The sequence below is a fragment of the Micromys minutus genome, assembly GCF_963924665.1.
Source record: "Micromys minutus genome assembly, chromosome: 16".
Classification (NCBI taxonomy): Eukaryota; Metazoa; Chordata; class Mammalia; order Rodentia; family Muridae; genus Micromys; species Micromys minutus.
Genome location: NC_137985.1, coordinates 44,840,236 through 44,912,324, shown reverse-complemented (window position 1 = coordinate 44,912,324; position 72,089 = coordinate 44,840,236). Strand labels below are relative to the sequence as shown.

General features: G+C 43.9%; 1 protein-coding gene and 1 pseudogene across 2 annotated transcripts; one reads left to right on the top strand and one right to left on the bottom strand.

Annotated features, from left to right (window-relative positions):
- Positions 1–28,879: 28,879 nt before the first annotated feature.
- On the bottom strand, positions 28,880–70,006 carry SLC35F2 (solute carrier family 35 member F2; the record flags this gene model as incomplete). Its single annotated transcript, XM_080930011.1, has 8 exons — positions 28,880–29,068; positions 34,531–34,685; positions 36,000–36,052; positions 37,203–37,359; positions 38,784–38,943; positions 42,797–42,924; positions 45,533–45,708; positions 69,897–70,006. 8 exons carry the CDS (start codon positions 70,004–70,006, stop codon positions 28,880–28,882), a joined length of 1,128 nt encoding a protein of 375 aa, XP_080786137.1.
- Positions 62,559–63,478, top strand: LOC308430839 (large ribosomal subunit protein uL30-like; annotated as a pseudogene). Its single transcript has 2 exons — positions 62,559–63,163; positions 63,401–63,478. The product of its transcript is annotated as a large ribosomal subunit protein uL30-like (transcript).
- Positions 70,007–72,089: the final 2,083 nt, after the last annotated feature.

Genomic DNA, 72,089 nt, shown 5'->3' with positions numbered 1-72,089 from the left:
GACAAACTGGGGAGTTGGGGGTAGGAATAGGAAAATGTGCCTTCCTCCATTGCTGTACCCTATGGAGCAGATTAGTCGGGTTCTATAAATAGCATCCATCGATGTATGAGGCAGTTTACTACAGGAGTTGGTTCACATGACTCTAGAGACCAAATGGTATCTCACTAGGTGCCATCTACAAGCTGAAGATGCAGAGAAGTAAGAAAACTGGAAATCTGGTTTGGTCTGAGTTTGAAGGCCTGAAACCCAAAGAAGCCAGTGGCAAAGTCCTAGAGTCAAAAGGCCTGAGAATTAGAACACCCAGAGTCGGGAGAGAACAAATGTCCCTTCCCCAGCCTCCTGTTCTACTCAGGCCCCCGGGGGACTGAACAATGGCCATGTACACTGCAGAGGGCCTTCTTCTTACCCAGCCCACCTGCTCAAAGCTTAATCACAGATAGGTTCACGAGCTCCATAGCTTGCCATATAGCCATCCTAAGTATGAAGGGGGATTGTCTCCACTCCAGTCTCTGTCCAGATATGCAATCATAAGTAAGCGCAACAGGGTAATAGATATCCCTTTCCTTCTCTCAGGATGAGCTCTCTTTACAGGGGTGCCTTCGCTACCAAAGCTGCCATTATTATAATGATGATGATGTTAGTGAAAGAGTTAAAATTTTAAGTTGGCCTCACTGACCCTGTCTTGAGGGCAAATATGTCTCAAGGCTAAGAACAAAATAATATGTTCAAAGAAATGGCCCAACCCCAGACCATCTGGGTTCAATAAGGTCTGGCTCTACAGTCCTGAGAAAAACAAGCACAAGGTCAGTGTGCCCCAAAATAGAGTGGTCTAGAGTTGAGTCGTGTCCAAAATAGACAGAGTGTGCCAATTTAAATAAACCAATGAAATTGCTACGCGCCTGTTGCTAACTGCTTATGTGATTTTCCCTATAAATACTTCTCCTCATTTGAGTTCGGGGTTGACTCCTCTGTCTTCTGTGTGAGGTACGTGTCGTCCCCAGAGCTCTAAAATAAACCTCTTGCCTGATTGCATCAAGATAGGCTCTCCGTGAGTTCTTGGGTTCGTGTTTCCCAGAACTTGAGTGAGGGGCTTCCCCAATTCAGGGGTCTTTCAATAGTACCTGAGATCTCACACCAGGCTCAAGATGAGAGCCCATTGCATCAGCATTCTTGTGCAAACCATGAAGCCCACCGTGTGTTCTGCCATCTAACTCTCAACCAGATCCAGGTAGAAACAAGGTTTCTGTTTTCCAGATGAGAAGCCAAGAAGCATCCTGTTTCTTGTTTGGTTTCTCATAGCTTCTAGATCTTTGAGACAAGATCCTATAGGAACCTACTCCTAGCTTCCCTGCACTGCTCCCATATCATAAATGTGTCCTTTCTCACACTTCATTTTCATGTTTGATTCCACTCTCTTTAGTGAGAACACCTTCCTGCTAGCTCAGCATTCCCCATGCTGGTTTGGTGATTAACAAGAAAACTTGATTTTTGGTGTCACACTGCTGACCACTGGAGCCAGGAGGGACAGTCCTCTGTGCTTTGTGCATCTCTGAACACTACTGAGATAACCACGGGGTTAGTACCAATATTTCTGACATCAGCCCTTCTCACAGAGGGACTGTGTCTCTTACCCCTGCAGATTAGTCACGTAGTTCTCACTATGTGGTAAATGGCCCATAAGTTTGCTACATAAATGCATATATGGAAATAATTTATTAGCAACTATTCAACTCTAGGGAGTTGAGTTCCTATATAAAATATTACAAGATGTATATGGTGATACATGCCTAAAATCCCAGCACTCAGAAGATGGAGGCAGGAGAATCAGGATTTGACAAATAGCCTCAACTACATAGTGAGTTTAAGGGTAGTTTGGAATACATGAGACCCTATTGAAAAAAAAAAGTAAGGGGCAGGGGTTGAAATAAAAGAGAAAATGATGGTGGTGTTTACAAAAGCTATAGGGACTTGGATGACTCAGGATCTCTTAAGAATGGTATATTCTTGGCATCCCACCTCTCACCAACTCTAACAGCTGCCTCTCAGGCTAACACATAATATACCCGGCTCTCTCTGCTACCAAAGCTGAGCAGCAAAACGTGAACATTGTCTTTGTTTGAAAACTAAGACGTTATAAACAGTTGTCAAAAGCATAATTAAAATATTCCTAGCACACACAATTAGTAATGGAATGTTCCATTGTATTGCTCTCTCTTTCCTTGAATAAAAGTTAAAATGTTCTAGATGAAGCTGGAGTTCCATGGAACAACCTTACACAGTCCTCTGCTTCTCCCTACCTCACTACATAAGAGCTTAGTAAATAATCCAAGTTCCAATAATTAACCCTTTGACACATGCCATTCAGGCTACGGCAGCCTCGTAATAGGCTTCCCTCTTTCTTCTCTGAAAGAGTTATAAAATAAATATTATCTGTGTCTTATGTTTTGTTTTGTACAATTGGACCATTAGACTATAAAGGCCTTCTGGCAGCAGGCCAGAAGAGTTTTTATTTTATTGGGCTATTATATGTGTGTGTGTGTGTGTGTGTTTCCTGCATGTATGAGTGTGTACCACACATGAGACTGGTTCTTGTGGAGTTCAGAAGAGAGTGTTTGGTTCTCTGGAGGTGGAGTTACAGATGGTTGTGAGCCACCATGAGGGTGCTCTTAACTACTGAGACACCACTACAACCCCAGAAAAATTTTTAAACATTTGTTTATTTACTTACTTACTTAGTGTGTTTGTGTGTGTGTGTGTGTGAGTGTATGTGTGTGTGTGTGTGAGTGTATGTGTGTGTATGCATGCCCATAGGGTTTTAGAAGAGGTGTTAAATGCTCAGGAACTGGAGAGCTACCAGGTGAATGCTGTAAGCAGAACCAGGGTCCTCTATAAGAATGCCAACTGATCTCAATCACTGAGCAATCTCCCTAGCCTTGTAACTTAATAGTTTTAATGTATTTACATTGTATTAGCTTTTGTAGCATCTATAAATATTTAACAAACAGTAGTAAATACATTGTGTTTCATCGTTAGGCTGAGAAGGGCATGAATAAGGAATCACAGACCTTGGTAACAACAACATCTTGACATCAAAACGTGAAACATCACCTACTAAAATTTCATCAACAATATGACTGCACTGGCTGGTTTTGTGTCAACTTGACACAAGCTGCAGTTATCTCAGAGAAAGGAGCCTCATGAGAAAATGCCTCCATGAGATCCAGCTGTAAGGCATTGTCTCAGCTAGTGATCAAGGGGGGAGGGCCCAGCCCATTGTGGGTGGTGCCATCCCTGGGCTGGTAGACCTGGGTTCTATAAGAAAGCAGGCTGAGCAAGCCAGGGGAAGCAAGCCAGTAAGTAACATCCCTCCATGGCCTCTGCATCAGCTCCTGCTTCCTGCCCTGCTTGAGTTCCAGTCCTGACTTCCTTTGATGATAAACAGCAATATGGAAGTGTAAGTTGAATAAACCCTTTCCTCCCCAACTTGCTTCTTGGTCATGATGCTTGTGAAGGAATAAAAACCCTGACTAAGATGACAGCATGAAACTCTATCTGAACTTCTCAAAGATTTAGGCTAGGCTTGATACAACTTGATTGTGGTAGAATCCAAAATGGATCATTAACGCAGATAAATAATATCCTATTGATATTAAAATAACTACATAGATGATTTACTCACAGAATTGCACACTGAAACAGTGTGCTGTGTGGTCAGTACAGGGGATTTCAAGAGTATTTTGTGTCTACTCCATTTTTATTTGCATACGGGCTCTCCAAATTAACCCTGACACATTGACCCCTATTACAATAAACTGTTCTGATGAGATTTCAGTACCTATGCTTAGACAAATTACAGCTGTAGTAAAAACCTGAACCTGCAGCTGTGTTCATTTGAAGTCTGTGGGGGAATCTTGAGGAATCACAGAAGAGACACCAGGATAGTGGGTGATAGGAAACTTGCCTGCAAATTTTGTAATGTCATTTTTCCTAACAGCTGAGTAATACTCAACTGTGTAAATGTACCACATCATCTTAACCCATTCTCCAGTTGAGGGTCATCTTGGTTGTTTCCAGTTTCTAGCTATTATGAATAAAGTCTCAATGAATGTGGTTGATCAGGAATCCTTGTTTTTAGATGAGGTGGGTTTTGTTGTTGTTTTTGTTCTGTTGGTTTTTGTTTTTTTGGGGTTTTGGGGGGTTTTTTGGGGGGTAGGGGATGTCGATGAGTGGTATAAGTGGATCTTGAAGTAAATCAATTCCCAATTTCCTGAGGAGCTGCCAGACTGATGTCCGTAGTACTTCTACGAGCTTGCATTTCCATCAGCGATGGCCAAGTGTTCTGCTTGCTCCACATTCTCACCAGCGTGAGCTGTCATTTGTGTTGCTGAGCTTAGCCATTCTGACAGGTGTAAGATGGGATCTCAAATTAGTTTTGATTTGCATTTCCCTGACAGCTAAGGATGTTGAACATTTCTTTAAGTGCTTCTCAGCCATTTCAGCTTTCTCTGATGAGAATCCTCTGTGTAAGTCTGCGCCCCATTTTTCTAATTGGATTGTTTGCTTTGTTGATATCTAGTTTTTTGAGGTTTTTATTTTTTTAAATATATTATCAGATGTGGAGTTGGTGAAACTTTTTTCCCATTCAATAGGCTGCCTTTTTGTCCTATTGATGGTGTCCTTTGCCCTACAAATCTTTTCAGTTTCACTAGGTGTCATTTATTAATTGTAGATCTTAGTGCTTGTACCATTGGTGTTCTGTTTGGGCAATTGTCTCCAGTGCCAATGAGTTCAAGTCTATTTCCTGCTTTCTCTTCTAACAGATCCAGTGTGTCTGGTTTTATGTAGAGATGTTTGATCCACTTGGACTTGAGTTTTGTGCAGGCTGATGAATATGAACCTATTTGTACACTACATGCAGATATCCAGTTAAACCAGTGCCATTTCTTAAAGATGCTTTTTTTTCCCCATTGTGCATTTCTGGCTTCTCTGTCTAAAATCAGATGTCTGTAGATGTGTGGATTTATGCCTGGGCTTTCAATCCAATTCCACTGATCAACTTGGACTTTTATGCCAGTACCATGTGGTTCTCATTACTACAGTACACTCTGTAATACAGCTTGAAATCAAGGATGGTGATACATCCAGAACTTCTTTCATTGTTCAGGATTGTTTAAGCTCTCTTGGGGCTTTTCAGTTTTCTGTATGAGTTGAGTATTGTCCTTTCAAAGTCTGTAAGGAATTTTGTTGGAATTTTGATGGGGGTTGTATTGAACCTATAGACCACTTTTAGTAGGATGGCCATTCTTATTCCGTTAATTCTCCCAGTCCAAAAGCATGGGGAAGCTTCTGAATCGCACATTCTATTTCCCTATGATCTATTCGACTTGCTCCTTTCTCCTTAGTATTACCCATAAAATGTTCGTTAGTGCTATTTGGTTGCATTTTACTGCCTCATTAGCATACATTAATTATACATGGCAGTAGGTCTCAGCATCACATGCAGCCTGTAGGGCAAGGAATCTGAGCTGTGGCCTTGCTGTCCAGCCATTTAACTTGGCTCTGTTGCTTCCAATGTGAACTGGAGGTTGGGCAAGATAATCTCTAAAGTCACCTACAGAGTTACAGATTCCATAAAGTTAAAATAAAAATAATAGATTTATTTTCCTTTTAACCTAAACTACGTAGTTTTGTCGCTAAATTTATTTTTTTACACATATATTATCATAGATAAGTGAATCGTCCTCTCTCCCTGCCCAACCCGGCTACATGAACAGTTCTTTTTAAGTCAAGATTTATGTATTTTTAAACTTTTAATCGTGTGTGTTGGTGTATGTGTACGGTCAACTGGGGCAGGGGGCACAGAAATATCTGGTCCCGCTGGAGCTGGAGTTCGAAGCAATTGTGAGCCATCCAACATGAGTGCCAGGAGCTCAGCTCAGGTCCTCCATAAGAACAACTTGTGCTCTTAACTGCTGAGCCGCCCCTCCAGATTCCACATAGACGGTCGCTAATGGAACTTTATTATTTCATTTTCTCTGAACATAAGATATTATCCTATCAGGAAAAAAAATAGACTAGCAAGATGGCCCAGTGTTATGCTGCAAAGCTGAGTTCCATCTCTGAAACCCCACATGATGGAAGAAAACAATAGACTCCAGGGAGTTGTCCTCTGACTGCCCCGTGTATGCTGTGGCACACCTGCCCCCACAACAGACACAACATACACACAGCAGAAATAAACATAAATTAGAAAACTAAGTAAGCGATTTAAAAACTCATAAATGTGTACAGGTGAAGGAGACAAGTAACAAAATATTACTATGAAGGAATGTTGTGTGTGTGTTTGTGTGTGTGTGTGTGTGTGTGTGTGTGTATGTGTGTGTGTGTGTAATGGCTTCAGGTTTAGTGGTTCCTCAGTGTGTAAACAAGTTGGTCTCTAATTTTTATGCCTTCTTTTGAGCTCTTTTCCTTCTGTTTGTTCATCTTGTCCAAGTCAAGTGATCGCTTCTGTTTTATATTATATTAGTCTTACAATTTATATTGTTTTATTTTTTAAATGGATAGATAAATTGGAGGATAAATGGCTGGGTGTATGAATGAATACCTAGCCAACTAGAGTAAAGGCTAACAACTGAACTGTCATTTATATCTACTGGGAGAGGGAAAATCAGTTTTCTCCAGTAGAATAACCCTGGGTATATTAACCACTCCAAGAGAGGCCTCATGTTCAGGAGTAGTTGATCAACATATAATAGGCTCCAGTGTGTGTGTGTGTGTGTGTGTGTGTGTGTGTGTGTGTGTGATTTTATTTGGCTACAATTTGGTGGGGGTTGGGGGGACAAGGTTTGTTTGTTGGTTTGGGGGATTGTTGTACTTTTTGTTTTTTTAGAAAAAGAAAGTTGGATGGGTAGGGAAGGGAGAAGATCTGGAGAGACTTGTGGGAGGGGCAAGACATTCATGCTATTTATGAAATGTTGGTTTGTCTCAGTCTCAGTCTTAGCAGAGAGAAACCCACGGGGTTAAAAAGTCTGCGTGGAGATAGCTTTCACAGAAACTGCAGTTGGCTACGCCCAAATTGCTATGGAAATTTATTCTGCTAGTTAAAAAATTACATGACAGCATTTCCCTGGTCCCGTCTCTGAAAACCATGTCAAATATTCATGAAAGGAAGCGCTGGCTTTCGTTGGCAAGTAGCTCTTCTGGAATGAGTCCAGGCATCAGTATCTTTGGGAAAAAAAGATTTTTCTTTAATATCTTTCAATAATTAGTAAAATTGAGAATTTTTTCAGCCTTTGAAGAGGGTGCTAGATCTCCATTCCTGTCAGCTTTTAAAGGTTTATAAGATCAAAAGGATGTGTGTGTGTGTGTGCATGTGTGTACATGTATATTTTTGTATTCTCACTGAGTGACCCATTTTGGTGGGGAAGTACAATAAATTGAGTGACACATAATGAAGTTTCAGCAAGTTTATAAAAGGAAATGGTTGGATTGTTTATGAAAGAAGGAATTAGTTTGGATTTATCTTTTGGGAAGACATCTTATAAGAGAAAACATGCCAAACCCAGACCAAGTGATTCAGTAATATCTATGTGCCTCTTATCCACGCAAAATTTAGAGGCTAGCCTTGGCTACATGAGGCCTTGATGTGAAAAAAAATAAGTAAATAAAAGCAGATCATGTCACAAAAATGATTATCTAAGAAACAAGAAATGAATCAGTCAAATATGGTAATCACTAAAGGAGATATCAGAGTGAGGGCTACTGTAACTTATTATAAAGATATTAATGTCCCTAAAATACTGTATCTACAATATAAATATTGAAACCATTTTTTTAAGAGTCTCATGTAGCTCAGGCTAGCTTCAAATTCCAAATACAGCCAAGGATGATCTTGAGTTCTTAACCCTCCTGAATCTCCCAAATGCAGGGAACACAGGTGTGTATATTCCACCACCTAGCCTCAAAGAGACTTGAAGTGCCAGGGTGGGGGGCACATAGGAGGGGGGGCACCGCTCAGAGGAGAAGGGTAGGGGGTGGGGGGGGAAGAATTGTGGGAGGGAGTCACCAGGAGAGGGGGCAATGAGCTGAATGTAAAGTGAATAAGTAAAAAAATAATAATTTAATTTTTTTTAAAAAAATTGTGTTTTACCATGTTCAGAAAAAAAATAAACAACTAAATATTTTTAAGTAGAAAAACGTAAACCTGTCTCTCCTCCTCTCGACTCCAGATTATAAGCCACATACCAGCCCTGCTTTCAGTCAGCTGAAGAAGAGGCTTGAATGTAATCAGTGTCTCTGGGTCAGGAAACTAAGCAGACCCTAAGTGTATATACACAATCTGTTCTTTTCCTGGACTGTCCACAAGTCAGTCACAAATTCACCGCAAGGAGAGGTTCCCCTGTCACAGTAAAGCAGCCCCTCTACTAATGTATCTCCCTCCTTATAACCTTGTGTTTCTCTCTACTGTCCTCCCCACAGACACCGAGAAATGCCCTGTGTTGCTTCACAAGGCTTCCTGTGACTTGCGTTCCGCTTTTATTTTCTTCTCACTTTGATACTTCCCTTGGCAGGTGTCCAGCATTCCTCTGACCCACACTAGGGTGTTCACCAAAGACGGTCTTCCCTCACACTGAGGCCTGAGACAGATGGTGAGGTCCAGCCTGCACCCTGGACCGGAGGATCACATTTCCCTAGAGATCCCCACGACATCAAGTGCAGGCGAGTCAGCTACCCCACAGGCTTCCTATGCGGCAGGTGCAGTGCTCTCGGAAGAACTACTAAAGCATAGCCCACAGGGTAGCAGAGGTCAGCGAGAAGGGAAGGGAGCCGTCTCCAGGAGGGGAGTGCACACAGAATATAACACCGTGTCTGCAGACATGCAGGCGCATAGTAGGACCCAAGAAATACATCTTAAGCAAATGACTGAACATGTAACCTCTGAGGTATGTTTTTTGCCCATTGTTCTCTCGCTCGTTTGCGTGGGTGCTGGGAACGGAACTCGAGGAGTGTTCTGAGGGAAAGCCAGTGCTCTTAACTGTTGAAACATTTCTCCAGCTCCCCCCTTCTACCTCCACCCCTCTCTCTCTCTCTCTCATCCTTCTTCCCTTCCTCCATTAAAGATTTATTTGTTGGCAGGGGGGGGGATGTTCTGCTCCTCTTATTCTCTAACTATAAGGAGCACCAAACCACACAAGTTAGGAACCCCTGCTTTTCTTTGATCTGTCATATTGCAAAACACTCGCACCCCATCCAACTGGAGTTCAGCAGCCCTGGAAGAGTAACCTCATCTTAACAGATCCTGACACTGAGGTTCTGTGGAATTAGCAGCTGACAGAGCAGGAACCAGGCACCTTCTGGTGACTCCCAGTGCTCAACCTGTCAAACCTTAGCTACCAGAAGTCACATCAGCAGGAGCAGAGCCAGCAGGAGATGACTCCTCTTCCAAACCTCCTTCCAGAAAGGGAGAACACTCTGACAGCTGACAGGGGCTGACCACTGCTCTCCCCACAGCCCAATTACAAGGACATTTGTGCCCAGTGACTCATTTGCCAGTAGCCCCAGGGGACACTAGAATGGTGATAGTTTACTTAGCCTTCATATGATACTAGGTTATAGGTCAGGCTTGTAACAAATGTTTAGAAAGAAATGTTAGTTTTAACTGTATAAAGGTGTAAACCGTTTATAGATTTTCAGTGTAAAAGCGGACATCTATAAACGGAGCTAAAAGTCAAGCTGTGAGCTGGTCTTGATGACATGGGCTTGCAATTCCAATACTGTACATGGCTTGAGGCAGTTGGGTTTCAAATTGAAGATATGTTTCAGCTTTGACTGAAGTCAAGACCAATGCAGGCAATTTAGTGAGAGCTTGTCATGAAATAAAACAGTTTTTAAAAGGATGGAGGGGTAGCTCAGTGGTAGAGCTTGCCTAGGATGCATAAAGCCCTTAGATTCAAACAATATTAAAGAGAAAAAAATATATATAAACAACACACTGGGAAAAATAGTAATGTGATGTGGTGTGTGTGTGTGTGTGTGTGTGTATAGATAGATAGATAGATAGATAGATAGATATACAGATATACATATACATACCTCCAATGTTCAAGGAATAGAAAGTCAACAAGAAGATTAAAAACTCAGTCCAAAGAAATAAAATAAGCAGACACCAGAGATAAGCAGGCAACATAAAACAATAAACTATCATGGTCAAAGACACATGAAGATGATCATTGTTAATTGATAGTCACAATAAAACAATGAGACAACCTCTTATCTTTCCAGGTTTGTAGATATTTACAAGTCTAACAGTTGAAGCACTGGTGGGTAAAACGAAGACCTTCACTTTGGGAGGGAATCAATCGGACGGTATCTGGCAAAGCTAAAAGTACTCTGTATCTGTCAAGGGCTCCACTCCCTCATCCATAAATGTGCATAAAGGAACAGCCATATGTGTAAACGGAGTATACCAGGATATACTAAAGTCACTAAAGTACTATTTGGCACCAAAACAAAAAAACACAAGAGCTTTAATACCATCTCTATAAGTTAAAAAATAATAATTGCATCCCTGCGTGGTGGCACATACCTTCAATCCTAACACTCCAGAGGAAAGGACAAGAGGATTGCTATAAGTTAATAGTCAGCCAGGGCTGCATAGCAAGACTGTATTAAAAAAACATAACTACATGATGGTAATACTCACTTGGCGCAAACACACAACACATGGTCTAAATTTAAGTAAATTCATGATAATGGTTACCATGAGGAAAGAAATAGGAGAAACATGGGGACTTCAAATTTGTAAGGATCTTTTTCCTTAACTCATTCCCCCTTCCCCCCCCCAAAAAAAATATATGGATTTTTTGTTTTGTTTTGAAAACAAAATCCCAATTGATTTACCAAATGAAAACTTGGAAGCCAGATGCTAGGATGAAACCCTGCTAGCTTAGAGAGGCAGAGAAAGCACCTAGCTGACCTTCCACCTTAATGGATGTCCCAGAAGAAAAAATCCCTTTCTCCTTCTCCTCACTGTCTTATTAAAAAACAAAAAAACAAAAAACAACAAAAAAAAAAAAAAAACTTTCAAGCTGAATGTCCCTCCTTTCTACTTCCTGTGCGTCTCTCTTTCCATCTTCCTGACTTCCTCCCACTTGCTATGGTTATTCCCCATGTTTACTCCCTATCCACTGGTTGCTTGCTCTGAACTATGGTTGACTTTATTTAATCCTGTTTACGGAAAGCTCTTTAGATTAAAGGTATGTGCCCAGGGCTGAGCTATACCACAACCAGAAACGGATTGTTCCAGTCCACAATCTCACAGCGTGATCAAACATCCTGCAACACTCCTGGCTTGAGAGTGTGTGCTAGCACTGAGCTACACAACAACCAGAGACAAGATTTTCCAGTATTCGATCTCGGGACTCACAGTACGATCAGATATCCTGCGATGTGCATGAAGTGCTCTAAACGGTTTACTTCCTGTTTCTGAGGTAAATAATAATGAAAACAAAAATAAGTAGATGGGTAACTAAATAAATGTTGAGATAGCAAATGCTATCATGGATGAAAACGATGGCCCCTCTGGAATATTAGGGTGTCCCATCATACTCGGATGGCTAATAGAGTCTTGCTCAGTGTCAGAGGACTGGGCAGGATCACTACTTAACATACTCCTTCTATAAATAGCATTTGATGAGTCAAAGGAACACCGTTCCCCTGGATACCTTTGTTTTGACCACAGTGTCAGAGCTCAGCGTTTGGGAAAAATGGGGTGAGCCTGTTGGAACACAGCCCTCTTTAGGAGCGTGCAGTTTGTAAACACTGTCATTTTCACCATGAGGAGGGAGGGTTGGAAGACTGTAGCAGGCAGAAGTATTCTCTGAACCTTTGTGGCTTAAGGTCACTACCAGTGGCTTCCCACTTTAAATCCTGTGAGACACTCACCACCGGATAATGGAAAACTATTCTTTTTCTAACCTCCTCCTGTGTGAGCAGACCGTGCGTTTCCTAGAATCGGGTCTCAGAAGGAGGCAAGATGTCCTGGGCACCATGTTTCAGCTAAAGCCTGAGGACCTGGGTTTTACAAATTGTTGAATTCATTTCAACAACGTGCTTACATGCCTGCAAATGCTGTCCAAGGGCTTCTCAGCATGCCGTGCAACTTTTAATGATCCATTTATATAACCTCCGCCTGCCTTGTAAAACAAGCCGGGGGCCCTGTGGATTTGCAGAGATGTGTTAATGAGGCTTTGTTTTGCTTTGTTCTAATTTCAGTGAGGAGTTATGTTCAGCGCCACCTTAATTCTTAGCATATTACCATGATCAGTCCACACACATCTCTCTCCTTCTGATCTCCTCATCTCCCCCCCTCCACCATGTCACCATATAAAACATACTTCCTAACATTACATACATCTTTAGGAATCCGTGGTGTCGTTTGCACCTTTAGTGTTGGTCCGACCCTTACAGCTATCACAGCAACACCACTTATGAGGCGTCCGTTTTGCATGAATGCCATGTCCCATTACACTCTTCGTGTGCCGTGTGTTAATTACCAACCCTCTCATGCGACTGTTATTGCTGCTGTTGATGGGAGATCGTTTTAAGTCTGCTCTTACTGGCTGGGGAAAGAGTAATGCGTGTCCTTAGAAGCTGGCCCAGAGTCCAGACATCTTGCCAAACAGTTTGATTTGTCCTAATTGGAAGGGGCTTGGTGTTTTATATCTTTTTTAGACCACCCATGCCCCTTTGCTCCGGCACGACCAAGACCTACATGTTGCTGGATGCTACACTCAACAGAGGCATCCACTGCCCTGAAATACTGTTAGGAATCCTAATAGCCATCCTTGAGGGACCATTGGTTACATTTTGGAAAGTGTTATGGGGGTGGTTTGTACATGTCATAGCACGTGTGTGGAGGTCACAGGACAACAGAAATCAATTTTCTCCTACTACGTGGGTCCTGAGTATCAAACTCAAGTTGTTAGTCTGGGCAGCAAGGGCTTTTACCCGCCAAACCATCTCATGAGCCTCAAGAGGGGCCATCTGAACAGACCACAGTGGAGCCACGCTGTGGGTTAATAATATACAGCTATAAAACAAAATCATAAAGACCTTCATTTTATTTTGCTGTGAAATACTCCTGGAATATAGCATTGAATTAAAAAAAAAGGTTAAATCATAATTTTTTCTTTCTGCTTGTTTTGTGAGACAGAGTCCCTACTCTGTAGCCATGGCTGGCTTGGAACTCACTGTGTAGATCAATCTGGCTTCAAAGTCATAGAGATCTGCCTGCTTCTGCCTTCCAGGCACCAAGATTAAAGGCCTGCACCACCAAGCCCAGCAAATAAATATTTCTTAACAGCTCATAAGGTTCCACACCCCCTATAGATGCCTTTCAACGTATAAATTACTAAATTTCTTTTTGTTTTTAATGCAGGAAATAGTGGGGGAGGGGGGTCCAGCACTCATGTGTTAAGTCTAGAGTGGGACCAGGCACCGTGACTTCTTACAATTGTTAAACCTGAGAATCACAAGGAGAAAAGACCAAATCCATGACTGTTCAATTAAAGCAGGGTGTATTTCAGGGTCCAGTGTGTGGACTGGCCAGCCAGCTGTCTCACCAAGACAGGATTTGAGAGAACAGCCCCTGCTGGCCTCTTAAAGTCCCTTTTATAGGAAAGATAAGGTATCCACAGGGGTGAGGGAGATCTGCTATACACTGTTAGAAAGATACGATGAAAGAGAAGGATCATGGGTAAGGATATGCATGGTGTGGCATGGTGTGAATGGGGTTACAAGTTTAGTGTTGGTTAAAAGCCGTGTGTGCTGAGAAGTGGACCTGGAGGTGGGAACGAGGAAGAGAGGGGGAAGTGAAAGTTCGGTCAGGATGTGATGTGAGAATATTAAATAAAGACATAAATACAGGTTTTGTTACAGGCTATTTGGTTGTGCATAGAGATCTACTTGTTAGCAAAATATAAAGGCTTAAATAGATATTGCATTTGTCAGATGCAGTTAGGTGTGTCCCATGGGGATGCAGCTTGGGCGTGCCTCTAGAGCCTCCATAGATAAGAATATGAAAGAATGGAAAGTTCCCGCCTATTTTAAGGCAAGTTGCTTGGGACAGGCCTTGTGTTCTTTGCTCTGTGACCCAAGACATAGTCAGCTGGGTAGCCTCAAACTGCCCCACTGTAGAGGTAAAATAGTTTAGCCCCTACAGACTTGGTTTGAAGCCTCTTGCACACACACCATGATGGTGACATAGTTCAGCCTGCCAAGGGTGTAGGGGAGGAGCAATTGGACCTTGGATAAAGCTCTCTCCCTCCCACACTCTTTTCTTCTCTCTCTCTCTCTCTCTCTCTCTCTCTCTCTCTCTCTCTCTCTCTCTCCTCTCTCCTCTCTCCTCTCTCTCCCTCCTGCTCCCCCCATAAGGGGGTGGTTCTGATGCTTTCATTAGGAATCTGTTTACTGACACCAAAGGTCCTCGCCCCCAAATGGTTTTTGATCTATCAGTAAAGATGCCAGTGGCCAGTGACTGGGAGGAATGAAAGAGGCAGGACTTCCAGATTCTTGCAGGCTAGGAGAAAGGAAAAGAATCCAGATACCTGAGAGAGAAAGATGGGACAGACTTGGAGCTGCAGGGGAGATCTTCCAAAATGTAGGCAGAAAGGGAAAGCAGCCAGAAAGCATCTTTGGCAGCAAGAACTATGGGCTTCACAGAAGGTAACTGAGCAACTGAGCTGAGGGAAGATTTAGAGATGTTGAGCTGGGAGCTAAGATAAGGGCCCATTAGCTGAGGGAGGCTTAGAAGTGCCTAACCATTGAGCTAAAAGGCATATTAAAAATAAGCTCTCTCTCTCTGTGTGTGTGTGTGTGTGTGTGTGTGTGTGTGTGTGTGTGTGTGTGCTCGAGCACATGCGCGCGCATTTCCTCCATGGACCCGAGATAGCTCCTGGATGGGTTCGAACATGTGTCCAGCCTGGAACACAAAGTGGTGTAGACAAAACTACACACCACACATTTGGCCTAGAAGAGTCTTTATGAAATGAGCTTCAGGTAAGAGATAGGGATTTTCTCTTTGGGCTTGCAGGAACCACAGAGAAGCAGCTGGCAGGTCACAGAAAAAATAGTACTCTAGGAAAGAGAGCTAAAGAGCCCTTGGGTTTGGAGAAGCTCAAGAGAAAGGTAGACCAGTTCCGTGAAGTGACATAGGTAGAGATTTCTAAGGAACTAGCAGTTATTTGTAAGATCCAGCTTGTAAATAGATATTTTTTATATAGTTTAAAAATAAAATCACCTCTCTGAGCAGGGCTCTACCTCAGTTTATGCCTCCTGTATCTTTACTGATATAAGTATTAGATAATTAAAACATTTACAACATGTGTTTTACATCAGATCTAAGAAACAGGAATTTACTCTTAATTATAGATAGAAACCTTAACTTTCAAGGACTTAACCCAATACAAACAGGAATTTATTCTTTAACTGCAAACAGAACCTTAAACTGAACAAGACAAACAGGAACTTATTCCTAATTGTCTTAACTGAAAACAGAATTCTTAACCTGTAAGCCATATTTTTTTTCTGTTTTGGTCTTACATAACAAAACAGAGATGAACAGATGCCCATAGGTAGAAGAATTTTAATCCACCAACACAGCTGCTCTGGTAAGGAATCCGAAGACCTTCTTAGGTCTGTGTGATCTGGCTGGAAAACAGACAAGCCCTAAGTACTCGTCTTTAATCTCTCACATTAAAGGTAAAGTGAGTTTGTAGGGGGAAAAAAACAGCCATGTTTGAAAGTAAAGTTGAATTGAGGGGCAGACAAAGTGATAAATCAGAGAAAGATTTGACAGAATAAGCCAGAGACAAGATACACTAACTCTCATGAGAACAGACAGGAAAGAGAGGTGACTTAAGAGCAGTGTAAGAAGAGTCGTCAGTCATTGTAATGAGAGCAGTGCAGGTCAGCAGAGGCAGTTGGAGCCAGAGATTAAGAGTGAGCCAGAAAATTAGAACATATTGCCATAGTTTGTCTGAAGCCAAGCAGAACAATTCAGTGAGAAGCCAAAGGGATCAGGCTGAGTCAGTCAACCTGGAGATGAATTTTGAGACAGAACAGCTGCATTGTTCCAGACAGCCAGAGTTCAGAACTAGAACAGATACATTTGTTCAACAGTAAGCCTAAGACTCCAAGAGGACAATTATATCAAGTGAATAAAAAATACTTTTCTACCCACATGTAGGGTTTGACCAAGGTACAAAGCCAGTTAGCAGCTGAAATAAAGGACCAGATTTGCCTCTTGCTTTCTCCCTTCTATATTGCACTACACAAACACTAATTCTGCATATGGGGTGTGAGGTGCCTGTAGCCCAGTCTGAGAGAATATAACACGTTTAAAAAAAAAAAAGATTTATTATACATAAGTACACTGTAGCTGTCCTCAGACACACCAGAAGAGGGCATCAGCTCTCATTACAGATGGTTGTGAGGCACCATGTGGTTGCTGGGAATTGAACTCAGGACCTCTGGAAGAGCAGTCAGTTCTCTTAACCACTGAGCCATCTCTCCAGCCCCATAACACCTTTAAAAAATTTGTTTTTTAATGTTCTTCTTCCAGTTACTAAAGTTCCAGGGCTGCCTTTGTCCTGTGTGGTAATGCAGGATTGGGGTGAAAACCTTCAATAAAAATCGTGATTTAATCTAACCCGAGGGAAGTTGAGCTTTACCCTGCTGCTTCTGGGAAGCCAGTGTTGCTGTGTGGAGTATACCCTCCCAGGAGACTTTCCAGAGGACACTGGGATTCTTGATCTTCCTGGAAGCACCACCCACACACAGAAAGAACCATCCACACACCGCGCACTTGAGCCACGGGGACCCAAGACTTCCAGTCCTTCCTCGGGCAAGAATCAGGCCCAATTGTCTTAGTGTAGAGGCATCAAAAACGTGAGCCCATCTCCTCTGTGTCTGATGTGATCTCAGGAAAAAGGGGCGACAGGGATGCCAAGCTGCTTCCTCCTTCCTAAGAGCACAAATTCAGTCTCACGACCAGATATGAAAGCAAACAGGAATCCGATCTTAACAATCTTAACAAATCTTTACATCTTGGGAGGGAATGGTACAGCTCCCAATTTGGGGAAATCGGGAGCCTCTGGAGAAAAACAGCCCAAATAATACACATGGTCTTAAACATCAGGAAGGTAGTGACAAGATTCAGCTGAACAACTTCCCGGGAGGCTTTCGGTTATTTTCCAACATTTTTGACTCAATGCTGCCACCAAGTGTTCACTGCCCTCACTTCTCAGACCTCAGCTTCACTGTTGAAGGGGAAGCTGTTTAACCCTAGGAGAGAAAAATCAAACTTCTCTGCCGGGGAGGGGGGGGGGGATAAAAAAGTAAGTTACAAAGCAATATGTTCTTTTGAATCCACACACACGGATTAAGAGTATGTGCACAAACTTTTTCATATGTGTGCATGCATAAAGCAAACAAAACACCTGGCACTGGGCTGAGAATATAATTCAGAAGTAGAGGACTCGCCAAGTATGTCACAAACCCCAGGGGTATCAAATCAAAAACATATGGATGATGGATGAATGCATACGTGGATGGATGGACGGATGGACGGACAGACAGACAGGTATCAAGAAACAGTCTCCAAGTAATTAGTGATCATTATTTCTGGCTGTGGTGAAAATTTAAAGATACTTTATTACTTCCACGCTTCACCTCCCAACTTTCAAGACTGTATTGGGCACAGATAGTATATTCATTATCTAATGGGAAACACTACCATAACCCTAGTGGCTTAAAACAGCCTAACCACATTTGCCCATTGTTTGGGCAGTTGTAAATCAGAAACCATTCTCACTGGACATCCATGGCCTCTCCCTGTACAAAACCAGCCAGAGCCAGCTGAGCCCTATCCGTTGTAGTTTTACCTATTCAAAATGATAATTTTAAAGACTCACGCCTCCTGGCATCAGGTTGTTCCCATACATCAGCAAAAAGTACTTAGAAGTGCTGTTCAGAGTTCCAGGTTCTCCTCCCACAAGGGGAAGATTCACATTTCCTCCTTTGTTTTGGTGTGGACTCCCAGTCCTCTGAAGGGAAGATCAGATCTCATAAAGCTCACACCGTAAGCTGTGCACCATCAGACCAGGCAATGACCCATTTTGTTTAACTTCTCTCCCACAGTTTACAATTGGAGAAAACCCCAAAGGAAGTCATGCTGGGCAGTAGAAGGTAGAAGCTAAAAGGCTGCCTGGGCCAGGGGACATGGAGAGAAGGCAAGTTCAAAAAGGAGTCTATAGTGTTAGGGGAGACCCCAAAGCCTGGAGTAGAGTCCAGTGGAATAACACTGATGTGGTATGTGGGTCCCCCTCAGAATGAAGGGGAACAGCCACCGAGCAACTGTGCAACCAATCCCTGGGGGAAAACACACTCGCTCCCTCATCCAGGAACAATTCCCCTGTCCCTTCCCAACTATTTCAACCCTGACTCTGATTTCTATTGCCATAGAACTGTGTGTAACTGAACTAGGGATTCTTTCACGCAGCAGATTCTTGAGGTGTGTTTATAATCTATAGGAATCAATAATGCATCCCATCTGTGATAATAGCATTCCATTTGTGACTGTGTCTTATTTACCCATTTCCCTGTTGGTGGACACCTCAGTTGCATCTAGCTTGGCGATGTTAGGGTTAAACAATTCTTGTTAATAAAAAGCCACTGTACTGACAACCACCATCATTTGCACAGGCCCCAGGAAATTGTGTCCCACCTCTAGCTCAGCTAAAGTAATGGCTATCTGCAGTCTGGTGCTTATGAGAAAATCTTGGTTTGGTTTGGCTTTGCAGTGGTAGAAAACAAGAAATGCTGTGCACGCTAAGCAAGTGTTCCGCTACTGATCTACATCCTCGGCTCCACGAACAGAACTCTTGAAGCAGACTCTGGCCTATCAGAATGCGAGGAAGTGGAGTGGGATTAGCTGTGGGCTGTGTCCTGTCTTTGGGCCTTCGGGAAATGTTATATATACGTGATGGGGGTTCACTTCCCTGTTCCGGGAAGGTGCGGTTACATAGGGAGAGGGAGAGTCCAGGTACCTCGTTTTAGGATGGGAATTGTAATCAAAATGGAGATAAGAAGTGAGCTACCTCTGAGGGAACGAAGTGTATGAATAAATCACTGAAGAGGAATCTTTGACACTAAGGAAGTGAATATGAAAGTCAGATCTGGGAAATTTATCACATAGGCATGAATTCTTCAGGTAGATAGACTGCGAGTGCATGCGTATGTGCGTGCGTGCATACGTGCATGCGTGCTTGTCCTGGAAGCCAAGCCCAGGGCCATGCTTATGCTAGGTGAGTGTTGCACCCCTGGGCTTCATCCCCAACGGATTCCTTATGTAATGGAAAGAATTGGGTGGAGGAGCCTTTCCAGCAATTTCAAAACCTTTACTACAGTCTGGACAATGGCTAGGAGGCAGAAATTATAAATTTTCTGAGTGTTTTCATGCTGAAAGACAGAGCACATAAAACACAAAATCGGAAGACAATAAGACAGAATGTCTATCATGTTGGAAGTAAGCATGTAACCGTGCACAGACACGCACAGACACACACACACACACACACACACACACACACACACACACACAACTGCAAAAAACCCTAGTCCTTCCATTGAGCCAAAAACTGAAATTAAGCTCTTGGCAGAAAATGTCATTATGATGGCAATAAAGCACAAAGAATAATTATTTTTCACCAGAGAAGAGATTGCTGGCACCATGCTTTTAAAGAGAAACTACAACATTTTCCAAATCTGATAGGTTTTGTTCTTAAGTGTAAGTTAGTATGGTAATGTAGTAAAATGGCCCTTATAGCTAAGAAGTTTGTAGGATTTTCTTTTCTTCCTTTTCAGTAAGGAAGATGCCAGACAAGTAAACTGAAAACATATCCTCTTTGTAATAAGTTAGCTTAAAGTCATTAAACATGGTCTCCACGCCAGATCTTGATGCGGATATGGACACACTTACACCCCTTGAAAATACCTCTTCTGAAAATGTGTTTTGTCTTTATAACAGTCAATAAAGGCGCACGCCTGTGCAGACTTGGGCCTGGCAGAGGCAAGTGGGGATTGTTCTGTTTGAGAACTGAGTGTTTTACAATTGACTGCACTGCCAAAGGCAGGGTCCCCGGGCAGCAAATGGCATTAGTGACTCTGGGCGGTGGACCCTCGAGTCAGTCCTTGCTGTCAGAGTCTAGCTGACGCCTTTAAATATGTATGTGTGTGTGTATATATATATATATATATATATATATATATATATATATATAATGCACAAATTAAACAGCTAAAAGCTGCACAACTTTAAAGAGAATGTACACCATAATCCCAGAATTCCAGAGGATGAGGCAAGAAGATCACAAGATCAAGGTCAGCCTGGGCTACATAACTAGACCCCAGTTCACTAAATATTGGGGTCTACAAAATTCCCTGGGGAAACTTCAGTGGGTTCGGATGGTTCACTCTGTGTAGCTGCAGTCTCAGCCCAGAAAGTAATGGTGTCATCCTCTGTGGAAGGCTTTCCTAGGGTGGTATGGCATCCTGGGGGGGATTTGCCAAGCCGTTGATGTGGAGGTATGACAAAACACCCTCTGGAGTTTGCCAGGGTTCAGGAGAAGATGGGTGACCCTATGGAGTCTTTCCTCATAAAGACCGTGAGTTCTGGACTAATTCATTAGTAAAATAAATGCAATAGAAACATGCCCCTGTTGCAGGGAGTGGTTGGTATTTAATTCTCTGGGCTTCCTTTATTTTCGGATCTTCTCTCTGCTGTTGCCACCCAAGCAACTGGTTATCTCAAGATAACAAGGGAGGTGACAGGACTGTGAGACTTGAAATAACCGAGGTGTGTGGAAGGGATGTGACGCCAAATCAGGGGGGCTGAGCTGCCACACACAAAGCGCAGTAGCTCCAGATAGTCCCAAAGGAGCAGCCAGCGCCTTGCAGATCTTCTAGGGCATTTACTTATTCCCTGCTTGCCTGGGAACTGACTGGGACAAATTGTCTCCTACCCCTGACTCACCAGCAGGGGGCAGAGTCAGTATTGCGCAGTCTCTAACCGAGGCTTTGCACTCACGGGGCCAGAGAACCAAAAGTTCTCTGAATTCTAGTGGCACCCTGAATTCAGTCTGTGAACTCCAACTCCTTTATCTCAACTCTTTCCATGAAAAAGTCACAGGATTTAATACAGTAGCACACATGTGATTATGTCTGGCATTTTTCAATAGCTACCAAGGGTTGTGAGAAGCAGCCCAAATCCAAAGCTCAGAGCTCTGGGCATATGTATGTGTGGAGCACATGTATGTGTTCCTATGTGCTTGTGCGAGGTGAATGTACAGGCACACGTGTGCTTAAACCCAAGGTTGGTGTCCAGTGTCTTCCTTCCTGGCTGCCCACTTTACTTACTGAAGCAGAGACTCACCAAGCCTGGAGCTGACACACTGACCAGCTGATGATCCGTCTCCAACGCTCTGCTTCCCTGAGTTACCTGTGGACCATCCTTCTCACCAGCTTTTACTTGGTTGCTGGGACCCAAACTCCCACTTTAAGGCTTTATCACTCGGAGCTGTCTCCCAGCTCAGAGTCAGAGCTTGCTTTTCAGGTTCCTAGGGATTCAGATTACCCTTCAGCAAGTAGGTTCAGGTCCTACTAAGCCTAGCACTCTCCAATGGTTGTCTCTGGACACCATCTTTACTAAGATGCAGTAAATTCAGCTCTCAAGTTCGAATTCCCTTCTTTCTAATAAGGCATCTGTGTATCTAGATAAGAAGTCCCGCCCCCAACCCCGGGGACCCAGAATCAAACCCAGGGCCTTACACATGCTAGGCAAGTGTTCTACCATTGAGCTGTGCCTCCACGCCCAACACTTTAACAAGCTTCTGCTTGCTTCTTTGGAGAAACAGACCACGTGCCTCAGACTCCCAAGTGTTTCACTGTGTATCCCTGGATGTACTGGAACTCCTTGTGTAGAGCAGGCTGGCCTTGAACTCAGAGATCTGTCTGCCTCTGCCTCCTGAGTACTAGAACTAAAGGTTTGTACCACCACTGGCTAACTAATGATTTTTTTTAATATTACAAAACAAAAACAAGGCAGCACAGCCTAGTCGCCTTTCACTTTCTTCCCACATTGCTGGTGTTTACTATTTCAGCAATGACAGGCAATGCAACAGTTTTAATTTTTCCATGTCAGGGCATCACAGTGGATAAAAATACAGGTTGGGGACTGAGAAGAGGAGGGCCTAAGCTTGACAGTTGTTTGACTTCTTTAAGACTGATGACAGGAGTATACACAGAAATGCCTCTAACTCCCTCCCCCGCCCCTGCATCCAAGCACATAGTAGGACTTACATTCTATACCCCTATTAAACTTGGGTTGCACATTTGATTTCCTTCGGTCAGCGAAACGTGAAAACTACAACTTGTCCATCCTGGGTGGGATGTAAGAACCAGGGTGGAGTTTTCATGTCTCCTTATCTTACCCCATGTTCTAGAGAGAGGATGACTTGAGGCAGGCTCACAATGGGAAACAGTGGAACAAAAGAACTAAGTCAGTGATACTTTAAAATAGTAAGATGCTTGGAATTGTTAGGGTAGTGGAGCCTCATCCAGGTGACTGAGATAGCCTCAGCTTTCTCATTTGTCAAAGGGGATATAATTTTATAATCCTTAAGAAATTGTAAAGCCTAAATAATACATGTTTTAAAAGATTTAGTTCACTGCCAGACACATGTGACTTCTGTAACAATGAGCAGTATGAGAGGGCTGGGGATGTTGCTCAACTGGAAGAGTGCTTGTCTTGTATTCATGAAGCCCAGGGTTAAATTCCCAGCACCCTATAAAACCAGGTACGGTTGCTCAAAGTTGCTCATCGTAGCATCTGGGAACTGGAGACAGTATTAAGGTAATTCTCAGGAACACAGCAAGTTCAGGGTCAGCCTGAGATGCATGAGACTCCATATTTTTAAATACTGAGGGGGAAAAAGATCTCAGCCCATTCAACTTTTTTTTTTTAAGACAAGGACAGTGTTGTCAACTTGATAGAATCTAGAATTATCTGGGAACCTCTGGGCTTGATTGTATTAGTTGAGATGGGAAATCCACCCACTATGGGTGGTACCATTCCCCTGGCTGGGATCTTGGACTATAGAAATGGAGAAAGGAACTGAGGAGCAGCAAGCATTCATACCTCTCTGCTGTCTGACTGTCCATGATGTCATGCTTCATGCATGCTTCTGCCACCTTGACTTCTCTGCCATGACAGAATGTACCCATGAGCCATGACCATAAACTCTTTCTCCCACAAATGGCTATTAGATTCACAGATTCTCACATCCAAATACTGTCGTTTTCACCAGCGTATGTCAGCACCGGCGATTATAATTTACCTTCTACTTATCATTTTACTTTGATTTTATTCTGATAACTTTATTTTGATAATAAGAAATGAAACTGACTAGATTAGGATTTGCTTTTTCCAAACTAGAATAGTGTCTCCTTAGTGAGTAGCTTCTAAAACATTTTTATTCTGCCCTATTTCAGCTGATGCTGAGACTGAACCATCTTCGGAGAGATTAATGTATGCTTAATGAGTGCTATCATCAGACAGTGTCCTGAATAATGAATCACCCTTTAGTTTCGTAAGTCATAGAATTATCACTATGTAGCCAAGTAAAAGCTAGTCTTTCACAAGCCAAGGACCTGACAGAACAGAGGAAAAGCATGTGAGCCAACAAATACAGTGTTTATGTTGAGCCTGGTTTTGGTGTTCTTATTGTTTTTGGTGGTGTTTGTTTTTTGTGGGGTAGGGGTGAAGCTTTAATTTTCTGCTATGTTGTGTATTAAAAGAATTTGTTCCTAGTTCCCTCACCACATTTGATATAGCCCAAGGCATGCCTCGGTCCATCCTGGACTGGGTGGTTTAAGACAACAGAACTTGATTTTTCACAGTTTCGGAAACTAAGGGTCTATAGATTGGGTGTTAGATGAGACCCTGTTTCCTGGTATTTAAATGGCCATTTTCTCAGTATTTCTCACCAGGCACAAGGAGGAAGGCAACTCTCTGGAGCCTTTTATAAAGACACCAGTTCCATCCAGGACTCTGCCCTCACACCTTCCAAGTCTCTACCTCCAAACACCAACGCATCACTGATTGGGTTTCAAACATTCCATCTGCTGTAGACACTGTCTCTGCCCACAGGTCTTATAATTAAGAGGATAACAACTGCACTTGAACTGCTAATTAGGTGAATTAACAATGCATATGTAGACCTCCAGTTCAGCATTTTCACAGAATGCCCATTTTTATTGTAACTATAATAAATGCATAAAACTTTTGAAAACCATAGCCTAGACTAGAATAATGCCCTACTTAACTGCTCGAGGTTCAAGCCTTAGTGTTGGGAAAAGTTTAAGTGTGTGTGTGTGTTACAATATATACACGTGATAGCTATTCTTGGTTGTCAGTTTGACTATATCTAGAATGAACTATAATCTAGAAATGGGGGCCACACCTGTGACCTGAATCTTAAGACTGGAAGACAAAGCTTTTGATTCAGCTCTTGACAAGAGAAGACTCTCACTTTTGATCCAGATCGACACCCGCCTTTAATCCAGATCTTGAAGCTCACCTGTAATCTGAGCCATTATCTTCTACTGGAGGTCTACATAAGGACAACGGAAGGTGGGTTTGGTTTGTTCTTCGACTGCCTGCACTCATTTTGCCAGCACATCTGTTGGAGCCTACTTCTTCAAGATTCCAAATTCTACAGACCAGCTGAACTACCCAGACTCGCGACTGAGCAACTACTAGATTCTTGGGACTTTCCATTCACAGCAAGCCATTGTTGGGTTTATTAGACTGCAGCCTGTAAGCCAGTCCAGTAAATTCCCTTTGTGCATATTCATTCCGTAAGTTCTATTACTATGGAGAAATACATACATGAAGATATATATATACATATATAGATATCTGAAGGTATGTGAAGTAGCCATAGAAAAGTGCGGTCTCCTAGCAAACAAAATTAATACCCAAAGGTCAGAAACCTCGGAACTTCACAAGGAATCTTTGCACATCAGCTCTACACATCTGTATGAGCTCTGGCCTCTTCACCAGGCAAACAGTAACAAAGTAAAAAGCATTTGAAAGATGTGTGTTGATGGCTAGTTAGACCCAGGTGTGTGTTGATGGCCAGTTAAAGGCAATCATTGCTCAAACAGCGTTTTATTTTCTCTCTATTCTCACCACCCTTTTAATCAATATGTCCATCTCCATAATTATCTATGCTTTGAATTAAGATTATTACAAGACAGCATTGTTTAAGCCAAGGAATAAACTACATGGTGAAGATCTTCACTGGGGGGACAAAGCCTGTGGTATTAAACCATGCAGGTTAAGACAGGGAAGAACAGACAATATTTTACTGTTCTGATGAGGCTTCATCCCCTGATGTACCATTTATATACATTGTCAGACTTCTGGGGAGCTCAGCATTACGTAATTTCCTCATAAGCCTCTTGCTTTTTAATCAGCTAAGTGGCTCTCTGATGAATTTCCCCTTTTATTGATATATTGTGAGGGTTGAAGCTGTGCCCAGAAACTAAGTAATTCAGTGTGGATGAAATGGTACATCACCATAATTAAGACAGAGGGCAGAATCGTGCCTGGGCATACAGAAGACCTTGCAGAGACAAATGTTTACATTAAAGCATCCTTAAATGGCAGGTTCCACTGCTGTAGAGAAAGTTACACTCCAACGCCAGGCTTCACAGAAATCTTCCCAGCAGCCCTCACCTAGCGGCTGACTCAGCATCTCCTCATTGCTTACTGACTGGGGCCTTGAGGCTGGCTACAGGTTAAAAACTGGATTCCATTTGTACCTTAGCCATCAATCTCCATATGGGTGAAATGTGTTTCAACTCTTCCAAGACCCCACTCCACAGCTGTTAACTGGGGACAATCCTTTCTGAGTGAAGGCCTGATAATATGCCCTTTAAAACAGACACCAGTAGGTTAAGGTAGCGTATACCCTGAATCCCAGCACATGGGCATGCAAAAGCTCATGGATCTCTGTGAACTAAGGGCCAGGCATGACTACACAGTGTGGCCCTGTCTAAAACAAAGCCAAAACCATCAGGCTAGTGAGGCAGCTCGTGGGTAATGTGTGTAAGCATCAGAACCTGGGTTCAGGCTTGAAATCCCCACATAAAAGTTGGACCTGGACACAAGCATCTGTACCCTCGGGTCTGGGAAGCAGAGACAGGAAGATCAGGCTGACTGGCCAGCCAATCTAATTCAAACAGTGTTGGAGTGGCAGGCCGTTTCAAAAAAATAAGGTGGAAAACAATACAACCTGCTATCAACCTCTGCCTCTACTCACAGTGAGGCACACAAGCAAACAGGCCTGCACACAAATTCATACTCACCTTTAGACATCCCTCCATGTCCCTTCTCCCCCACCGCGCACCCCCACAAAAACAATTCATTTTTAAAATCCCTTAACATACAATATAGAAGCAATAAAAAAATGAGGCTGCTTGCTATGACAAGTGTTCCTGGGGTCACTACAACTGATAAAGTGCCACCTCCTGGAAACACCACTGCTTAAATATGTATCAACTGGATGTCAGATACCTTGGTATCAGGGGAGGAATGTTACCCACCCACCCAAATACAGTAATAGCAATAGCATAAGCTAAGTCCCTTCTCTAAATTGTTGCCACAATCCAGTTGCATAGTGTATCCACACAGGGGAGCCAACAAGCAAGTCCCTCATATTCACTGGGTGTTGGGGTTTGAATGGGTCTACAGTTGGTGGTATGGGGGGGTTGTTTGTTTTATTTGTTTGTTTGTTTTGTTTTGAGAGGTTCTAGAACCTTTAGAATTGTGGCTTACCTGGCCAAAAAAAAAAAAAATCACTTAAATGGTAGTTTAAATAGCTTGTAGAGAATGGGAGAACATTTCATTCAGAGACATTTTACACGTAGTCAGTCATTCAAAAGTATGAACTGTTGATTGCTGCATATGTGCCACGCTGTTTAATATCTACAGGGAGACGCATCAGGATGCTGCCCAGCTGTAATCCCAAAACTTGGGAAGCTGAGGCAGGAGGATCAGAAGTTCAAACCCAGCCTGAGCCATCCAGTAAGACAGTTTCACAAAAACAGGAGCTGAGAAGATGGTTCAGTAGGTAAGTGTGAGGAGCTGAGTTCTAATCCCCAGCACCTATGTAAAACCAGGCAACGAATGCAAAGAGATTCTGTAATCCCAGTGTTGACTGAGACGATACTGAAGGTGTTCCAGAAGTCTGTGGGTCAGCTTGCCTGGGGTATGCGTCAGGGAACGGCAAAGAGGCTCGGCCTCAAACAAGGGAGAAGGTAAGAAATGATACCCAGGCTGTCCTCAGACCTCCGAGTGAGAGCTATAGCTCAGGCATGCCCACACCCACATGTATGTGAATGCATACATACATATTACACACAGAGAGAGATAAAAATAAGAATCAAACATACAGACAGAGCTCCACAGGGGAACAGGTTAATCTCGAACAAATATACACAGGGTGATTCTACTTCCATGAGTGTAAAGTCTCTTAATAATATGAACACTTACCCCAAATTTATTATACTTATATAAAAACAATTCACATAGCGCTTTCTGAAGGTGGCATTCTGGTGGCTGACGGACATTATGCAGAGGCTACATGCTGACACCGTCCTGAGCAATCGTCAGAAACCTGTGATCATTGTGAACCCGTGGGGAGAAGGAAGACACTCTCCTCTTACAGTCAGGATTCCAGAACCCCAGCACCAACCTACTGTAGTTATTTCTAGTTTGGAACCATTGGTCAGTGTTCCTGTCTTCGATGGGAAGTGATTAGCACTGTGTTTCCATTTTGACGATAACTCATTTTTCCAAACAGAGACGGCGACCAAGTTCTCAAGCCCTTGTCTTGCTCTGAGAACCTGCAACAGGTTAATTTTCTAAGCTGTGGCTCAGTGAGGTGAGGACAATGGGGAAGACAATTCCCGGGCACCAGGGACATTTTTAAAAGAGTAACGTGAATGTATTTGCTTGGAGAACTCTCAGCGTACAGTGTGGGGCCGAATGTGAGGGATGTTCAGTGTAACAGGCATTTGTGAGTGGCTTGCTCTGAAACTCAGAATGCAGGAGCAAATGTGGCTAGGGATGAGCAAGGGGACAGAGGGGAGAGACTCGCTAGAAAACATCGAAAGACACAACTGGGAGAGGATTCCTGGATTCCTGTACTCATTAGCTGCTTTCAAAGTAGTCACAGCTTATCTTGGGAGTTCTCAAGTGCTCCCCCGCCCATTTTCCCCCACCACCTGCCACCAGGGACCAGCCATCACGGGTGTCTAAATTCCATAAGGCCCATGGATACTGACTGCCCCAGCAGAACAAAAACATAAAGCTTCAAGAGAGGAATCTTATTGCACAACCATCCAAGAGTATCCCAACTCCTAACTACCTAAACAGCCCCGAAGCAGGTCCCCTGTGTCACCTTCTCTTTTTACGTGTGTCTCTAAAACTCCAGCAAGGGGCCTTGCATGAGTCTCTCTGACGCTGTCAGGCACTGTACTCAACACACACAAACACTAGCCTTGGGCTCTCGGCTCTATTTTAGTATTTCTAGTTTGGAACCACCGGTCAGTGTTCCTTTCTACAATCTAACCACGGATGTACTCCAGTGCAGTGGGCTTTCCCTCTGAGGGTGATGTATCTTCAGATACGCCCTTGGTAGTGGCGAGCTCTGTTCTCTCCTGGTAACACGCCCGGAGCCTGTGGCTTGTCCAGCTACAAGACTGCAGAGTGGGTGTCTGGGAGACTACTCTCCTCCAGTTTAAGTCCCAGATTGTCGATCCCGATGCTGGTGACAGGGGGCACGCTGCTTTCTGCCGGCTCTGCCGTGCGCGTCGGGGTGGAACAGTACAGGATGAAGCCCACCATGATGACTGTGAAGGACAGGATGTAGAGTCCTGAGAACTGTGAAGAGAACGCGGGCAGTCAGTGACACTCCCTCACACGAGCAAGGTGCCGTGGCCTGCTGTCAGCTGTTCTTCGAGAGCTACCTTCGAGGTCCCTTTCTGGAAGTCATCAAAGGAGATGCCAACACCCCAGCCCTCCCCTATACACTGGTATATACGGGGCTCAGACTATAGTACCTGGATTGACAGTTAGCTGGATCCTTGGATTTTTGTTTGTTTGTGGAGCCCAGGTAGATCTCAGACTCACTGGGCAGTCAGGGCCGACCTTGAATGTCTCATCCTCCTATGTTTACCTCCCAAGTGCTGGGATTGCAATTGCGGGCCACCACAACTGGTCTGTACAGTGCTAGGAATATGAAGCTTCTTACGTGCTAGGCCAGTGTACTACCAACTGAGCTATGTCCCTCACTAGGTCCTTGTGTTTTGGGGGAGAATCTCTTTGCCTTTCTCTATAGTGATCCACTTGCTGGATTCCATCAAATAGAGATGTCTCACAAAATGGAATAATTAATTTGCAACTATGCATACCATGAGAGAGCCTAGCTTATGGTTCTATTATCCAACACGGAACCATCTGCTTGGGTCGTCTTGGCCTACACTATTCCAGTGAATTTCATCTTGCTGAGTTTAACAAACTCTTGTATTTCTGTAGGTAAGATTTACATCATCATCACTATCATCATCATCATCATCATCATCATCATAACAATAATAATAATACCTCACAATTACTGAGCAAATTCAGAGAGCTAAAGAGAGTGAGGGGGTGACCAGAGTAAGAACAGTCCCAGGAACAGTTCCCACAGGAGGTATCTGCTTACCTTCTCCAGAAAGACCCAGATGGAAGGACCCCATGCTGACAGAGGCACCACAAAAATGGAGAGAGTTTCTAGTCCCTCGTCTGCCCGCTTTTTCTTTTTCCTTCATTTTTATTTTATGTGTACATGTGTTTTGCCTGCATGCGTGTCTATACACATGGGGGTACAGCCAGTTCTGAGCCACCATGGAGCCCTTGGAATTGAATCTGGAGTCTTGGGAAGAGCAGTCAATACTCTTAAACTAACTCTCAAATTAATCACTCCAACTCCTTTAACCTATTCTTTAAGACTGAAAATGACCATCCAGGGCAGAACGTGAGAAGAGAAGACCAGTCCACTGGCCATGTCCTCCTCAGGTGGCATCCTGACATACCCTAAAAGTTAAAGTCAATTATATTGAATAATTTGGATATTTGCTCTTTTTTAAATTAAGGATCATCCAAAAGTTCGAGACTAAGCGAGTGCAGTTACCCTGTTGACCTGTTTGTTTGTTTCTCAGTTTCGGTTACCCACAATCAAGAAGGATGGGCCCAGCAAAGTAAGGCATTGCTTTGCTTTGGTTTAGGGATGTTGGTGTTTGGGACATATTTTTATGTAGTTCAGGCTGTCCCTAAACTCAGGTTTACAGTCATGGAACATGACACATAGCTTAATCTTAACCTTCCTACAAACTGAAACAACGTCTCCAAGACAGGGCAGCCTTCCCTGGATACGGTGAGGACATACACTCAGTGACAGCCTGGCCTGGCAGCATAAACCAGCAATCCTAGGCCCTGGGTAGTAAAGGCAGGGGGCTTGAGAGTTCGAGGCTATCCTGGACTACATAGCAAGATACTGTATCGACATTAAATAAATACATAAAACATGAGCCAGAGAGCTGGCTCGGTGGCTAACATCACTTGCTGCTCCTTCAGAAGACCAGAATTCGGTTCCCAGCGCTGTGTCGGCCATCTTCCAAACACCTGTAACTCTAGCTCCAGGGGATGACCCAATATCCTCTTCTTACTGCCTCAAGAACCCACACATCAGGCAGGTACACAGACGGATGGATACACACACACACACACACACACACACACACACACACACACGAAAATGTCAAGCTAAACAGCTGACTCACTGTCCTACAATGGGCTTTTAATTTTTATGTCTAGTATTTAGCATGGTACCCAACACACTCCTCGTGTCTAATGTTGGTAGGGGAAATTACTCAGAGACCATTAGGGAATAGTAAAGCTATTTAATACGACCTCATCTTTTTCTCCCTTCAAGAAAATGATCAGACCTCATTATGTTGCTCGAGTTGGTCTGGCCCTTCTGAACTCAAGGAACCCTCCTACCTCAGTCTCTCAAGGAGCTGAAACTATAGGCTTAGGCCAGTGCGGCTGCACCCAGCTTAGTAAACTTTTTTCTTTTCTTTTTTTTTTTTTTTTTAAGACTTATTTATTTATTATGTAGTGTTCTGACTGCATGCCAGAAAAGGGCACCAAGATCACATTACAGATGGTTATGAGCCACCATGTGGTTGCTGGGAATTGAACACAGGACCTCTGGAAGAGCAGTCAGTGCATTCAACCTCTGAGCCATCTCTCCGGCCCGCTTAGTAAGCTTTTAAAGTTGAGTTATGAAAGTTACTCCTGCTTTCTAGAAAATGTTCATGTGACCAATGGAAGACCTCTATAGTTTTATTTAAAATAGGTCCAGTTTGCTTTTGTGACTTTCCAGTGTACCAAGAACATAACTTTTAACCCTTGTGTCCCTCGGTAGAGAGATGAGTGAAAAAGGTTGGTCTTCCAAACAGGGTCTTAGCCTTTTCCATTTTTAATTCTACTTTCTGTGTCTGGAAGTCTCTATAGATTACTTTATTCAACATTCACTCAGGATCAATACTAGTGACGTTGAGTATTTAAGAGCTGACACTGAAGTTTTAAAAGGAGAATAAACCTCTTTTTCAAATGCTAGTTTGGAAAAATTCTGAGCCAAAGCTTTGAAGGACTAGAATTTTTTTAAACTGGTAGCTTACAAGAGTCTATCTTCAGAAATCACACCTAGGGAGCTGGGGGGATGGGCTGAAGGGTAAGACGGTAGGCTGTGCACACACAGGGGCTCCAATTCAGATACTTAGCACACACATAAAAAGCTGTGTGACCAGTAAGTCTGTAATCCCAGCATTGTGGGGACAGTGAAGATCCCAGAGGCTCCATATTCTGTGAGAGACCCTTTCTCAAGGAAATAAGGCACACAGCATATGTCCTCTTCTGGCCTACACACACACACACACACACACACACACACACACGTATGCATCTGCACAAAGTACACCTAAAACTCTGAGGTTCATGTCCTTTGCTCTCTGAGTCTTCAAATGGCCTTTGACCAAAAACAATAAAATATAATATCAAAGCGAGCTGCCAGACACACGGGTACAAAGGCCCATCAACAAAAGAACCAGGAAGGTAGTCATGAGTGGTGTGCTCCCATTCCGAGAAGAGCATATGAGGTCATACGCCCAACAACAGGACACAGAAAAAAACACTTCTTCATGTTAATGTCAGGAGTAGCTGATGAGAAAGTATGTAAGATCCTAGGCTTCGAGACTTGGGGTTTCTGAAATAAAGTATTGTTATGATTCAAAATATAATACGCAGTGACAAGTGTGCCTTGAACTGGAAGGTTTTATTCATTTACCTTTATCTCTGCCTGGACATTATTTTACTTAGAGAAAAAAAAATAAAAATAAAAGGCCAAATTACTAATGATAAAATGGTTGGTTAAAAAGAATAAGAAAAGAGGGGCCAGGGAGAAGGCTCAGCAGGTTAAGGTGCCACAACATGGATCCAAACAGCCTGAGTTCAGTCCTCCTGACCCACATGATGGAGAGAGAAAGAGTTGAACCCCAAAAGTTATTCAGATCTTCATTCAGATAAGACAAGCCACAAATATGCGCTCACACACAAATAACTAAATGTATGGAATAATGGTTTTTAAATATAGAGAAAAGGTTAAACGGGTGAAGAAGGCCACAACTAAGCCATTCCTCTAAGTTGGAATTCCAGAAAAGAGCATCCTGGTCCCCTCAGGGGTCATGTGAAGCCTCAGCACCAGAGCGCAACTCCCTCCCTAGGGAGAAGTCAGGCAGCCCTTAACAAGTCTCATAGAAATCTACACACATGCACGCAACACAGTTAATGAGAAAAGAGGCTATAGATTTGCAGGAGAGAGGGAAGAGGTCTATACAAGGTCTGAAGGAAGGAAAGACAAAAGAGAAACGTGGTTATATTAGGATTTTAAAAGGTTAAAAAAAAAAAAAAACCAGCAACCTGGGCCTATCATAAAAACCACTCCTCTGATTCACTTTAATATTTTTAGGTGACACTATCAGTAACCAATAAATATTTTACCAGTGTTAATTGAGAAATTCCTCCACCAGCAGGTATTCAAAGACATCGCCTGGCTCCTGTCTCACATCCCCTTGGGTGGTGAAAAGGTTTACACTTGGTTCACAGACATTTCTGAAAACCCAGTAGGTTTCATGTATCAATAATTCAGATAAGCCTTGTGAGTTCGTGGCTGCTAGTTCCTGGGAAGGGAATAAATCAGCCCCAAGGATTCCTGTTTGGGTATCTAGAAGGTAGCCAGGAGTGGTAGCACGTGTCTGTAATCCTATTACTACACAGAAAGGGAAAGCAGGAGGTTCCTGAGTTCAAAGCCATCCTCTTCCACATAGTGGGCTTAAGGCTAGCCTAGGCTTATCTCAGGAAAAAAAAAATTACCAATAAAGATGAAACTATTCTAATCACACATGAATGATAATAGGCCCAACTCTCCTGCCCTCCCACCAGCTACCTCAGACCCTCTGTGTACAAAAAGAGTGAACAGAGACTGAGCATCCAGCCTGGGCTGGACTGTTTCCAGGGTCAGCAGCAGCGCCTGCAGCATGCTTGAGCTTGTCTTACAGCCGCTGTTCTCGACTATGCGTCAAAGATGAAACCCACTGTCTTCTACCACGTTGGAAAGCCACAGGCAGACAGTTCTTCCTCCAACCAATTTCTAAACTGTAACAACTTGGGTGAAGCCTGTCCAGTGAGAGTGTTTGCTAAGAGGATAAGAAAGAGGGTTTGTTGGTTGGTTGTTTGTTTTGTTTTTGTTTTAGAGATCCAGAGTCTTATAGAAACTTGTTGTAGCCAACCATGGTAGTACACACCTTTAATCCCAATACTCAAGAGGCAAAGGCAGTAAGATCTCTGTGAGTTCAAGGTCAACTGGTCTACAGAGCTGGTTCCAGGACAGCAGGAGCTACACTGAGAACCCATCTTGAAAAAAATGAGAGGGGGGGAGGGGAGAGGAAGGGAAGGGAGGGGAGGGGAGGGGAGGGGAGGGGAGGGGAGGGGAGGGGAGGGGAGGAGAGGAGAGGAGAGGAGAGGAGAGGAGAGGAGAGGAGAGATCTCAGCTGAGATAATACTTGCCCATGGGTCCCATCTTCAGCATAAACCAACCATGACAGAAGTTGAAGATCATTGTCAGCTACACAGTGAATCTCAGGCAAGCCTAGGATACCTGCCTGAGCCTATCTCAAATAAATAGGTAGAGTCATTTTAAGTTTTCTTATATTTTCTTATCTGAACACAATCTATTTTCTTACCTTATACTCGAATAGAAAGAGCCCAAAGAACAGGCTGTAGAGGTCGGCTGTCAGGATGCCCAGGTTGACTGAAGTGGCGCTAGTGACTTTAATCACCAGTGGCATGAAGCTGTACAGGCAAAACATACAGAGGGCGAATGCCACAAATAACAGGGCTGTGAAGAAACGGAATAGCTCAGTCAGGAAGAGAAATCAGAAGACGAGGTGCTTAGGGTCTGAATGCCACAGAAAGTCCCTGCAAAGCTTCTCTGTAACAGTCGACCTTCTAGGACTAACGCTCTCTGGAAGACAGTGATCATAAAATAGCATGTTGTGGAAAATCCAGCAGGGCTGTGGCTGAGCCCGCGGCTGTCATCCTACATCAACCACCAAGACGAAAGTCAGGCTGTGGTAGAACAGTCCAGCCAAAGCCAGGTCTACGTCACATGTCCAAACTTCCACACTGGCCTCATGTGCTTTTAGTTGATTGGTTGGTTGATGTGGTACATATGACTGGATTCACAATAAAGTATTTTTAGGACATCAAAGATAGACATTAGACCCATTATATTTTACTCGGCCCATTGTATTACATGTTCCAAGATAGAAAAATATTATTCTCTACTTTAGGATAATTCTGACCCTGCAGACGTTGACAGCAGTAGCAGTATGTCTGTTTTATAAGCACTTTTTTTAAAAAAAGGTTTATTTATTTTATGTAAATCACTGTAGCTGTCTTCAGACACACTAGAAGAGAGCATCAGATCCCATCACAGATGGTGTGTGAGCCACCATGTGGTTTCTGGGAATTGAACTCAGGTCCTCCAGAAGAACAGTCAGTGCTCTTAACTGCTGAGCCATCTCTCCAGCCATGTAAGCACTTTTTAAAACCCCATCCTATGCTCAACACACATATGCACAGCAGGGGAAAGGCATGCACTTCACTTCTGGGATATCTAAGATATTTGAATTTCCCTGCATTATCTATCATAGCGTATAATCTTCAGCACCACTTATATACTATTTAACTACTTCTTGATGACCATTAAGGTTCAAAACTATCCTAACACCTTCTGCTTTGTTCCCACAAATGTCCAAGAATATCATGAGTGGAGCAACCGTGGGCGGAAGGTGATTATACAACCACCCATCACTTGACATAACGCTTCACAACTTACATGAAGCCCGAGGTAACCTCTAATAACCTCTGAAAGCTCAAGGACCTAAGACATAGACTCATTCACCTGATAGCTAGTGTGACAAAGGTCAGTCTTGGTTTTATTCAGAATTCCTAGGCAAGAAATGATATTTCTTTAGACAAAGATTAAGAACCAATCTTAATAGAGGCTAGCCCGCTAGTTCTCAGAGCAGGTAGGTCATCATCGATGGTATGAATTCCTAAAGATTTGAAAATATGGCTGAACTGTTGTGAATTTTTGTCGGTTATAGGACAGAACAGTGACTTAAAATGTTATCCTTTAGATACTTACCAATTTTCCAGTCCCACTGAATCTGAGCAATGTCTTTATATTCCACGATCAATCTAAGATCAAAACAAGAAGCTGTGTGAAGATCCATGTGTTAATTTTTCTTATTTTATAGAGGTTTAGAAGCTATAATTTGGCCAAGGTAAAGAGTTCTGTTGAGCTTTAAATTTTTTCTTAGAATTTAAAATATCGACCAGGTGGTGATGGCTCACGCCTTTGATGACAGCACTGGGAAGGCAGAGGCAGGAGGATCTCTGTGAGTTTGAGATCAACCTAGTCTACAGAGTGAGTTCCAGCACAGTCAAGGCTCACAGAGAAACATGTCTCCAAAAACAAACAAACAAAAAAAGAAATATAAAAATACCTAGATAGGCATGTGGCTCATATTGGTAATCCCAGAACTCAGAAAGCTGGAGCTGGAAGAACCACAGCCTAAGCTACAGGATAAAACCAAACAAAATTAAGATCCTCTATTAGATCTTACCAAGCTATTGATTTCAAATATGATTTGGGGCTAAACAAATAATAGTAGTTGGAGAGAGAGTGATCGTCTATCAAACATCTCCTCAGATTCATTTATTTCTATTTTATGGGTATGAGTGTTCACCCTGCATATATGTGTGTATACTATGTATGTGCTGGTGCCCTTGAGGTCAGAAGAGTTAGGACCCTTGGAAACGGAGTTACGATGGTTGTGAGCCCTCATGTGGGTGCTGAGACCTGACTCTCCTAGGTCCTCTGGCAAAGCAACAAGAGATCTCAACTGCTGAGGCATTTCCCTAGCCCCTACTTACTGATTGTTTAAAAATGTAAGTCTGCATGTTAAGCAATGGCTTGTCTTTTATTTGTATCATATTTTATTTAGCGAGTGTGTGTGTGTGTGTGTGTGTGTGAGTGAGTGTGTGTGTGTGTGTGTATGTGTGTGTGTATACATGCACACATGTGCCACAGTGTGTGGTGGAGGGGAGAGAACCACTTACAGGAGTTTCTTCTCTCTATCATGTTGGTCCTAGGGATTGCAGTTAGTCATTAGGCTAGGCGCATCCTAACCTCCTGGGGTATTTTGCTGGCCCTTTGTTTTGATATATTTCTCATATAGGTCATCACACTTTGTTATAAGACACTCCCCCTCCCTGACTGTCCTGCCCTCTGCCCCCTTCCCCATAACTGTTCATCTTGTTTTCACAAAAAATTTTAGATGCTTACAGTTGTATGCCACTGATGATTGTTCCAAATAGTCCCACCATTCCTAAAAATTCCTGTCTGCTCAGCTTCTTCACAATGTACTCTTCACACGCATTAGACACAGCATACAAGGAAGCCCCAAGCAGGACCAAGATGTCACCGATAAGAACATCACTCCCTACAAGGCAACAAGACACAGAAATGTGTTGTCAACAGGTAAGCCAGAAATTACTAAACACTGCTCATTTGAATAAAACTTTATTGAATCCAGTTTCTGTAAGCTTAAAGGCTCTTGCCCTTCCTGTCTGGCACACCACTACCATCATTTTCACATTTTTAGTGTGTACTCTCATGAAAGAAAGCCATTTAAAGATAAGACGAATTCACAGAGTGCACTTCGGGGAATTTGTTTAGAATCATTATGAGAAAGGGGGCTGGAGAGACGGCTCATGGGTTAAGAGCACTGACTGCTCTTCCAGAGGTCCTGAGTTCAAATCCCAGCAACCACATGGTGGCTCACAACCATCCTCTTCCGGTGTGTCTGAAGACAGCTACAGAGTATATAATAAATAAATAAATTTTTTTTTTTAAAGAACTAAGGGAAATGATGCTCGGTAAAATAAGTGGTTTCATCTTGATCCAAGGAGATACTGTTATCTTGGAGATCTGGTAAATCCAGACCGAGTTTAACGTCTATATTGTCAATTGAAATATTCCAGCCAGGCAATAGTGGCGCCCATCTTTGACCCCAGCACTCGGAGGTGGAGGCAGTCAGATAGATCTCTGATTTCGAAGTCAGCCCTGTCTAAGGAGTGAGTTCCAGAACAGTCAGGGAGATATAAAAAAAGAAAAAAGAAAAAGAAAAGAAAAGAAAAAGAAAAGAAAAAAAATCCTGTCTCAAAAAAAAAAGAAAGAAAGAAAAGAAAGAAACGAAAAAGAAAGAATAAAAATATACTAAAACACTCAGATCAACAGGTTTGTTGTTGTTGTTGTTGTTGTTTGTTTTCTTTAGTTTCCAGCCAGGTCTCATTTCCCCATGGCAGTGGGGGTGGAGTGGGCATGGAGAGCTGAGGAAGGAGGGTTTTGAATTTTCTAGTTTAAGGAAAGGAAGAAAGAAGGGAGGGAGGGAGGGAGGAGAGGGAAGGATGGAATGAAAGGAAGAGGGAAGGGAAGGAAAGGAATGGGAAAGAGAAGAAACAAAGAGAAAGCGAGGGAGAAAAACACAAAAGAAAGGGGAGAAGGAAGAGCTGAGAGGGTTTCCAATAATAAATCCAAAAGAATTAAGAAAATGATGATTTCTACAAATATATTCAAAATAAATGTTTAAGACATGTTTAAATGGGAAAAGGCAGTTAAACAAGAAAATAACCACCAAATGTTTATAGCAGCAGGTAAGAAAGTACTACAGGAAGTAGCAAGTGCTGAGAAAGCTGGCAACCCAGGAAGCACATGCTTGCTCACAGCAGGGACTCCGGGGCGGGAGGACCCCACCCCAACCCCTGCAGAGTTCCTCTATCCCCCACTTCTGTCACAGTAACTCTGCCAGACTAACCCGAAAACATGAGCAAAGACTTGGCCCGAGATCAAGTGACACAGTCTCACCTGAATTATCTTCTCGCCCGGCTAATATGTCTGCACCAACCATGGTCCCTACACCCAGCAGACAGACAAACACAGCAATGAAGTGGATCACTTTGTATCTTGCCCGAAGAATAAACCAGGAGAGAGCCATCAACACAGGAATCCCAAAGCAATCCAAGAGCTGCGGGAGGGAAAGAAAAGCAAGCAGCCTCAACAGTCTCAGCAGCATAATTCAGTGCTAACAAGAGAAAGAAAGCACTTAGGAGACATTTGTTATTGCTGGGCTCTGAATGCCAGCCCCTGCCGGAGCTGACTCATTTTCACAGTCCCTCTGTGAGACAGGGACTGCAAACCAGTTTTAGAGGTGCACACAAACCTCAAAGGCCAAGGAGAGATTAATTCCCCTAAATCCTATGGTTAAAAATCCAGCTGGGGATGCAACTCAATTAATAGCGCTTGCCTGGCAGGGTTTGATCAAGCCCTGGGTTTGATCTCTAGTCCCAAATAAAACAGTACATTAGAGGCAGAGGCAGGAGGACTAGGAGTTCAAGGTTATCTTTGGCTGCGTTGCAAACTCTAGACCAGCCTGGGATACATCAGACCTTCCTTAAAACAAAGCCACTTAAAGGCTGAGTCTGTTCATTCTACCCAGAAGCCTCTGCTTTCCCCGGTGTGTTTATCGTTAAATTCAGAAGAAGGAGTTTCCTTCCAGTACATCCATTTACGCCGCCAACAGATAGTCATTAAGCATGTCCAGTGTCCAGAACTCCTTAAGAGGGTTTGGGTGTTCAGCTTCAGAGTTAAAGCTCTTGCCCGAACACAGGACCATGGGGGTGGGGTGGGGTGTGTCATAAGAGAAACTGGAATATAAAATTGAACAGGATAGAAGCCCTATCCTGAGGAGCACGGACCAGACTAGACAGATGTGAAATTAGAAGTCACAAAGTCTGATATTTAACTGCAACCGAGCAAAGAGCTGCCAAGTACAGGTTACAGTGAGGCAGTGAACAGACACCATCCCCCTGATAAAGAGTTCAGTTCTTCCATGTGAGATACATGCTCTCTCCTGGCTCAGATTCCTGTTCATCTATGTTCCCCCGTCATTTGGGGTCCATAAAAGACTTGCTGCTCCCCCTGTAACTGCTCTTCTTATCAAATGGAGATAGGGAGAATTCAAACTATGTGTGATCTCCTGGAGCTGGAGTACCCGCCAGAAACAACTCCCATCAGCTGCAAGGGCAGCCATTCTTACCCACTGAGCCATCTCTGCAACTCCTGCAGGATAATCCTTGATGCATTAAAGTATATTCAGGAATAAGGCGTGAATGTATGCCATACACTAATTATATTCCTGAAATGTCTATGGTCAGTCTGTGGGGTTTTAGGGTTGCTCCTAGTTTCTTCCCTGTCTATTAAGTCATGGACAAGACAGAGCCTTAAGCCCCAGCAATCTTTGGGATCCCAGCTAGAGCAGGTCATTGCTTGTTTTTGTTACAATGCCATCACTGGAGGTCACCATACCTCCAGTAGTCATGGGCCTGCCATGTTACTTAGTCTTTAGTCTCCCTGAGCTTCCTTGAGCACAACTGAACATCAAACCACTAAGCAATGTCCTGGAAGACCCCAGTGGAATCCAGCCAGCCATAATAGCTTAACACTGTCGAAGCTGCTCTACCTTTAAAACCCCGGACACCCGTGACGCTGAGAGAGTTACTTATGTCATGAGAAGAACCAGCTCATCACCGAGTGAACTCCAGCCAGCCAGTCTCTGAGCCAAACACAAAAATGCTGGGACCAGATCTAATGATCTCAGGCCCCACCACTGCTTGGCTGACATGTGTTACCTCTGACCGTGTATCTACAGGAGCTTCCTTTCTGAATGGTTTCTTGGGGTGAAAGTCTGTTTGTTGGCTTGCTTGCTTGGTTGCTTGCTTGCTTGCTTTTGGTACTTTCAGTTCCAAAAGTCTCGTTTAATAAACGTTTATAATTTAGGTTATCATATTGTCACAGTGAATAGAGTTCTACATACCCTGATATAGGAGGGACATGGGACATGAAAATGACTTTGACCAGATTAGAGGCACAATCATTCATTCAGTTTGTGTTCACACTGGAAAACACTGATCTCCACCACGTCTTGCCTTTTCCAAGTAAAATACATTTCATTTCACCTCAATTTATCGATAGTTTCTAGAACGTGAAGATCTAAAGAATATATCTGTGTTAGGATAGTGAGAAACATGAAACCTCCACAAGCTATAGGACAAAGCTAGAGATCTCAGCGGTTAATAGCACTAGATGGTCTTCTTCAAGAGGACCAGGGTTCAATCCCAAGCATTCACGTGGCTCACAAAAACCTGTAACTCCAATTACAGGGGAGGTGGTGCCCTTTTTTGACCACCAGGCACACACATGTGCTACAGAAATACACACACACACACACACACACACACACACACACACACACACACACACAAAGGCAAAACAATCATACACAGGGCAAGAGAGATGACTTCAAAGTTAAGAGTAGTTGCTGTTCTTGAAGAGGACCCAGGTTTGGGTCCCTGGATCCACATGAAGGCTCACAGCTGTCTGTAACTCCAGTTCCGGGGAGTTTGAGAGCCTCTTCTGACCTCTGAGGACATCAGGCAATCTACATGGTACATGCAGGCAAAAGACTCACACACACACACACACACACAGAGAGAGAGAGAGAGAGAGAGAGAGAGAGAGAGAGAGAGACTAAAAACACCAAAAATTTCACTTTAAAAAAGTTGAAAGAGGAGGGTGAGGGTGAGTGCAGCTCATCAGTAGAGTGTTTTCTTGGCAAGCACAAAGCCTTGAGTTCAGTCCCTGGCTAGCGTTGCACTGAACGAATGTGGCTGTGAATACCTGCAGTCACTGCACTTGGGAGGCGGAGGCAGGAGGACCAGAAGTTCAGGATCATTCTCAGCTACCATGGAGACCAACCTGGAATACATAAGTCCCTATCTCAAAACTTTTTAAAAAGCTATAGAAACCAGGCACAGTGGCTCCTACCTGTAATCCTAGTACCTGGGGATGGGGGAGAAGGGACGGGTAGCTGACGTAATAGGGTTGTGGGTTCAGTACATAGTGAATAGCAGGCTATCCAGGGATATATAGCAAGACATTTTGTTGAGAAACAAAAGAGTTACAGAATCATTTAACCCTGAAGTCTCCTCTGACTCACTTTCGTCTCCATTTACCGAACATTTTGTTGTTATGTAGTCAAGTAACACGTCAACATGTTGTTAAGCAGGGATGGTGACAAGTCTCACCTTTTATAAACAGACAACTGGACTCAGTCTTTCTTAACAAGACAAAATGGAGACGTAATGCTATGGGGGAATATTTTCCTTTCAACCCAGGAAGAATAAAGCCAATAATGGGCTGGTGTTGCAGCTCTGTGGGTGAAGGTGCTTGCCGGGCAAACTTGGGGGCCTGAGTTTGATTCTGGGAACTTGAGTAAAGATAGAAGTGACTCCATATAGATGTCTCCCAACCTCCACACAGGTGCCACGGCACGCTCATATACACTGTAATAATAGTGATAATTTTAAAGTCACATGAAGAAACGAGAACAAGAGTTTCACCATTTTGTCAACACCTCTCCCTGCTGTGTCCAGCAGGCTCATCGGTGGGTTTCTATGTCTCACTCCACCTTTGCAGTACAGAGCCACACTTACTTCTGTGTTGGAGTCAAATGCACATCAGAGCTCCTGTCAACATCACAATAGCCAACGCAAGCTAAATATTTACGCCTATTTTGCTCAGCACTGTTAGGACCTGCTATAATGTAAGAAACCTGGAAAGTGATTAACGGGTATACGTTGTAAGTGACTTGGGAAGATGTGACTCTGTGGGGCACACACCATGCTGGAAGGCACCTACCATCCACCTGTGCTCAGCGCTTCTTCGAATGCACAGCTCTCCGATACAATTAGATGAACGTATAAGAGTACATGCTCTCCTCCAGGAAGCATAAAAGCCAAAACGTCCAAACTCTCTCTTACCTGGACACTGGTCAGAGTGGTGTACTGGTACGCTCTGACAATCAGATAATTGGCTTCCACATCGGCCAGCCCCAAGAGAGTATACTTCCACCATTTTCTTCTCAAAATCTCCAGAAGGTTACTACTGCCTGGTTGAAAGGAAGCTGGGTGAGTGGAGATTACCCATGAGACGACATGACACACGTCGATCTGTAGACCAGCAAGTCAAAACAAGGGTCTGCTGTGTACTTCAAAGGTGGCCTGTCCTGATTTCAACTACCCAGAGGCCAGACATCTTCCTTACCACCACCCGGACTGCCTAGTAGGAAGCCAGAGACTACACAACTATTCCAGGAGAACACCAGGGGGAGACCTGGGGAAAAGCAATGGGATTAGGACTGGGGATGGGGCTCAGTTGGGAGGGTGATTGCCCAGCATGCAGAGTCCTAGGGTCCATCCCCAGCACCCCATAGACATGGCACAGTGACACACAGCTGAAATGGGGAGGTGGAGATGGAAGGAACAGCCGTTCAGAGTTATCCAAGGCTATGTAGGGAACTAAAGGCCAGCCTGAGACATAAGACCCCGCCCCTAACAACAATAATAAAGAATACATCTGTGAGCATGACTAAAGCCATTCCTGGCAAGTCACAGGCTATTCTGGAAAAGAAAATGTTTTGACAAATGAGCCAAACCCGCTAGCATGAGGTTCTTTGAAGCAAACACAGACAGCAAGGTCGTTCTTTAGGAAAAGACATACTTCGAAGTGAAATTCAAGCCAGCGAGAAGCATTGTGCACCAGTGGCACCGCGAACAAATGCTTCGCAACCACCACCACACACACCACAATTCTCTTGCTTTGAATTAAATAGGATTTACTCATCTCTGGATTCACAAGAGATCAAGAGTTGGCACATGTGTTGGGGAGGCTTCGTGGTAAGATAATCTATAAAGAAATGGCAGGGCATAGTGGTACAAGCCTTTAATCCCAACACTCAGTAGGTAAAGAAAGGTGAATATGAGTTCGAAGCCAGTTTGGTTGACACAAAGGAGCTCCAAACCAGCCAGGCCTGTATGGTTGAGAACAGAAACGAAGAAAAGAGAGGGAGGGAGGGAGGGGAGAAGGGAGGAAGGGAGGGAGGAAAGGAAGGAAGGAAAGAGAGGAAAGGAGGAAGGAAGGGAGGAAGTAAAACAGGGAAGGAGGGAGGGAAGGAGGGAGGGAAGGAACTGAGAGGCAAAATAAGCCGTTGCTTCCTTAAATTGCCTTTGTCAGATATTTTATCTCAGAAATGAAATTCATATAGTAACCAAATGGCTATCCCTTATTGGCATTTCAGCTAATACCAACCAACTAACCAAATAACTAAAGTAGACTAAAACAAGATAGAAAAAAAACTTTACTTGCTACCTGAACAGACTGATCTGGAGAAAAGGCTAAAACACTGAGTCATTGACCTTAACAGCCCACCCACTGCCTGGTAGCTTCTATAAAATCGCACTCACGTGCCATAGTCGTTTTAGATCATAAAATAAGAACACCCACTGGACCCAGCATTGAAGCCTTTCAGGAGCTGTTCTGGCTTCGGTCCACAGGCAACATCACTGTCTTCCACTCTGGCTGGTTTCGGGGTGTTTATTCCAGAAAGATTCCTGCATCATAAAATTTCAGCTACCAAGAGTTATCCTGAAAATCCAGAGTGGGTCCTCAACACATGACAGAAAAGCACAAGACAGCATGGCTTCAAGGGACCACACTGAGGTATTTGTGAACCACACTGTCTTCCTGAGGGCAGGTGCCGCCAGAGGAAAGCAGAGTCCAGAGCTATCACAAGTAAGCAACTTCTGCCAAACCCCAAGAAACCACCCTAGAGATCTTGCCAACTAAGGTACCTTAATGTGCTTCTCCGTTCTCACAACTGGCTTCTACTTTCTACAGCAGTAACAACTAATAGTAATAACGTCAGCAGGCTGGTCCCGTGGCTATAATCCCAAGTACTCGGGCGGCTGAGGCAGGAAGGTTAAAAGTTCAAGAACAGCTTGGTAAGGCGCTTATGACTTTTTCAAACTTTACAAGGGACCAGAAAGATGGCTCAGTGCTTCACAATCACAAGAAGCCGAGTTCAGATCTCAGAACTCAAGGAAGAAGTGGCATCCTGCACGCATGCCTGTGACCCCAACGCCGAGGTGGGTGGAGTCAGGAGGATCTCTGGGGCTTGGAAACACAGATCTAAGTTCACCCTGCCTCAAAAACAGGAGAGTATTGCAAAAAGAAAAAAGAACAGTCAATGCTTTTGTCTAGCCTCTATGCATGCCCCAACACACATGCAAAGAGAGTCATGTGAACACACACGACATGTAACACACACGACATATAATAAGTAAATCTTAAAAGATGTAAAGAGGGGATTTGGAACAACACTGTAAAATCCATTCCTAGTACCATGGAAAGAAGGGAGGGAGGGAGGGAGGGAGGGAGTTACTAATCTAGCCCCATAGGAACCACACTCTGACTCTTTTAGCAGTAGTTTCAAATGATGGTGGGAACGGAAATACTGCACCTTCCTAGTTGGTTTGGATACATACACACACACACTCAAATATATATATACACACACTCAAATACACACACATACAAATATACACACACATACATTCATGTATACATATACACACCACACCTACATATGCAAAAATGGGGGGGTTAAAAAAAAGAAAACCACAAAATTTCTGGAACGGTGATTCCCACATGTGACATACCAGACTGAAAGGCCAGCATCACTGTGTAAACCAGGAACAGCAGGCAGTAGTTGATGAAACTCTGAAGCATAGGTGTGTTCACTCTGTACTTTTCTGCCAAATACTGGCTGGTGATGGCTGTGCCACAGATACACAAGGACAGCATCTGGCCCAGAGCTATGGTCTTCAAAATATCCCTAGAAAATAAGGAGGACCTCTGATTGACTTGGAGGAACCTGTAATTCACACATACGCACACACTTTTTGCTATAAGCGCAATTTAAATTATCGTGGAAATACGAATTATTCTGTTTTACTCTAATACTTATCCTATATGATTATTCTTTATTATTCACAAATATGGGTACAATGTGTATGTGTAATGTGTCCGTGTGTGTGTGTATGTGTGCTTGTGCATTCATGTGTGGAGCTCAGAGGACAACCCTGGGTTTCTATCTTCCTGTTTCAGCTTTGTGAACAGTGTCGCTTTGGTTCCCTGATGTGTTCCTCGGTGGCCTACAAGCTTCAGAGATTCTCCTAAGTCCACCTCCCACCTCCCGCAGAACCAGCGGGATTACCGATGTCCACTACCAGCTTTTCATGGGGTCTGAACATCTGCACTCATATCTTTACACCAGCACAGCAAGCACTTTACCCACCGAACCACCAATTTATTCATTTAATTTAGAGGCACAGTCATGTGACCCAGGCTGGGCTTGTAGTTGCCGCCCCGTGGATAGTGGCTTTGAACTCCTGATCTTCCTGCCTCCATATTCTTAAGGTCACTTATGGTCATGCACTACCACACCCAGTTTATGACATGCCAGAAACAGAGCCCAGGGCTGCTACATCCATGTTAGGCAAACATTCCACCAGCTCAAACATATCCCAAGCCTCTTGATTTCAGGGTATTGCTTACCTCATGAGCACAAACGAGTTAATATAGTTTGAAATATTTTATTTTTTTATTCTCTTTTATTTTTCTCATGGCCCCCATTTCCAAGAAGACTTACTCTTCCATTCACTAGCCATCCATTAAAAGATCATTTTGTTTACCTAGCTCTCCATGTACTACACAGGTGGGGATTATCATGCGTGTAATGCATGAGCGCCTACACACACACACACACACACACACACACACACACACACACACACACACACACAAATACAGAGAGAGGGAGGGGAAGGGAGGGGAAGGAAGGGGGAGAGAGGGAGGGGAAAGAGAGGGGTGGGAGGAGGAAATGGGAGGGAAGGAGGGGGAGGGGGAAGGAGAGACTAAATAAATGTAATTTTTTTTTTTTTAAGAAAAAGGAGGAAGTGTTAGCTACATGGCCAAGCCAGCATATTAAGGCGCTTGCTACCAAGCCGGGTGACTTGAGTTCAATTCCCAGGCCACACGTGGGAGAAGGAGAGAACAGACCCTGAGAGTTGTCCTCTAATCTCAACACACACACCTTGGCCATTATTCCCCACCACACACTCACAGTAATGAAATACATATTTTAAACAGGAGACTGGGGAAGGAGGACCACTTAACAAGTTCAAGGACAGTTTAAGCTACAATGTAAGTTCAAGGTCAGCCTGTGCTACACAGTGAAACCCTGTCTAAAATGAGTAAATAAAAAGGGAAGGAAAGGGGGCGGGGAAAGGGTTTGGGAGGCAGGTAGCAGTAGAGGTCCGGATGTATAATTTTTGGAAGACAGGTAGAGGAGAATGAGAATAGGACTGGAAACGGACAAGGAAGAAATGTAAGAGGCACAGAAGGTAACTCTTGGAGGAGTCTGGGTATGAAACCAGGCCTGAACACATTGCCAGGTTTACCTGGAACGCCCTAAAAATCTAAATATCTTTCCAGAGGGTAGGAAGCAGCATTAGAGAAAGGGTCTCACCCTGCAGCTCTGGCTGGCCTGGAACTCAGAGTTCCATCTGCCTCTGCCTTCCGGATGCCGGGATAAAGGCCAACACCGCCACGCCCAACTTAAAGCAATACTTTTTAAACTTAAAAGAAATCGTTGACATAAAACTTGAATTCTTTAGCAAATGAAGCTTCGAATCAGCCTAACTTGTCAGTCTTTCCAATCAGACTGTACAGTAAGATTAACGGAAGAGCAGTTACAAGCTGCAAATCCTGGATGTAACCCTCAGTACCTCAAAAATAAACAGCCAAATATCACACGAATATCAAAGGCTTAAACTTTTTTTTAAAACGCAGCCACAGACATACTATAAAAACATGGAAGGATGTTTAAATATGTTACTGCATTTGTTTAGTGTGTGTGGGCTTGCTTGATCAAACATCTGTGGAGGTCAGGGAGTAAGATGCAGAAAGAAATCTTTTTGTTCCTGCCTTGTGGGTCTGGAGACTGAATTCAAGTCACTTCGTTTAGCAGCAAGCACCTTTATCCAGTGAGCCCTCTCACCAGCCCCTACGAATTTTATTTTCTTTTAATATGGACCGCTGGGGTTCTGTCTGTGTGCCCTGTTCCCTGCTCAGTGTTCTTTTCTGCAAGGGGCTCTGTGGTTTGGGAGGCAGCTACCCTTTCCTTACTGATCTCCTGAGGCACTTTCTCTCTCCCCAAACCCTGCCTCCACACCAAAACAGCTCCTTCCTAAATTCTGATCTAATGGAATCACTCCCTGTCTAAGCCCTTGAGTGGGTCCCCTTTGCACTCACATGGGAGCCCGACTTCTTCAAAGTCCCACCCAAGCCTTACCTCTCTCCTCCCATCACACCCCTTCCTTGAACAAAGCTGACAAAAGTTGGGTATTCACAGTAGAAAGCACAAAAAATCCAATCAAGCCCTGAGAAGCTAATCAGAGACAGTGGTTCACATCCCATAATGTTCTTGATAGCAATGATACATGTGAGAGAGGTGAATGATGCTGAGCCCTGTTCACACACTACAGAATCCCTCCAGCCTCCTCCTTTCTGTTAAAGTTATAGCAATTCACTTCTCCTGGCTCCAAAACCTAATGACCTCATCTATAATGGACGGGGGTATGTGGCTAGAGGGAGCTGGAGAGGGAACTGGAGGAAGGGGGAGAGAGGGGACTTGGAGGGCGGGGAAGGTAGGGGAGGGAGGGGAGGTTTAAGAAAGAAGGAGAAATTATGGAAAGGCCTAGTCAGACTGCACACCATACAATACATTCCCCAGCTAAAGGAAAGAAAGCTTCTGGAAAACAACACGTATCCGAAATCCCGCTGTGGTCTATATCCTGCCGGTCTTGTCAAACAGAACCGCCACTGAAGTGAACTTCAAAGAGCCGGATGTCCACAGCCTACAAGGTGGACTTCCCAGTTTCTGCCTGCTCACTGTGGGAGCGGGGCCTCCAGGAGCCCATGGCTGCTGGCAAGAGTGGGAAGGCCGAGTATTTTACTCTCTGCCACATTACTGTTGGCATATTTCTGTGAATTTGTGAACTTAAAAAACTGAAAGAAAAGACACTTTATTCCCCTCTCTTCTTTCTTCCAGAAAACTCTAAAGTACATAGCTTAGTATTTCTTCCACTCCAAAGCACCAAAATACAGCTGTGCATTGCTTTCAAATAAAGTTATATTTTTTATTCACTCAGTAAATTCTTTTAAAGTTTTTATTACTATATATTAACCCCCTTAACACCTTCCTCCTCCTAATCAGTCACCTTCCTTAATGTTCCTGTGTGTGTGTATGTGTGTGTGTGTGTGTGTGAGTGTGTGTGTGAGTGTGTGTGTGTGTGAGTGTGTGTGTGTGAGAGTGTGTGTGTGTGTGTGAGAAATAACTTAATTAGGGTTAATTGCAGGAGTATGGATAACTTGCCATTGGCTGAACCACTAATAAAAACATGTTCCCCCGTCCCTAGCAACCATTAACTGTCTACAGCTCCCCAGGGAAGGGTAGGGCCTTAGGAGTTTCTTCCCACTTCTGTAATGTGCTAATAGGCCCGATCACGTTCAGGTCTTGTGAATTCATAATTCCAGTTAATCAAGGCTGCTATGAATTTAAGAGTGTTCGAGCCCTGGAATATGCCTGGAAGTCAGCATTCCACAGCACGCTGCCCTTTCCTCCAGCTTTTAACATTCTTTCTGCTCCACTCAGTAAATTCTCAGTCAACTGCACCAGCCCAGAGGCATCTAGAGTTTTTTTCAATATAAATATTTCCCAGTCTAGACTCTTTGCTGAACCCCTTATTTACAGTACCCCCACAGACTCCTCACGACCCACACTCCAAAACCCTAAGCTCCAAGAGCAGGACACTGTAGCCTTTGCAATCAGCACAATGTCTGCTACACAGAAGGCACCCAAGGGATGTTTGCCATTGCTGAATATCCCCAGGTTTCTGTTTCTGTGAGGATCCAGACCAACCACCAAGGACCGGGACTTCCTGGAGAAAGTTCCCACAGGATGAGAGCATAAGCAGCTTCCTGATAAACTTCAAGGGAAATTCAAAACAGGCCAGGATTTGGTATTGTGCCTAATCCAAACACAAATTCTGTACAATATACATAAGAGACAGACACAACAACCATTGTTCCAGTGCCCAACTTCTCATAAGGACCATCACCCCGATCCCTGGTATGTGCTCAAAATGGTAATCACCCCGGTATCTAGCTGTTCTTTAGAATAGCTTCAAGTTGGGCCAGTTGTCCTTCCCTTATAAATATGTTTCAAAACCATCAGAGGCCAAAAAAAAATAGATAAGAGCATACCAAAAATTCTGCTTAGACCAACATACTCATACTCTAGGGTGCCATAAACATCAATGGGGTTTACTGAGGGACCTCCGAGAGAAGCAGAGGGTGCTATGAGAAAGGCAACTCTCAATAATTCTCCCCTTCTCCTTTGATTTTTTATTTTCAAAGAGGTCCAAACAACCAATAAAGCACATGGCTCCACTGTGATGCACGGATCCCCTCCACATCTCAATAAACATGGGGTGCCGAGCTGAATGTTGTCAGCTCAATTAACTGGAGTCGATCTTCTCTACACGGCCTGATCCTCCTTGCCAATGAAAACGAATTTAGAGTTAGCATGAAAACACACCTTTGGGTATGAATGAGAGTTCTTCCAGGAAGGTTTGGTGGAAGAAGGCGGAGCCTCTTTGAACGTGGAGAGCACCATCGGTAGACTGAATAAAGGGAAGGGAGGGAGCATGAAGCCAGTCACGTGACCAGCAGCCTCCTGTTCGTGACAGCACGCCTTTCCTGCCGAGATACCCTCAAACAGTGAGCCAAACCAACCAACCTCCTTCGGGGGCTTCTTGCCAGGCATTTTTGTCACAGCAACCAGAGAAGTAACCAACACACAGGCGGCTGGTTTGCTTCACCAAGAGCTCGGCTATGGTGCTGACTCGCACAGCTTTAGCCCCGCACCTTTCCATTGTCAACGGGATATAAACCGCCTAACACTCCCGTGAAATTGCCAGAGCCCTGAGATTCTCTATGTCAACGGAGCTAAATGCTAAGGTTCAAGGATGTTGAATGGATGGATAATTTCAGAACTGGGGTAGGAAGTAAACAAAACAAGTCTAGGCCATCTTACCACAGCAAAACACAAGAGGTGTGAGATGCAGCTGACAGAACCAAAACATTACCAAACCATGAGGTAAGGGTACCTCAGTGGGCCAAAATACATATCAGTATAGCAAGGATGCCACAGGGAGCCAAAACTCATATAGGTACAGGAAGGGTGTTGCAGCGAGCTAAGACATCTAAATGTCTGGATCTGGGGTTTAACAGCAAGCACCAACTTTTGAAGGGGTACCTGGAATGATTCCTTACTTAAAAACTGGTTAAAAAAAAAAAAAAGAAGAAGCAAGAAAATAGTATCTTTTCTATCCAAGTGATAAGCCATGAGGTGGCCAAAGTGTTGGTGAAGAAGAGTCTATAGAGACCCTGGGAAGTGAATGAAGATGAAATACAGAGACATAATCACTTCACTGGCACCCCCTTGAGATGCCCCATGCCCATCTCTCTGGTGTGTCTAACTTCCGTCCCAAGTACCTGTCTTTCTCTTAATGCTTTTGCTTCAAAAAATTCCAGTTCATAAACTTCAACTCTGCTTCTTAGTCATTCAGCCTAAAATTCTTTTCTGCCACAAAGAGTCCAAATCCTTAAAAGACAGAGCGGTATTTGCACCCATGGCCTGCCCCGACTGTAAGAGCGGAAGAAAGGTTCGGGAAGTAGAGCTCTACCACTCAGGATTTGCCAAGCAGACTCAGATCTCTCTCTTACTGTGATTTCTCAGGCCAGCTGTCATCCCTAGCCAGCAAGTACAGGGCTTCTAGGAATCTGAACTCTGGTCTTTCTGCTTGCGCAGCAACGATGTCACTGCTGAGCCACCTCCTTAGCTCCACGGTGACTTGTACCACGCTCTTTAATGATGCCAGATAGCAACAGTTTTAGGACCCAGAGGGATCTTAACCATGTGTCACTCTGAAAACAAAGACGCATGGAGATAGAGCCTCTGACCTCGTGGATTCACAACACAGCAGCAGAGAACAGAAAAGAAACCACAGAGAGTCCAGTGGATGCACTCAAAAAGACGGACAGCTAGAGAAGAATTTCACAGACTCAAAGAATAAAAAGTCACCTAGGTCAAGAGAAGAACTATCTGGGATGAGGAGGTAGGTCGTAGCATGAGAACTCGGGCATGGTGACACATATTTGTAACCGCAGTACAGGAAGGCAAAGGCAAGCAGATACCTCAGGCTGGCCTAGCTGAATCAATCAGCCCCAGGTCAAAGTGAGAGACAATCTTTCAAGAGGTGGGCAGGGGCCAGAGGTAGCTCAGTGTTTAAGAGTAAGCACTGCTGGACGATGGTGGCATAAGTCTTTAATGCCAGTACTCAGGAGGCAGAGGCAGGCCTAACTCTGTGAGTTCGAGGCCAGCCTGGTCTACAGACTGAGTCCCAGGACAGCCATGACTACACGGAGAAACCCTGTCTCAAAAACCTGGATGAATGAATGGGTGGGTGGGTGGATGGACGAACAGATGGACAGGTGAGTGGGTGGATGGATGGATGAATGGACCAACAGACAGACAGACAAAAAGCACCTACTGTTCTTACATAGGATATGGGTGTGACTCCCAGCAGCCCCATGGTGGCTCACCACCAGGATAACCTTCCTAAGAAACAATGTTCCAGTTTGTTCTTCGGTCTCCACAACACACATGCATGTGCATACACATCTACACCAGCACACATACATGAACATACAAATACACATGCATACAAAGGACAGAGAGAAACGTCGTAGGAACCATCATCCCCTCTGAAGGGAGCACATTCTCCAGCACAAGTGTGGAGGAGTAACTCACCCACAGCCTCTCTCAAACCTGTGGTACAACTAGAAACCAGTCAGTGGTGATTCTTGAGTGGTCATCTTCAAAGAATGAGTGTGTGTGGAGAGCTAAGTAAGTGAAAAGGACTGAGGAAGAGTGCCCGGATGTAAATTATTGCTACGTTTTTACCAAATCCACAACTCTCTAGTAACCCCACTGACCTTACACAATTGATCCCCTGCTTCCACCCAGATGTTGGGATTATAGGTCTATGCACCACCCTTAAAGCTCCTTGTTTCATTGTAATCTTTTTGGCCCAGACTAAATGTAGGAGGAAAGTAAAGGCCATTCCACAAATACCCACATTCCTTTCCTCAAACACGAAAGCAGGACATAGGTTAAGAATTTAGAGCTAAACCAGGCAGTGGTGATGAATGCCTTTAATCCCAGCACTCAGGAGACAGAGGCAGGAGGGTCTCTATGAGTTTGTGGCTAGCCTCGTCCACAGAGTGAGTTCCAGGACAGCCAAGGCTATATAGAGAGTCCCTATCTCAAAGAGCAAAACAAACAAACAAACAAAAAGAACCTTGAGCTAGGGACATTGTCATGGATTATTACCCAGGAAGACCCAATATGGAAGAACCTTTCTCAACTGTAGTCAGAAGGACCAGAGGCTCTGGCTTTGAGGATGAGAAAGGACCAGAGACAAGAAGCGCAGGTGGCTTCTAGAAGCTGGCAACAAAGGACTTGATTCCCAACTAGAGCTTCTGTGAAAGGGGACAGCTCTGCCAATACTAATTTTGGCCCAGTGAGGCTTCCGTTATTGGTTGGCCTTCTGAGAAAATAGAACTGAAAGATAATAAAGTAGTGTCACTTTGGCCATTAAACTTAAGTGAAGATTAAAGAGAGACATGATCATTTATAAGCCATCATCTTGAAACGTGGCTATAGGCTAGGCATGGTGGCACAAGCCTTTAATGCCAGCACCCGAGAGGTGAGGTGAGTAGTTAGTTAGGATAGGAGCGGGATTAACTAATAGAACTAGCTGTGTGTGAGCTAATTTACAACTGTACTAGTCAGACTGCTAGAACTACTTACACTGCTCTTAGTGATTTGCTCAGAAGAAAGATAATCACATCAAATAAAGGATCTATTAAACAGCTGCAGGCAAAGTCAATTAGGGGCACTTTGGATAAAAACACTCAGCACTTATGGGGGGAAATAAAAACCAGGCCTTCAAGCTAGAAACTGAGAAAAAAATTTTTTTAACAAAACTAAGCTTATAAATATATATGCTGTACTATACATATATATATACATATATATGCATATATATATACATGCTATAGCCTATGCACTTAAATTTTTATTTATTTATGCATGTTGTTTGTGAGTGTATATGCATATGCATGTGTGGTGTGTCTGTATACACACACAGGCCTGAAGAATGTGTAGATGCCTTGGAGCTGGGGTAACAGGCACGTGTCAGATGGCTGGCTTGTTGTGTGTACTGGAGTCGCAACCCTGGTCATCACAGTGTGCAATAAATGTTCTTAATGACTGAGCTGTCTTTTTAGCCCTGACATAATATGTTCCATGTGTTGCAGAGGTTTCTATAACTGAACAGCCTCTGTGTGTGTGTGTGTGTGTGTGTGTGTGTGTGTGTGCGCGCGCGCAAGCACTCATGTGCATGCACAGAAAGGTTGGACAAAGACCCAATGACTCGCAGGAAATCTCCCCAGCGACTCCCAGTTCTCTCACTGGGCCCTGTCCTGGGATCTCTAAGCTCTGGTTCTCTCCTCTGCTGTCCTTAGACGCCTGGCTGGCGTTTGATGAGCATGCTATGTCAGGCTCTTGGGGAAAGCCGGCTCACCACTGGTGTGGGAAAAACAGTATATTGCTTTGCAGAGTCACACTGCCAAGCCACAGCCAGGCCATAGAGGCAGCTGCAGCCAGGGAACTCAAACCACACTGGCGCTCTGGCTCCAGCCCCACCTCCACTGTGGGCTTCTTGCTACTAACTTCAGGCCAGATGACTGTCTTTCTTTGAAGGTTGCATTCTACAGTATAAACCACACCAACCAATCGGAGGGAGTAAAATGACTTTCGTTTTGCTAATCTACAAGCAGGTAAAATTAGAAATTGGAAAAAAAAAAAAAAAGTCTTTCAAAAACTTTTAATTATGCCTTGCCTGGCAGGCAGCATTAGGAACTCCACTTTTATGGGCTGCGGCTTCCTGGTTGCCTATTAAGGACAGGGATAGTCTGCCTTCAGTTCTTCTGCCAGATCGGGGGCAGAGGTGGCCTGTAGATTGTCTCTGGGCTTGAAACAACAGTGTAAATGTGACCCCAGGTTAGCCCTGTGCTTCTTCATCCTACCCTCAGGGACACACCATCTTTTCAGGGTAGGTTTTATGCCTTCTCTCTTATTTTCTACAAAGTACCATGTATGGAAGTATTTGTTAAGCGTGTCCATGGTGGGCTGTGCGCCAATGCCCACTGTTAGAGACGTGGGGTCATTCATATAACAGTTGGTCTTTGGGTCAGCGTCCCATTTCACAATGATTAGCAAGGGATAGTGTGCAAAGTAGGAAAACACAGACATAATTTCCTGGCTTTGGCTGGAAGTTAGTCTCTGGTCTCTGTGTAACTGGGCCTGTAGTCCCTATCTAGCAAGGGTTTTGGTAAGACTGAGGTGACACAGAGGAGTGTTTAATGTGATATCTGGCCCATGGGTATTTTTATTATGCTACCTCACATCTATTTGGACATGAAGGTTACTGTTCTATTCTTTTTGAACATTAGGGTCAAAGGTAGTGCTTTCTCAGTATCAACGAATAGGAACAGAAATATCACCTCGGTCCATAGGCTACGGGGTTAGAAGTGACATAGTCATGCCAGCCTTAGACGAGTGCTCTGTCATGCGCACACAGCACATCAGAGCAGTCATAATGCTTATCTTTACTGACATGGCTAGATGTTTAATGTGACTCTAGAAATGGGGGACACAGTCAGATCGTCCTTGACAATGTTGGTTTTAGTAGACCCAGTGAAACAGACGCAAGGCATACAACATAGAAAATGGGATTACAAGGATTATAACCGGGCTGGAGAGAGGGCTGAGAGGTTAAGAACACTGGCTGCTCTCCCTGAGGTCCTGAGTTCAATTCCCAGCAACCACATGGTGGCTCACAACCATCTGTAATGGGATCTGATGCCCTCTTCTGGTGTGTCTGAAGACAGTGATAGTATACTTGTACTGTACAGGAACAGAGAAAATACTAACATGCCCTCTATATTTTTGACTATCCAAGGGTCACACGGAACATATATAAATTCTAATCATGATATATGATTAGAAGCTAAGTAAGAATACTGTGGCTGACATGGCTGATTCCTAGCCTGGAATCGGTCTGAGAAAATGGTTCAGGCCGAATGATAAGTGCTTCATGCCCAGTCAGTCTAGCCTACTTACTGACTTCCAAGCCTGTGAGAGAAATGATAACCAAGGTGGTCCTCTGGCCTCAAAATGCACTCCTATGTGAATGCACAACAGACAGACAGACACACACACACACACACACACACACACACACACACACACACGCATGCATGCACACACATATACACACACACACACACACACACACGCATGCATGCACACACATATACACACACACACAAATATCATTAGTAATCAAATATATATATAAATTGACTTACATTTATTTGGCTGTTGAAAATGCCAAGTCTGACATCAAGTGTTAGAAAGAACCTGGGTCCACAAGAATCTCACCTGTGGCGAGCAGGGTCTAAATCAATGTAACTTTGGCAAGCAGTTCAATACTGTTTTACAAGGTTCACCATCAGACAGCCTGCAAACCAAAAATTCCTTACCTAGATGAATGTATATTTGCATATTTAAAGAAGCTTTTACAAACATTTGGTTTGTTCTACAGCACAGGGATCAAACCCAGGGCCCAGTGCATAATATACCACTCAGCTGCATTATCTTCCTATAGGATGGCATAGAAGTTCCTAGAAGTCCTATTCACAAGAATGAAACTCTGGAAAATATCCAAAACCTACTGACAGAGTGAATGCAAGAATGAGCCAACAAAAGAATGAAGTGGGACATATTCAATGGAAAGAGTATTATTCAGAGTAACTGTGATTATTGTCTGGCATCACAGATCAAACATATTCACTTTATTCTGGCTTTCAACGTTTAGTAAAAGCTGCAGCGATTGCTCAGCAGTTAAAAGTGCTTGCTACTCTCGCAAAGGACCTGAGTTCAGCTCCAGATTATGACTGCCTGCCTGTAACTCCAACTCCAGGGAATCTGACCCCATGTTCTGACCTCTGAGAGGGCACCTGAACACACACACACACACACACACACACACACACACACACACAAAGAGAGAGGGGGAAGCTGGAGAAATAGTTCAACAGTTAAGAGCACTGGCTTCTCCTTGGGTTCCATTCCCAGCACCCAAGCAGTGACTTGGTTCCAGTCTCCTTGATGCACAGATATTCATGCAGGCAAAACACCCATGCACATAAGATAAAATATTCTTTTAGACATATATACAGATATGCCCCATTGTAGTGTACAGCTGTAAACCCACAGCACTGCAGAGGTGAAGACAAGAGAATGAGGAAAGAGTTCAAGGTCATAGTTGGTCATATCTGGAACACAAGGCCATCCCGAAATAACTGAAATGCAGTCCCAAGTGAAAGAAATTCTACGAATGGTAGAGTGCTCAGTCTGGTGCCCCCTCTGTCCTTGTGGGTTTTACTCTGCAGAATAACAAGAATGTGCTCCAGGGCATCCAAGTGAATTATTTCTTTTATTTCTTCTAATTCTCACTCCCACGTTGTCACATGTGACTTTTCTTCTGTCTTATCAAGCCTATCTCTGGAAACTTGTGTTCTTTTAAAATTATAGTTTTGAACTATTAAACCCTCCAGGAACTGAACAACTTTGTACCTTAGAACTACTAGGACTAGGCCATACATGAATACTTCAATAGTTCTGATTTCTGTTTGTCTTTTCATACAAAGTTTCTCTGTGTAACCTTGGCTGTATTGAAATTTACTCTGTAGATCAGGCTGGCCTTGAACTCACAGAAATCCACCTGCCTCTACTGTTTGATTGCTGGAATTAAAAGTGGGAGCCACCACTGCCTGCTAGTTTTGATTCTTATGACAGATTATCACTTGTAGTCCTGGTTGGCCTTGAACTCACTATGGAGACAAGGATGACCTTAAACTTCTAATCTGCCTGCTTCTGAGCACCACCGCGTGCCTTGTGCTCTGGATGCTCGGGTCCAGGATGTTTATTTTGAGTAGCTATAGGAATCTATGGTAATCAAACAATTGGACAAAATAGATATTATGCTGATAGTGTGAACCACCTTGCATAAAAAGACCACAGTGGGGTCTAAAACTCATCTTCAGTTATTTCTTTAAAGCCGGAATATTTCAGGGAGAATTTGACTCCATTTCCTTAGTCCCTTGTCCTTATTGAGAACTTGAGGCTGGGCTCATTCGTGGCGCAGCGGATCTGTCCAGAGCACTCTGGGCACATTTCTGCTCTAGAAGAAGAATTTAGGATATATTTGGAAAGAGTAATTCCTAAGCTTTTGGAGAGGGTTGGGGTGGTTAAGAAAACTTGGTTGAGACAAGATGATCTTTCCATGTACATCAGGTTGGCTCTGAGCATTTGATGCTCATTCCTGCTTCTGTCTCCCTGGCAATAGGATTTAAGGTGTGTGACATTGTGCCCAGAGGCACCTGGCTTTCATGTAGGCTAACAAGTACAAGGTAAAAGCAGGCAGCGCCAAGTTTTGTTCAGCATGGCTGTGGACCCGAGAGTGACCATAGTATTCCAGGGCTTCAGCTCCATGTGATCCTCTGCTAACTTTCTCCCCCTGTGACGTAGGATGGCCTGGACTAATTCTGAACCACTTGTCTTACTTAACTTACCAAATCCTTAAAGAATTCCCTGGGTTTAAGTTTTGTTTTTCAGAGACAGCATCTCTCGTACCCATTTCAACTCCCCAACCTCCTGTTTCCGCCTCCTGAGTTGTGGTACCCCAGCTCCAAGCACTAGGCTCTTGCATACTCCTGATCTGTATATTCAGCTTCTGCTAAATTTCTGTATCATGGCAATCCTCCTGCCTCAGTCTCTCTGTGGCATACAAAAGTATGCCAATGGCCAGCTAAAGAATTTTAAATAAAATTTTGGTTTGGGTTTTTGGTTTTGGATTTACCGAAATCTGTAAGATTAACACCAGATGGTTCTGCCAAGTAATTACGTGAATTGGTTTACCCTGGAGAGTTGTCAAGTGCCAGGCAATTCAATATCAAAGACTAGCTGCCTGATAGAAAACGCATAGAAAAATTAACAGAAGTGAGAGACACAGAAAAGTACCATTCAATCAGACTTCTTAAGGAAAGTTCGTGTTTAGAAGAACAAGCTTAAAGCTTTCTGGAAAATCAACTTGCTTGAAATAAGTTCTCTAATGATTTCAGTTAGTGACAGAAGAAAATTTTCTAGCTTTTGTCATGAGGGATGGGGATAAAGGGTGCTGTTTGTTTGTTGAAAAGATCTGCTCAGTTGTGGCTGTTTTGAGACATGGTCTCCTGAAGCCCTGGTGGGCCAGGAGCTGGCAGAGGCAGGAATGACCTTGAACTCCTGATCTTGCTCTTCACATGAAAGAGCTGCATGCCACCACCATCCTAGTTTAGGAAGTGCTGGGGAATTGAACCCAGGTCCTTTGGTGTGCTAGGCCAGTGCCTTGTGCACTCAGCTACAGCCCAAGTGTCTAACGTTTTAGTGAGCTTACCAGAGCATATATCAAAATGGTTTCTAGGGATGGTGACTCCTATCTGCTGCCCACGTAGCCTCCTTCCAAACATTCTGAAAGCTGCCCTTCAGAAAGGGCTGCCTCTACTGTAGTTCCAGCTCTCGAATCTTACCTAATACATCTAACAAAAGGGGTAGAGCCACACATGGGTAGGCAGTGATTCCCCCCAGAAGATCTCAGTGACGAGTATGGGAAACCTTCCTATGTGTTACTGGTCAGGAAGCCCCACAGACTCCCTGAACAGCACATGCCACAGCTACTCATCTTGGTTTCCCGTCATAACTAGGTGATGGTAAGACCCTATTGCTGAAGATGCAACTCTCTTTGGTTGCAAGACAGAGAAATCAAGATGGAACTGGCCCGAAAACCTTCTCTGATGACGCCTTTTCACTGTGCTGGGGGGAAGGGAAGGACTTATGCAGTCTGTGGTGGGGAGAGGAAAGAGACACCCCTGGTACCCATTCAGTCAACCCTCTACACAATACCAACCTGCAAGGCACAATGTGTACATTGAGGAACAGTGACATGACCAGTATGGGGGTAGGCAGACCCTTTTAGATTAAACTTGAGGCTAGCTCCACAGGAAGGAATTCATGGCTAGTACCATAAGCCTAGTCAAGAGTTCATAGCTGGGAGGTCACAGGCCTCAAGAGGAACCTACTCCTGTTGTTTTGCTAAACAACACAATTGTCAAACTGCCTTCTAAATTGGTACAATTCTTGTACTGACTGATATGTGCTGCCCTCATCCTTGGTTAGAGAAGCTTCCCTCCACAGTGGTCAGCAGTTGACTCAGAGACTCACAACTAGTCAAAGAGCTGCAAACAAGTGTCTATTGAGTACTCAGCCCTAAAAAGGACATCTATATCACTCCCATCCTTCGGGCTCAGGGAGCGTCTTGGGAAAGGGATGGGAAGATGCAGGAACTGGAGGATGGGGAAGAGTATGTGAAATGCTGCCTTCAGAACATGATACAGCCGCTGCACCCATGAACTCAATCCATCTATAGTTACCTGCTACGAGATCAAGTCAACGAGGATCGGTTAGCATTCCAACAGGCAGCACCTGAAGGACCCAGAGGGTTACCGATGACAGAAACAGACAGGACATGAAGGAGGAGGGGAAGAGCAAGAACCTTCTGGGAAGAAGTTGATGGTGCACATAATCAAGGTGTGTTATTCACACATACGAAACTGCCAAAGATAACAAGTAAAGATAGCCTGCTTTTAAAAATGGGTTTTTACTGTTCCCATAGACCTGTCCTATCTCCACAAATGAGAAGAACTGCTACCATTTTGGATTTGTGCCAAGGGCGAAGTACTACAGTTCCAAGTTCCTTTGCCCTACAATACCCTCCTGGGCTAGTAGTAACTACCCTCAAGCTTCCAACCGTAAACTCAGTGAGAATGGGAACTCATACCTTACAGTAGAGAAGAGGGCTATCCAACAAAGATGTGGGTGAGGACAGGTTGGAAAAAGTCACAATTACCATCTTAGTACAGTCTACAAAATTCTTTAAGCCTCCTCCAAGAAGGAAGATAGCAAAAGCAGAGGGGGGATCCAAAGGACAAAGGATGGTGTGAGAGGGGCCCCTGTACTTGGCATGGAGAGGCCTATGAACTCAGAAAGACACAAATACCACGAGTCCAGTTCATCACCAGGAGGCACCTAGACAAGTCAGATTCATAGACAAAGTAGACTGGGGTTGACCATATGGCTCAGCAGGTAAAGATACTTACTGCCAAGCCTTACGACCTGAGTTTAATGCTCAGAATCCACACAGTAGAAGAAGTGATTCCTGAGTTGTCCTCTGACCTCTATACACCTTCAGCATAAGCATACCCCCTCACACACAGATAATAGATAGGCAGATAATTAGATAGATCATAGATAAGTAGATAGATAATAGTTAAACAGATAGATAGACAGACAGATAAATAAATAGCTGATAGATAATTAGATAGGTAGATGGATGATAGATACATAGATAGATGATAGATAGATAGATAGATAGATAGATAGATAATAGATAGATAAATAGATAGATAGATAGATAGATAATAGATAGATGATAGATGGATGAATAGATGGATAGATAGATGATAGATACATAGATGATAGATAGATAGATAGATAGATAGATAGATAGATAGATAGATAATAGATAGATGATAGATGGATGAATAGATGGATAGATAGATGATAGATACATAGATGATAGATAGATAATAGATAGATAGATAGATAGATAGATAATAGGTAGATGATAGATGAATGAATAGATGGATAGATAGATGATAGATACATAGATGATTGATTGATAGATACATAGATAGATAGATAGATAGATAATGGGTGAATGGATGGATGGATAGATAGATAGACAGAAAGACAGATAGATAGATGATAGGTGGATGGATGGATAGATAGATAGATAGATAGATAGATAGGTAGAAAATTATGAACATTCTGCAAGTAGATGAAGGGGAAGGCTGTACTGTGAAATAATGTCTGCAAACAGCACATGTAGAAATAGCTAGAAAGAGAAAGTTCAAAGTCTGTACATTTTAACGTAAGTTTTAGAATCGTTATGTGTAGGTAAATGGAAGAAGAGAGAAATGGAGGAGTGAGAACGCTGAGCAGAAGAACCAGTGGCTCTCAGAGTTGAGTTAGCCGCAGCTTTCCTCAAATGCAGTTAAGGATGAAACGTTCTTACCCTCCCCAAATTCTTGCATTAGAATCTCATCCTCAAGAGGCGTAGCTTTGGGAGTTTAGGTCATGCTGGTTAGTTTTTGTCAATTTGACATAAACTTGAGTCATCAGAAAAGATGAAAACAGAGGCCCTCAACTGAAGAACTGCCTCCATCAGACTGACGAATAAGCACATGTGTGGGGCATTCTCTCCGTCGATGATTGAAATGCGAAAGCCAAACCACTATGCGTGGTACCTCCCCTGGGCAGGTGGTCCTGAGTTATACAAGAAAGAGAAGCTCATCAATGAGAGGGCAAAGCACTATCACAAGGAGTACAGGCAGATGTACCGGACTGAAATTCGAAATGCTAGGGTGGCAAGGAAGGCTGGAAACTTCTATGTGCCCGCAGCACCAAAACTGGTGTTTGTCATCAGAATCTAAGGTATGGATGGAGTAATGCCAAAAGTATGCAAGGCGTTGCAGCTTCTTTGTCTTCGACAGATCTTCAATGGCACCTTTGTTAAGCTCAGTTAACATGCTGAGGGTTGTGGAACCATACATTGCATGGGGGTGCCCCAACCTGAAGTCAGTAGAAGCTCATGCTCATCTACAAGCGAGGCTATGTCAAAATTAATAAAAAGCAGATTGCCTTGGCAGATAATTCCTTGATTGCTCGATCTCTTGGCAAATTAGGCATCATCTGCATGGAGGATCTAATTCATGAGATCTGTACAGTTGGGAAATGCTTCAAGGAAGTGAATAACTTCCTGTGGCCCTTCAAATTATCTTCCCCACAAGATGGAATAAAGAAAAAGACAGGAGCTGGAGAGATGGCTCCGTGGTTAAGGGCACTGACTGCTCTTCCAGAGGTCCTGAGTTCAAATCCCAGCAACCACATGGTGGTTCACAACCATTAGTAATGGGGTCTGATGCCCTCTTCTGGTGTGTCTGAAGACAGCAACCATGTATTCACATACATTAAATAAATAAATAAATAAATAAATAGATAGATAGATAGATAAATAGATAAATAAATAAATAAATGAAAAAGAAAAAAGACAACTCGCTGTGTAGAAGGTGGAGATGCTGGCAACAGGGAAGACCAAATAAACAGACTTATTAGATGGAAGAACTAAGGTGTCACCCGTGGTATTTTTATAATCTGGTCAGTTATTAAACAGTCACAGCTTGGCAAATTGGAAAAAAAAAGAAGAAAGAGAGAGAGAGAAAGGAAGGAAGGAAAGAAGGAAGGAAGGAAGGAAGTAAGGAAGGAAGGAAGGAAGAAGGCATGCTGATTAAGCCAGAGGGAGCAAACCAGTAAGCAGTGTTTCAGTCCCTACCTTGGGTTCGTGCCCTGGGCTTCCTTCTATAGTGGATTGTGACTTATAAAATAAAATGAGTCCTTTCCTCCCCAAGTTGCTTTTGATCGCACTGTTTATCACAACAGGTAAAGTAACTAAGACAGAGTTCATCTCTATGACTGGGACTCATCCACAAAAAAGAGTCCCCAGTTTGCTCTCTTACCCCTCCTGATGTGTAAAAACATCATGGGAAGATAGCTGTCCACAAGGCAGCAAATATGCCTACACCATATGCCAAATCTGCAAGAGCCTCAATCTCAGACATCCTCCTGTTCAGAGCTACAAGAAATGAATTCTTGTTCTTTCTAAGCCACCCAGCCTAGAGTACTGCTATCAGCAAGTCAAACAACTCATATGAAATCCCAACTCCATAAATGGCCATCGCAATGCATCTGTGGATGCCAGAGGCCAGTTAAGAAACTTACCAGGTTCCATTCTTCACTTGCATCCCAAGTATGATACGGTGAGGCTTCAGAACTAGTAAAGCAGGTTTCACTTTCGAATCAACTGTAACTGCCTCTCCCTCCACACTCGCCAGCTATGGGATCCAAGCAAGTTACTCATCTGTTCCGTCAAATGAGAAACCAAACTGTGCAGGTGTGTCTCGGGGCTGATGGAATGTAAACAGGGAATTCTCGTTGGATGACAGCTATTGCTACCCTTTTGTTTTACTTGACATCTCTCTGATCCCTGTGTAGTGAGGTGACTGGTGGAGAGGGTGGATGGGACCATGGATGGACACTACAAGAGTCTGAGGAGAGATGACAAAAGTTTCAGTTAAAGTAGTGGCTGTAAATGCTGAAAGGAAGATGGGCAGAAGGAATATTCTAGAAGGGTTGTCAAGATGAGGAATAAGCTCTGACAGCCATCTTCTCTGTGCCTGAGGGAAAAAGAGCAAACAGAAGCAGGATGAGCCCAGCAGTTGTCTAGGACTATTCTGGGGAGAGATCCTGGGTAGTGTGGCCAGAGGCCTATGGAGAGACTATTGAAAGAGGACTTCTAAAGTCTACTTTCTCTTCTCCCCTGGACCACACAGTCAAGGCCTGTTCCTTGACAAATCCCTGCTGTGCTGAGAAAGTGATGTTTCCGGTCAAATAGGAGCCACACCCATCAAAGCACTCAACTGTGAGCTATGGCCCAGGGTTCTAGGCTTCCTCACAGTCCCTGTCTAATGTCACCGGGCCACTGGTTCTTCTTCAGCACCCAAGCAGAAAACGAGACAACACTCAGCACAGACCTGTGCTCTGCAGGTAGAAATGGGAAGTTTTGGGTACCATGAAGCATAAATATATGAGGCAGTTAAAAACAAACACTTGACAGTACCTGAAGATAGTTTTGATTGTAATACTGGGTGGTTGTTGAGGGGCAAGGGTGTCGTCGGGTTGGCCGAGGCCAGGATGCACAGCTGTCCCCAATGAGAAATTATTCAGTTCAAACTGTGCTATAATAAAGTCTGTAACCGTGGACTTGACATTACTCCTGACTCCTAAGTCTAATAGAAGCAGATAGTAATTAACTGCACAGTAGAAATGGGGATGGAAGGATTTACAGAGACAGGTAGGATAAAGGATTACCCAGATCCCCACAGCACAAGGCACATAAATGTCTCCTTTCCTATAATTCCCATAAATAACATAACAACACCCTTCATCAAGCTAGAAAGATGGATCAGCAACTAAAAGCACTGGCTGCTCTTCCAAAAGACACAGGTTCAGTCCTTGGCGCCCACATGGCGACTCATGGCTGACTGTAATTCCAGTCCATGGGGATTCAATGCCCTCAATCCAAGGAGGCATATGCCATGCAGGCATACACTTAGATAAAACATCCACCAATCTGTAGGAAAATTAGCTTGTTCCTATAGACTAAAGAGAGGTGACGAGAAGTGCTCCTGCACACTGACAGAAGTGCTCTTGTAGACTGATAGTGACAAGGAGTGCTCCTGTAGACTGATGGTGATGAGGAGTGCTCCTGTAGACTGATGGTGATGAGGAGTGCTCCTGTAGACTGATGGTGACAAGGAGTGCTCCTGTAGACTGATAGTGACGAGGAGTGCTCCTGTAGACTGATGGTGACGAGGAGTGCTCCTGTACTTGATGGACTACTTACTTCTCCTCACCCCTCCTCCAGCCTGTGCCCTCCTCAAGCTAAGTCCCTTGCCGCCCTTTAAGCAAAAGTCGATAGCCCTTCCCAGCCTGGCTACCTCTTTCACACCTGTAGAAACAAATCTTCAAGTTTCTCTGCTGTCCCTCTCCCTGGAAGCCCTGACCTCCGCCCTCCTTCATACGGTGAACTTTGGAAGGCAGCTCTGTTCACTACTGTAGCCCAACAGCATTGCAGAACTTTGCACTTACTCCGACTGGCAGTTACCATAATTTGATTATAAGCACTTCTGAAAACAGAAACTAAATCATACCTATCGCCCCACTCAGAAAGGCTAGGTTAGGGACACTACAGATATTTAAGGTATGTTGAATGAAAACAGAACAAAACCTGGCCAGCACTGTGTTACAAAGATACAATAAAAAGCTATGCCCTCGATAGCTTATCATCTATTTGTTAAGGGAAAAGATAAGCTCATGAAATAATAAAGTTTTCTGCTAGAGATAGAAAGTTGACCATCCTAAAGAATGTATGTTTGGAAACATGAATAAAGTAAGGTCTCTGTTCCAGAATGTAAACTTTCTGGTAGTATACAAAAATAGTAAGTGTGTGTCCTCAGGCACTTCTGGAAATCCCTGCCCTTAATTAATCACTTGACTCCAGCTCAAGAGCAGTATCCTTTTGGGGACACTTGTGGTCTATCGTGCTGAATGCTTCAGACAGTAAGTGTTCACTGAACTTGTGGAATGAGCAATTGAGCGATCTGATATCTTTTTCCTCCTCCTCCTCCACATCTTCCTCCTCATCATCAACATTCTCATCCTCTTCCTCTTCCTCTTCTTTTTCATTTGCTGGCCTGGGTGTTTATTATGTACAGATATGAAATGCTTATAAATCATAGTGCTGTCACACCATTAACACCTTCAGCCTCTAAGAGAGGAGAAAAACTGTATCTCATTCCATTAATTCAAGACCAGGTAAAGCTTGAAAGAAAAACTGTATTATACCCTCTTCTGTTTTGAGACAATGTATCACTAGAGCTGGCCTTGGACGCAGGGAATGCCTTTTCCATTCCATCTTCTGACCTTCTGAGTGCTGAGATTACAGGCGTACACCACCATATCAGTCTAGTAATCTGGTATTCACACTTAAAAAACTGTTCATACCCAGAAAGAGGCAGGTATGTCAAGAATTAGGGTCACCTAGAATATACACCTCATATAAAGGAAATGATCTGCTCTAGGCACCTAATTTTTCCCTGTATTTGAAACCCACTTGTCAAACAAGGTAGTCTTGTTTCTCTTAGTGAAAGCAGTTAAGAAAGAGGGGGTGTCTCTATGAAGCTATAAACTATTTCTCTATATCCTAACTTCTCGCCTTTCGCCATGGTTTCCTGGCCAGAATGGTGAGGAGTTCAAGGCCAGCTTCAGATAACATAGAAACTTAAAAAGTCTGTATGGTCTACTTGAGACACTGAAAAACAACGACAAGAAACAAAGTTGCAGATCTGTGCGGCCCCCAAAGAAAGATCAACACAGGGAAGCAATCAAGAGTGTGGCAAAATGAAAAGGATCCCTCATGAATTTTGTCTCAGGAAACAGACACAAACACATACACACACACACACACACACACACACACACACACACACATGCATGCATGCACACACACGCACCAGCAGTACCAAGTACTCAGGTAGGTAAAGCAAGAGGATCATTTTAACACAAGAGTTCACAACTACCTTGAGGACAACAGAGAGACACTTCTGAAAAAAAAGCAGGGTTATGAAAAAACTAAAGACAGAATAAGAGTAAATATTGTTTATAGGCTGTAGTATCCAGAAATATTGTTGAGCTTGATTTACTTTTCTGGCATGAAATTTTGGATCAGGAAAATAAATGGTTTATGAGCAAAGAAAAGTAGTTTTAAAAAAAACTTTAATCATCTTTAAGATTTATTTATTTATTCTATATAATAAGTACACCATCGCTGTCTTCAGACACACCAGAAGAGGGCATTAGATCTCATTACAGATGGTGGTGAGCCACCATGTGGTTGCTGGGATTTGAACTCCAGACCTCTGGAAGAGCAGTCAGTGTGCCCTTAACCGCTGAGCCATCTCTCCAGCCCTTCACCATCTTTTAGCTACTCGTCCATTCATCCATTCCTGTGCTACAGGTGGCGCTCAACACACAAGTGGTGTTAAGTGGTATTGAGCCGGACCATCTGAGGGTGTGTAAGACACCCACAAACCACTGTCATTCAAAGAAGAAAGTAAAAGTCCCTCAGGGAGGTGCAAAATAAACCTCACCTAGAAAGAGAAGAAATCTGAAATGTGTTCTAAAACACACTCTCTGAAAACACTACGCTATATAAGGAAAATCGTCTTGGCTAGTTCTTGGTACTTCTTGCCGAGCTATCTGCTAGATTATCTACCCTAACCTAGGGTCACTGGTATCTCCCCAGTTACACATGTTCCCATTACCAGGGAATGGAGAGAGCTGTTGGTGGCAACTAATCTGTGCAGCACTCTGAAATGGGCCAGGCTGTGCAGTCAACCAATGAATCTTCTCAAAGCCCTACAGGGTAAGCAGGTTGGGGGAAGGGTGGTATAGAAAGCTGTTGGGTTTTTTTTGCACTTATTTTGTGCACTCATGTATATGCATGTGTGCGGACATGCATGCCACAGCACACACGTGTAGATCAGAGGACAATTTTGGAAAGCTGGTTCTCCTTTTATTACATGTATTGGATTCTGGGTAGTGAACTAAGGTTTGGTGGCAAGGGCCACTAACCACTGAGCCATCTTGTCTTGTCACCCCTATGTGTGTGTGTGTGTGTGTGTGTGTGTGTGTGTGTGTGTGTGTGTGTTTGCTATTGTTGAGAACTGAACGCACAGATCTGACCTAGGTGGAGCATGACCTCTGTGTTGTACTACAACGATCCTCACAGCACAAATAGTGAACACAGAGTTCTGTGATTTGTCCAAATCAGCTCACTAAGATTTGAATTCCAAGTCTTTGGTTATGCCACTGTAACATCTCCCTGCTAATCAATTACGTTACACGGCTGTCGGAGAATGAGCAATGTGGGGCCATTTGCCCCTTTGAACCTGAGCATCTATTTAAAACTATGCTTATTTACGACAAATAAAAAATGCACATATACACATTTATTGATCAGCTCTGAAGGTAAGATGCTTTTCAAGGACATAGCTTTCAAAATCTTTCAATTGAAATTCATTGTCCAAGGTCGATAGTGGCACATGCCTGTAACCCTGACATTCTCATTATCCCCATGTGACTTCTTAGCTTATGTTTCCACACCTGGAAAGTGGGTCTAACAATACTGCCATATCCTAAAGGGAAGAGGATACGGTGCTGTTGTCTACATAAATGGCTAAGCGCAGTGCCTGGCACGGAGTACATATTCAGCAAATGGATTTCATTATTTGGATGTTAGCCTCTAGTGTCCAGAACGCAAGTCGTCCAGTGACCACAGAAAGCTTTCCCCAGAGTCGCTGCCAACTCTTTAAGAACATCTCTACCTACAGCTCCACAGAGCACAGTGACATCAGCCACCTGCTTCCCTAGACTGTAACTACGGAGGTGGCCATGTCGCCTCGATCAGGCCCCAAAACAGGGCCGACACTGTCTCGGATTCGCAACAAGCACAAAACTTAACCCAGCTTTCTCACTTGAATGAACTCCAGTTGGAGGTGATCACCAGGCTAGGTGGGCACGGATCCCGATCTGAAGGAATGCGGGCACCGAGCCAGGAAGGGCAACACTTCCACCTGCCAAGCGCCAGGTTGGGCAGCGCTCCTCCGCTGCATCCACGGTGACTCCCACCCTGTCACAGGCAAATGGGGGATCTAGCTCACAAAGCCAATCGGATGAATTCCCCGCGTATCCTCTGAAAAGCCAGCATTGCCTCGGTTTCGGAGTGAGGGGGGAGCACCCAGGTGAAACCCGACCTCCTGGGTGCGTTGGGAGCGCAAGGAACCGAAGTCGAGGCACGTGCGAGCAGGTCCCCAGCCGGTCCTGCCTGGGGCCCCGCCACCCAGATCCGCCCCGCGCGCTGCACTCACCAGGTAAAGAGTTTGCCTCGGATCCTGCTCAGTTGGCTGCCGATACTGCCCAGCGTACCCAGCGCCTGGGGCTCGCTGGCCCCCGCGCTCGCCGGCGATTCAGCCTCCATGGGGTCCCTAAGAGCCTCGCGTGCCCGGAACCCCGAGAAGTGCTCGGGCCCGGAAGACAGGAGGCGGTGCCTGTGAGGACGGCGCGGACTCGGCTCGCGCCCTGCCTTGCTCTCCTGCTCTCTAGCACGCTCGCCCGGGTCCCGGTACTCCTCCGCCCGGCTCATGCGACAAATCATTAACAGTCAAGCCCTTAGGGCCAGACAATGCTTTTTTGCAGGTCGTCACTTGGCACCTTTGGAGGAGAAAGGGCGGGTTTGTTTTCTCTGCTAGTGTCAGAGCTGAGTAGGACATAACGTAAATTTAAGATGAGAGGGTTGGGCTTCTTCCTCCCCCACCCCCGTGTGGGTGGAGTCGATTTGGTTAGTTTGTTTGACCAAAGTCTGTAGCCCGGACTATCCTGGAACTCAGGATCTACCTGAGGCTAACCGCGAACTCCTACCTCGGCATCCAGAGAGCTGGTACTTACGTACAGGTCGGCGCTACCACGCCTGACGCATTTCAGGGTTTTATGGTTCCTTGTTTGAAATCAGCAAACTATAGGTAACCCGATAAGATGTGATCTTGGCTGGTTCCCAGGATGCCGGTACAGGCAGCGAGTTGGTGCTCTCCTGAACTTTGCTACCTGGAAGAACCCACTGACCCTGCCTCTGTGTCCAGGTTTTCTCTCCCTAAAAGAACTGAAGAAAAGCTATGGTTTCTTTTCCTTGCAAGATCAGGAAGGAAGATCAGGGCAATGTGTCTTGGGGGGAGGGGGGGGCAAGTCCTCTTGCCTTGCAGAGGTGTTGGGGTTGCCTTGTCTCCCTCAGCGCTGTCCTGGCCTTGACCCGGGCCGTGCCTTCTGATCCTTGGACGGACCAAGAAGGAAAAAGAAGGAATAAAAAATGGGATGGGAAAGTTCCTGGCTCTTACTGACAGAAGCCAGTCTGCAGTGCTGATTAAGCTTTTAAAAAAAAAAAAAAAAAAAACCTGAAAGACACCAGGCAAACAAAAGGAAAGGTGTTGGGACTGATCCTCACCTCCTCACCCAGACCCCCAACCTTCTTTAGTGGATAAAAGAACACTGGAAAGGTAAATTCTAGAAGACTGTGTGTGGATGCCGAAGAGCAGGTGATTTTGTAGAAGACACTAAGAAAAACCAAGGTTTTAACCAGCTGGTAACTCCCGCCTTTAATCACAACTCCTAGGAGGCTGAAGCAGGAGGACTTCCTTAAGTTCGAGGGTAGCCTAGAATAGTATGACTTCTAGGTTAGCCTGAGCTAAAATGAGATCCTGATTAAAAAACTCGAGGTGGGAGTTGGATTGTGTGGCTCAGCCCATAAAGGTACCCGATGCCAGGGTTCAATCCCTGGAACCCACATGGTAGATGCCAAGAACAGATCCCTACCAAGCTGAACTCCACATTTAGGCAATGGCACACACAAATACACAATCAAATCAATATAACAAAAAAAAAGTTTATAAAGAAGGGAATAGGTTTTGGGAAATGTAGCTAAATGGGCCTTAAGTTTGCCAACTACAAGTGCTGTAAAGTTTAAGTATAATTATTTTTCATTTATTTTTGCCTTTTTGAGACAAAACCTCACTCCGTAGACCAAGCTAGCTGGAACTCGACTATGTAGCCCAGGCTGGTCTCCAATTTAGGGTGATCCTTCTGCCTCAGCCTCCCAAGGGTTGGTTCATGCACAATCATGCTTAGCTGAAATGATTATTGGGGTTACTTTTCTAATTTTATTTATTTTGGAGGTTTGTTTGGTTTGTTTTTGAGACAGGGTCTGTCTTAAATAGCCCTAGCTGTCCTGGACCTCACTGTGTAGACCAGGCTAGCCTCAAACCCACAGAAATCCACCTGCTTCTACCTCCCAAGTGCTAGGACTAAAGGCACTCACCAACATCTCTGGATATTTTTTCTAACTTTAAAAGGACTTAATCAAAACTTTTTTACAGGGGGCTGGAGAGATGGCTCAGTGGCTAAGAGCACTGACTGCTCTTCCAAAGGTCCTGAGTTCAAATCTCAGCAACCACATGATGGCTCACAACCATCTGTAATAAGATCTGATGCCCTCTTCTGGTGTATCTGAAGAC